The 72,089-nt window shown below is 37.0% G+C and overlaps 2 protein-coding genes and 3 long non-coding RNA genes across 6 annotated transcripts; 3 read left to right on the forward strand and 2 right to left on the reverse strand.

Moving 5' to 3' along the window:
• The first annotated feature begins 1,536 nt into the window (after window positions 1–1,536).
• LOC131657831 (uncharacterized) lies at window positions 1,537–2,763 on the forward strand. Its single transcript, XM_058927189.1, has one exon. It carries the CDS (start codon window positions 1,537–1,539, stop codon window positions 2,761–2,763), a length of 1,227 nt encoding a protein of 408 aa, XP_058783172.1.
• A 16,139-nt stretch (window positions 2,764–18,902) lies between these two features.
• Window positions 18,903–28,529, forward strand: LOC131655345 (uncharacterized). Its single transcript, XR_009299732.1, has 6 exons — window positions 18,903–18,988; window positions 26,864–26,907; window positions 26,996–27,066; window positions 27,496–27,666; window positions 27,780–27,976; window positions 28,324–28,529. It is a non-coding gene; the product is annotated as an uncharacterized LOC131655345 (long non-coding RNA).
• LOC131655343 (putative glucose-6-phosphate 1-epimerase) lies at window positions 21,751–26,428 on the reverse strand. 2 transcript variants are annotated; one of them, XM_058925228.1, is made up of 8 exons: window positions 26,057–26,428; window positions 25,822–25,932; window positions 25,566–25,640; window positions 25,402–25,458; window positions 25,137–25,300; window positions 24,836–24,970; window positions 24,640–24,742; window positions 21,751–22,234 (listed from the first exon to the last, which is right to left on the reverse strand). In XM_058925228.1, exons 1-8 carry the CDS (start codon window positions 26,132–26,134, stop codon window positions 22,103–22,105), a joined length of 855 nt encoding a protein of 284 aa, XP_058781211.1. In that variant the 5' UTR covers window positions 26,135–26,428; the 3' UTR covers window positions 21,751–22,102. The 2 variants fall into 2 exon arrangements, with proteins under 2 accessions (XP_058781211.1, XP_058781212.1); XM_058925229.1 differs by having other exon boundaries at window positions 25,822–25,937; window positions 26,057–26,190.
• LOC131655344 (uncharacterized) lies at window positions 22,853–23,687 on the forward strand. Its single transcript, XR_009299731.1, has 3 exons — window positions 22,853–22,918; window positions 23,040–23,279; window positions 23,366–23,687. It is a non-coding gene; the product is annotated as an uncharacterized LOC131655344 (long non-coding RNA).
• A 33,355-nt stretch (window positions 28,530–61,884) lies between the features above and the next one.
• On the reverse strand, window positions 61,885–63,538 carry LOC131655346 (uncharacterized). Its single transcript, XR_009299733.1, has 3 exons — window positions 63,064–63,538; window positions 62,808–62,970; window positions 61,885–62,448 (listed from the first exon to the last, which is right to left on the reverse strand). It is a non-coding gene; the product is annotated as an uncharacterized LOC131655346 (long non-coding RNA).
• Window positions 63,539–72,089: the final 8,551 nt, after the last annotated feature.

Genomic DNA, 72,089 nt, shown 5'->3' on the forward strand with positions numbered 1-72,089 from the left:
GTGCTAATACTTCCAACTGTGTTGACACAATCGCCCTTTTTAGATGCCCTCATCTTCTTAAAAGTTTCAGATTTAGCCCTGAATTCTGGAGTCCTCCAATATGTAACAAGCTCCTGAAAAACATCCTCGCCTATCCAGTTAGGACGAATGCCATGAAGCTCATAATTCTCCCTTACTCGCCGCAGCATACCAGACATTCTTTTAGAGCATCTGGTATTGAAAACTTTCTGAATACTTTTTTCACTCAAAGGATCCCACACACATTTCTCCTACAATAATGTTGTATGACATTAAAATAAAATGTTAAGTAATTATAATGAGAATTTTATTTAAATAACCATAACTAAAAAAATAAATTAAATGCACAACCTATATAAATAACAATACCTTAAACATTCAAAACCATTCATCTTTATTTTTGACATCCCCATAGCTCTTAAAAGCTGATTTATACATCTGTTGAATTATATAGTTAACAATCCTAGCAGCAGTCCGACTCAGCGTAAAACTGAAACAAAAAATGAAAATGTTAGATATAAATTTATATAAAAAATGAGAATGTATACATACTATAAAAGTTTTTAACTAGGAAACTTACTTGCTTCCTTCGGGCTGAATCCAAAATCTACCGTCAATGACATGAATCTCATCGGGATCATCCCTCCCGCAAAGATCAGCTCCATCTATCCCATCAAACAACGGCGTATTCATCTCATTCAACAACTGATAAAATTTCCGCGCTTCCTCATTCGGCAACTCTTCCCCACCAAAATCTTCAGGTTCATCATAGGTCACGTTCACACCAAAAGCATCCTCAACCATGTCACTAATCAGATTAAAGTTTTCCTCATATTCCATAGGCGGCCGACTACTTGATGCATGAGAGTTGCTAGTCTCTGGTACGTTACTAGGCAGTTTTTCACCGTTAAACGTCCAAACTCAATAATTTGCAATGAAACCCCTTCTATGCAAATGAGATGTTATTTCCTATGGATCACTAATTATTGGTCTACATTCACATTTAAGACAGGGACACCTAACTCCTCCTTTGCTTCGACATAATTCCTGAGCAAACACCCAATTGATAAACCCTTCAACTCCAACTATAAAATTGGGTTTAAGTCTCATTCTTCCTGGAAATGTTCTATCGTACACCCAACTACGATAATACCGATAATATTTCATACTGCATATTTATACAATCATTTTCATATTGAGTTAGTAATTTTAATCAACTTAATATTATTCTTAGACGTATACTACACATGTTATATTGAATATATATTAACCATAAAGTTACTATTTTATTAACTACACATTTTAAAAATACTACACATATTGAAAATATTATTTAATAAAAATACTACTAGTATTTTTAACTACACATGTTATATTAAAAATACTACTATTAAATATTTTTAACTACACATGTTATATTTTTAACTACACATGTTATATTAAAAATACTACTATTAAATATTTTTAACTACACATGTTATATTTTTAACTACACATGTTATATTAAAAATACTGATCATGCAGAAAGTGAAAGAATTCTCCTCCACCACAGGTCTGGTCATGAGTGTTCCCAAGAGCAAAATCTACATGGGTGGAGTGGATAGTGAATGTCAAAATATACTGATGCTTGAAACTGGTTTCCAGATTGGGCAAATGCCTTTTAGGTATCTTGGAGTTCCCTTGGATAGTAAGAGGCTTACTATCAATAACTGCCAACCTCTTATTGATAGAATGACTTGTAGAATCAAGCACTGGTGCACTCGAATGCTATCTTATGCTGGCAGATTCCTCTTGATGAAGAGTGTACTTTTTTCTATTGCAAACTACTGGCTGCAGATTTCCCCCCTTCCCAAGAAGATCATTCATCACATTGAAAGTCTGTGCAGGAGCTTTTTATGGACTGGTAAAGACTCTATTAGTAACAAGGCTCCCATCTCTTGGGAACATGTTTGTGACCCTGTAGCTGCTGGTGGACTTAGCCTCATTGACCTGACTATATGGAATCGTGCTTCATTGGGCAAGATGCTTTGGAATCTGAATGCTAAGAAGGATAGAATGTGGATTAGCTGGGTTAGTCACTACTATATGAAGAGAGGAGCTGATGCTACAAATTACTGTGCTAAGCAAAGTGATTCTTGGATCATCAAGTCTATCTTTAAGTATAGGGACCTGTTTATGAGTTCTAGAGCGTGGAATGAGTTCTTACAAACAGGTACATATAGAACCAAGCAAATATACCTGGAGTTAAGAGGGGATCGTGGACTGGTCTCGTGGAGGAACATCTTCAGAGGGAATATGGCTAGCCCAAAAGCTTTGTTCATCTTGTGGATGGCTTGTCAGAATCGCTTACACACCAAGGATAGGCTGAATAAAATCGGGATTATGACTGATGGTGTCTGTTTATATTGTAATGAGACTGAAACTTGTGTGCATCTCTTCTTTGCTTGTAGGGAAACTCGAGTTTTCTGGCTGCAGGTGTTGAATTGGAGTCATATTCCACATTCGCCTCAAGCATGGACAGAGGAACTAAGATGGGTTACAACTGCTGCTAGAGGGAAAAGCAATAGAGCCGAGCTTCTCCGCATATGTGTAGCCGAAGTCATCTACCATGTGTGGATAGTGCGCAATAACCGTGTCTTTAAGAATGATAGAATGGCGCATCTTAATCTGCAATGGATGCTAGAACGGATCAAGTATCGGGCTAATCTTGACAAAAAATTAAGAGATTATGTTGATGCCTTGTAATGTTTGTTTTGTCTACTTGTAACCATGGGCTTGGATCTTAGTTGATCAGCTTGTACTGACTTTGTTTTTGGAATATATATATTCTTTATTGCTCCAAAAAAAAATATATTCTACTTTTAATATATATTTTAATTTAAAAAAATGTATTTTCAATTTAATAACAATAACATATATTTCAATTTTAGAATATACCATATAATCATATTATATTTTATTTTATTTTAAATATACCATATAACATATATTCTACTTTTAATATATATTTTAATTTTTAAAAAAACATATTTTTAATATATTAACATTAACATAACATATATTCTTTTTCTATTTAACATATATTCTTTTTTAGTAATATTCAGTTTTTAAGATTAATATCATAAAATACATATATTTTATTTTGAAAATAAAAAACAGATTTTAAAAATAAATCTAAACATTATTTATGATGCACGTGATTACTTATATTTTTTATTTTAAATATACATATATACTATATATTATACTTTTAATATATATTTTAATTTTAAAAAATGTATTTTCAATTTAATAACAATAACATATATATTTCAATTTTCTAAATATAACATATGATCATATTATATTTTATTTTATTTTAAATATACATATATAATATATATTCTACTTTTAATATATATTTTAATATTAAAAAAATTTATTTTTAGTATAATAACAATAACATAACATATATTATTTTTCTATTTAACATATATTCTTTTTTATTAATATTCAGTTTTTAAGATTAATATCATAAAATATATATATTTTATTTAGAAAATAAAAAAAAGATTTTAAAAATAAATCTAAACATTTTTCTATCAATTTTTAAAATTCTAAAATACATATATAATAGTTTTTCTAATAGTTTTTTTTATACAATATTATTCTAAACATTTTTCTAACATAATAAATCTAAACATTTTTCTATTAATATTTAAAAAACACTGGAAAATATATTACACCCTAAATTAATACCCTAATAAAAATTTAAACAACAACATAATATTTAATCTATAATTTCGTTTTATAATTAATAACCTAATTAAAAAATAACTTAATTAAAAAAATAACCTAAAAAAATGTAAAGACTTACCTCTTCTTCAATCTAATCCTCCTTCTTCTTCCTTCACCTTCTTCTTCCTTCAACTTCTTCTCCTCCTTCACCTTCTTCTTCCTTCAAATTAAATGAAAAAAAAAACTATATATTGACAGCATAAAACACAGTATGAACACAAAATTATAAAATACTTTGAATACCTTGTAATGCAATTGAATGAGATTGAAAGTTTGGGGATTTTGGGTGAGGAGAAAATTTGGGTTTGGACAAGACTTTTGCAATGATTTTGTAAAGGCTCCCTATCAAGCAAATCAGACGAAATTCATTCAAATCTTGCAGATTTTTATTCTTCAGAATTAAAGCTATAAAGGAGGACTTTATTGATTTCACAAGTTTGCCTTTAGAGTTAAAATCTGAAAACATCCTCATGATATCTTCTTTTAAAAGAATCCAAAAAGACTTGAAGAACTCTATCGTGTAGCCATCCGGGTCCGGGCTTTTGTTGCCATTGTAACACCCCAAATTCTACCCAAAAATATCATGCGAGAAATCAGAGTATTTTAAAAACTATCAACAATGCATTTGGGATATCACATTTACTTCCTATAAACAACTCATAAATAGATACATAGCACTTTAATCTCAGAGAAGCACAAAACAACTTATAACAGCTCTTAGACAAACCAACTTCATTTTAATATGCAGCGGAATCATAACATTCGAATTTATAAACAAATCATCTTATTTAATCGGAAACAACTTCAAACATCATAGTACTTCTCATTATCCAATTTGGAACTCAACAACTAAAACATGAACAACATAGAAACAACAATATAGACAACCCCCGAGTGCTACGTATCAGAGCGACACACCAACCAGACACGGTGAGTCTACAAACTTCCACAGCTATACTTGAGTACCTGCCCATTTCCCATGGTAGGGGAAACATCAGCAGAAGGGGTGAGATATCAAACATTATAAAGGAAAGTATGATAATACATATAGAAAAGATAAAATCATACACAATTCACCACTTCTCAATATAAGCAATTTGCATCACAACAATAATGTTAACTATCAACTATAACAATGTATTCAAGTTTACAAGTATGTCATTCAAGCACATAATAACATATACTTCATAATCACAACGTAAATTAATACAACTATCAACAATGGCAAAACATGGTTCATATATTCCACATATATACATATATCATTAATACATTTATATATTTGCATTCTCATCATATACGTTTCATTTACATATATCACCAAAATCATGTATCAAACATCACCAAATTTAATTATCACATCTCATGCACACATAACAATCACCTAATCACATAATTACATATATTCAAACATCACATAACTCCAATGTAACTCAATGCAAGACATGTGACTCTATGCATGTGGTACCCAATATGGACCCAAAGTTCCACCGCTTCCGATTCATATAGAATCTAGCCACACTTCAGATCCGGACAAGACCAAAGCCACCAGATGTAAACATATAGTTTACCGCTTTCCGATTCACTCTAGAATCCAAGCCACGCTTGTGTTTCAAAGCAATTCCACCTATGTTTCAAGGCACACTATGATATGAATGTATGTACAATCTCACAAATATATGCAATTAAGATCATCTCTACCATCTTAACTTTCCACATATCACAATAATTCAACTCTATGAATTATCCACCAATTGTACACAACATTCACAACACACACACATCATTCACATATGAGAGGCCAATTAATCAATTACGATTCACACAATCCAATTAACACTAGTAATCATACTATCTCATGTTAATTCTCATTTTTGTCAATTATACATGAACACACATTTTCAACATCAAGCAATTAGTCATTAGAATTAATGCTAACCAACTAACAATAAAGAATCAATATCAAAACAACATCATTGGCATGACAATATATATTTCTCAACATACATATTCAAGCCAAAATACAATTACAAACAATTTCTCAAAATACCGTAATTTACCGATAAACCGAATAATTGGTCCAAGTTCAAGTATATTCCAATCACATAGACTTATTAGAATCAATTCAACTAATAATTTAACTATCCAATTAATAATTAAATTATATTAATTTCAATTCAACTATTATATTTCTATTCCATTATTTTCCAATTCTATAACAAAACCCATTATTTCACTATCAATGGTTTACTCACAACAAACATAACAATCTAATACACATAGATTATCAATTGCACACAACTTATCACATTTATATCATCACATTCCAACAATCATCAAATACCCAAAATTGCAACGTAGAAGAACATGGATATCAAAGTATAGAATTAAACTCACTATAACATACTATCATACAACCCTTTAGCATGAAAGAACCCCACCCTTACCTTGGCAAATATGAAATCTTTCACCATAGCTCTAAGCTTTTCTCCAAAATAAATCCTTCAAACATAATTTGGAGACACACCTAAAAACCAGTTCGGAAATCAACTTATCAGACAAACTTAAAATCCTCAAAATCAAAATCGCTCCGGTCAAAACTTACCTCTATGAGTCAGGAACGTTGTGTCAAAACCACGCGAAGATCCAACGGTTGGATTGAGAGATACATCTGTTTTGCTAAGGTGACTCAATGCTGAAACTTGCTGCGAAAATGAGGTTTCTTCTAGCTTTTCTCTTCCACCATTGTTCTCTTCCCTTTTGCCTCTTTTCTCTTCTTCCTATCTTTTCCCCCAAATGAAAATAGTAACCTCTAAAACCCTAACCTTCTCTTACTATCTCACTTATGTCAATTGGGCTTAATCCACCAATCCATCCATTATGTTTCTATCACTTAGGCCCATTTAGTTATATCTCTCTAATAACTCAATTAAGTCAAACAACACAAACACTCACATAATTAAATACTTAAATAATTATTATATCACATAATAACTAAATAAATAAGTTATTATTAAAAACACCAAACAATATAATTACTAATATAATAATAAAAATCGGGATGTTACAACTCTCCCCCACTTAGAATATTTTCGTCCTCGAAAATACCATCGACACAACCATCTCATCTCCAAAACTACACTTACTCTCCCCATAATCACACGAACACAAAGGCGTTCCACACCTTCGACCATACAAAGCTTCAAAATACAAGCTCTCAAAAGATCCTCAAGTTACTGAATCGTCTTCTCCGTTTGACCATCAGCTTGCGGATGATAAACAAAACTCAAACACAACTTAATAATCAAAGTACTCTACAAAACTTTCCAAAATCTAGAAGTAAACTTCAGATCTCTATCAGAAACAACACTCGATGGAATACCATGCCAACTCACAATCTTTTCAAAATACAACTTTGCAAGTCTCTCCATCGGATAATCCCTGCTTATCGGAATAGAGTGAGCAAAATTCGTCAATCCATCTACAATGACCCAAATTGCCTCACAATTAATCGGTTTCCTAGAAAAACCCAAAACAAATCCATAGAAATGCTATCCCACTTCCACTCAGGAATGGACAACGGTTGCATCAAACCAGACGGTTTCTGATGTTCAATCTTTGACTTCTGACAAGTCAAACACGAATACACAAATTCCGCAATATCCTTCTTCATACCTCGCCACAAAAATAACTTTCTCAAGTCTTGATACATCTTAGTAGCACCAGGATAATTACTCAACCACTTTGATGCCCTTCATCCCAAAAATTCTCTTTTTCAAATCCGAAACATCTGGAATACAAATTCAATCACGACATCTCATGACACCGTTCTCGTCAATCCGAAAATTATCACCTTATCCTCAATCAATCAATTTCATCTTGTCAACCAATTTCAAATCCGATTTCTGACCTTCTCTAATCTCATCAAGAATACCACAAGTAAGCTTCAACATACCAAACTCAAATCTCGAAATTATTCCAACAATTCCAATTCTTGAATCATCAACATAGACATATGCAATTATTTCCTACTCAATGCATTGGCTACAACGTTCGCTTTTCCCGGATGATAATTCAAAGCAAAATCCTAGTCCTTCAAGAATTCCAACCACCTTCTCTGTCTCATATTCAACTCTTTCTGATCAAGCAAATACTTCAAACTCTTGTAGTCACTATACACATCGAATCTCGATCCAAATAAGTATTGCCTTCAAAGTTTTAAAACAAAAACAACGGCGGCCAACTCAAAATCTTGCGTCAGATAATTTCTCTCATGAATCTTAAGTTGCTTTGGAGCATAAGCTACAACTTGTCCTTTTTGTTTCAACATAAAGCCTTGCAAAACCTTCCTTCTTCTTAACCAACAAAAACATATGCACCTCTAGATGACACATTCGAACGAATCAACCTCTCCTCAAACAAATCTTCAAGTTGACTCTTCAACTCTTTCAACATCATAAGCAGACATCCTATATGGAGTCCTCGATACAAGACTAGTTCCAGGAACTAAATCGATCGAAAACTCAACTTTTCTTTCTGACGGTAAATCACTTACATCTTCAGGAAACACTTATGCAAATGCGCCAACTATCGATAATCCCCCAATCGTTATTTCCTCATGAACATCCAAAGTTGCAAACAACCTAAACAACATCGCACCATCTTGCACAGACTTATTCACTTCCAATATTATCAAGCTGGTAAGACAAGTCTATCTCATTCCAATACGATTCCGTCTACTATCAACAAGAGATTAAGGGTGATCAGTTCCTCAATTTGTCAATAGATAGCCGACAACCATAATGGTAGCGTAAACCATCGTTACTTAACTGCAATAGAATCCTTTACATCACCAAAAGTACCATACTTCATTAACTCCCAAAATCATCTGAACATGCTAACACACACCTTGTGATAACATTAGAACATCCTTTACACCACTATCAACACTTTTTATTCTTGGAATCATACTCGTCCCTTCGCATTTCTAACTCCGACTTGAACGTTCCAACAACCTCGACAACTTTTCCAATCTCTTGCCAAGGATCCCTTGACAAGGTCTACCGTAATTCGTCGCTTAATAATTATTCTTACGTCAACATCCTACGCAACGGTTACTTAAACTGATAACTTCACAGTCCACCAATAATGCTGAATATGACAACTTCCTAAATTCCATCTTATAACAATTGTCCTTATTCCAAGACGTTCCGACTTGTTAAACAACCAAAATCTTAAATCCATGTTACCTTCGAATTCGAAAACCAACAAACTTCTACATTGCTTGCTCTGTCTCCTTAAGAAATATATTGCACCAATAACTTACAACTGAAACATATCCAAGAAGCACAGCTTCTTCCCTACTTCGCTCAAACTAACCCTGCAACAAAATGAACAAGTACCAACAGTGTTTCACACACATGTCGCGTACTAAGGAATAAAACACTAACACCATTCAACTGTCACACAACTCAACTGACTCGACAACTTGGCCGGACGGACCGACCAGCTCTGATACCACTAATGTAACACCCCAAATTCTACCCAAAAATATCATGCGAGAAATCAGAGTATTTTAAAAACTATCAACAATGCATTTGGGATATCACATTTACTTCCTATAAACAACTCATAAATAGATACATAGCACTTTAATATCAGAGAAGCACAAAACAACTTATAACAGCTCTTAGACAAACCAACTTCATTTTAATATGCAGCGGAATCATAACATTCGAATTTATAAACAAATCATCTTATTTAATCGGAAACAACTTCAAACATCATAGTACTTCTCATTATCCAATTTGGAACTCAACAACTAAAACATGAACAACATAGAAACAACAATATAGACAACCCCCGAGTGCTACGTATCAGAGCGACACACCAACCAGACACGGTGAGTCTACAAACTTCCACAGCTATACTTGAGTACCTGCCCATTTCCCATGGTAGGGGAAACATCAGCAGAAGGGGTGAGATATCAAACATTATAAAGGAAAGTATGATAATACATATAGAAAAGATAAAATCATACACAATTCACCACTTCTCAATATAAGCAATTTGCATCACAACAATAATGTTAACTATCAACTATAACAATGTATTCAAGTTTACAAGTATGTCATTCAAGCACATAATAACATATACTTCATAATCACAACGTAAATTAATACAACTATCAACAATGGCAAAACATGGTTCATATATTCCACATATATACATATATCATTAATACATTTATATATTTGCATTCTCATTATATACGTTTCATTTACATATATCACCAAAATCATGTATCAAACATCACCAAATTTAATTATCACATCTCATGCACACATAACAATCACCTAATCACATAATTACATATATTCAAACATCACATAACTCCAATGTAACTCAATGCAAGACATGTGACTCTATGCATGTGGTACCCAATATGGACCCAAAGTTCCACCGCTTCCGATTCATATAGAATCTAGCCACACTTCAGATCCGGACAAGACCAAAGCCACCAAATGTAAACATATAGTTTACCGCTTTCCGATTCACTCTAGAATCCAAGCCACGCTTGTGTTTCAAAGCAATTCCACCTATGTTTCAAGGCACACTATGATATGAATGTATGTACAATCTCACAAATATATGCAATTAAGATCATCTCTACCATCTTAACTTTCCACATATCACAATAATTCAACTCTATGAATTATCCACCAATTGTACACAACATTCACAACACACACACATCATTCACATATGAGAGGCCAATTAATCAATTACGATTCACACAATCCAATTAACACTAGTAATCATACTATCTCATGTTAATTCTCATTTTTGTCAATTATACATGAACACACATTTTCAACATTAAGCAATTAGTCATTAGAATTAATGCTAACCAACTAACAATAAAGAATCAATATCAAAACAACATCATTGGCATGACAATATATATTTCTCAACATACATATTCAAGCCAAAATACAATTACAAACAATTTCTCAAAATACCGTAATTTACCGATAAACCGAATAATTGGTCCAAGTTCAAGTATATTCCAATCACATAGACTTATTAGAATCAATTCAACTAATAATTTAACTATCCAATTAATAATTAAATTATATTAATTTCAATTCAACTATTATATTTCTATTCCATTATTTTCCAATTCTATAACAAAACCCATTATTTCACTATCAATGGTTTACTCACAACAAACATAACAATCTAATACACATAGATTATCAATTGCACACAACTTATCACATTTATATCATCACATTCCAACAATCATCAAATACCCAAAATTGCAACATAGAAGAACATGGATATCAAAGTATAGAATTAAACTCACTATAACATACTATCATACAACCCTTTAGCATGAAAGAACCCCACCCTTACCTTGCCAAATATGAAATCTTTCACCATAGCTCTAAGCTTTTCTCCAAAATAAATCCTTCAAACATAATTTGGAGACACACCTAAAAACCAGTTCGGAAATCAGCTTATCAGACAAACTTAAAATCCTCAAAATCAAAATCGCTCCGGTCAAAACTTACCTCTATGAGTCAGGAACGTTGTGTCAAAACCACGCGAAGATCCAACGGTTGGATTGAGAGATACGTTTGTTTTGCTAAGGTGACTCAATGCTGAAACTTGCTGCGAAAATGAGGTTTCTTCTAGCTTTTCTCTTCCACCATTGTTCTCTTCCCTTTTGCCTCTTTTCTCTTCTTCCTATCTTTTCCCCCAAATGAAAATAGTAACCTCTAAAACCCTAACCTTCTCTTACTATCTCACTTATGTCAATTGGGCTTAACCCACCAATCCATCCATTATGTTTCTATCACTTAGGCTCATTTAGTTATATCTCTCTAATAACTCAATTAAGTCAAACAACACAAACACTCACATAATTAAATACTTAAATAATTATTATATCACATAATAACTAAATAAATAAGTTATTATTAAAAACACCAAACAATATAATTACTAATATAATAATAAAAATCGGGATGTTACAGCCATAGCAAGACCAAATCGCCTCCTTCACTTCCTCCTCAGAAAACGGGCAGTCCAACACCTTTCTATCCGTTTCAGACAACAAAGGCAAACCTACCTCCGAAAGTTCCGGTCTATAACTCACCTTCTCTTTAAAGAAATCTTTGAAGTTTTCAAAAATAAACTCTTTAACTTCTGACACCTCCTCCAATCTACCCCTACTTGACACGAGAGAGCACAAAGATTTGCAACCCTTCCTACTACGAAAAGAATTATGGAAGAAACGAGAATTACGGTCTCCTTCGGCCAGCCAAGATTGTCTAGATTTTAAGCGGATTAAAACTTCTTTCTTATTAAGGCTAACCCAAAAATCTTCCACCGCCTTCGCCCTAATTCTAACCACCTCCTCCGGAGCATTACCTGCAAAATGAACAAATTCGCTATCTAAAGAATGGATCTCCTTGCTGGCATTATTTATGGAGAGATCAATCCATCCAAACACGACTTTATTCCACCAAGATAGTCTTCCTTTCAGCTCTTTTAACCTTTCCACCAAACAGAAGTCGCCCCTTCTTGTCGCCTTCGTCTTCCTCCACTCTTCCTCCACAAACACGGAAAAATATCTGTGTTTTAACCATAAATTATTGAACTTGTTATTAACCATAAATTAAAAAGGACCGATAATAAAAAATTGAAAAATATTTACATTTATCTATAAAAAAATTAGATAATGCTTAAAATCATGTCAGTTGTACGATAATTTTTATAATTTTATCTCTGTTATTAAAAAATGTATATTTATTGTTGCATAGAGGTATCTCTCTTCTTTTAGATAATTTATATTGTTCTTTTTGTGGTGTTGAGTTAGAAATGTGTAGACATACTTTTTTTGTTTGTTGGGTGGTAAAAAGGATTTAGAATGAGATAGCTTCTTGGGTGGGTATAGGAGATAGGGTGGAGGAAGAGTGTTTACCAAGTTTTATGGAGTGGCACTCCTTCTTTAGATTAAAGAAAGTTAAGAGGTGTAAATTGGGTGTGGTGTTGCTAGCGATGTGTGTTTCCGGAATGATGGTTGGAGCGTCAACAATATTGTTTGGAACATTAAACTAACGGTGTGGAGATGGTCTTTTTGTGGGAATATTACTAATTCCAATTACTCTTTTTACGAATTTATTAAGGACCCGTTGTTTTTCCTTTCGTAAGGGTAATTGGTTTGTAATCTTCCTTTTAGTTGGGGTTTCCCGTTGTTCATTGTAATCGGGCTTGAGAACCCTTAGTTCTCCTATATATAATTCCTTGCTTATGAAAAAAATGTATTTTTACAGAATAAGATAGTCCTATTCATACGGTAGTAAAACCAAACAATATAATCCATATATTATTACACAAAATAAATGAGGTGATTGGAAGACAATGATAATTATCATCCATTATTCATAGTAATTTCCTTTGAACGTTGGTTTAAAATATGACTCACTAAAAATTTATTATAAAAAATCCAGTGGAAAAAAAAGAAAAAAAAAGTATAATATCTCTTTAAGATAAATTTATTTCTCTTCGTCAAGTAAATTTATTTCTTTCGCCGCGGAACCATAATTAGGTCTGTGTTGATGGTGAAAGATCCGAAACTGATCTTACTGATCTCCAATAAGGCGACACATGGATAGACTTGCAAGGATAGCACTCCAACGCTTAAGTCAGTTCAGGATTCAAGATGAGTGTGGAAATTAGAAAGTGTACCTTCTTTTCGAATGGGAAGCTTTATACCTTAGGTTATTTGGAGTGGGTTGGCATTAATTTGGGGCATAACTATTTGGTTGTGTGGCGGCCAAGAACAGTTTCCCCCAAGGCTTGTTAGGCGTTACTGAGTCGGGATGTCTTAGTAGTCTTGCTCGGACTTTAAGGATGTCATTAGCTTTTTGCTAGAAGTAGAAACACTTAAAGTCAATTGAAAAAACAGCGGAGAACAGGTGCATTAAATATCTTTCTATCATCGAAACACTTCACTGCTTTTTATTACTACTTAGGGAATAATTTCCCTATTTAAGGTGTTTGAGTATTCTTTCCCTTCATAACCTTTGACGAAACCGCGACTGTATGCAAAATAATCATGGTGTAACGCTTTGGCCAAGGTTTGGCCATGAAAACCTGACTGTGGGATATGCGGGCGTGGCCTAAAGTATAATCCACAGTTTTCTTGTCTGTGCCACGTTTTATGGACATCTATAGCTTGTATAAGCCACGGTTTAGGTATCTAGATTAAGGCTGCGATTTGTCTTTGAAGGATAGAAAAACAGTTAGAAAGGGGGGGGGGGGTTTGAATAAGTGTAGTCTAAAAACTTGAACGATAAAAACAAATTGCACAGTTATTTTTATCCTGGTTCGTTGTTAACTAAACTACTCCAGTCCACCCCCACAGAGTGATTTACCTCACCTGAGGATTTAATCCACTAATCGCAACAGATTACAATGGTTTTCCACTTAGCCCACGACTAAGTCTTCTAGAGTATCCTGATCACAACCTGATCACTCTAGGAACAAATGCTTAGACACAAGCTAAGACTTTCTTAGAGTATCCTGACCACCACGTGATCACTCTAATTACAACTGCTTAGACACAAGCTAAGACTTCCTAGAGTATCCTGGTCAACACTTGATCACTCTAATTACTTACAAATTAATGTAATCAATTCTAAGAGTATTACAAATGCTTCTGAAAAGCTATAATCATAACAGTGATATTTCTCTTAACGTTTAAGCTTAATCTCACTAATATATTACAACAGCAATGTAGTGAGCTTTGATGAAGATGAAGTTTCTGAGCTTTGAGTTGAACAGCGTTTCAGCAAGTGAATATTCACAGTATTTTGGTTCAGAGTTGTTAACCTTGCTTCTCATCAGAACTTCATATTTATAGGCGTTTGAGAAGATGATCGTTGGGAGCATTTAATGCTTTGCGTGTTCCGTACAGCATTGCATTTAATGTTTCACGCTTTTGTCAACTACCTCGAGCCTTGTTCACACTGTGTCTACTGACGTTGCCTTTAATAGCTTCCAACGTTCCTTTTGTCAGTCAGCGTAGCCTGCCACCTGTACTTTCTTCTGATCTGATGTTTGTGTATACATCGTTTGAATATCATCAGAGTCAAACAGCTTGGTGCATAGCATCTTCTTGTCTTCAGACCTTGAAGTGCTTCTGAGCGTGATACCATGAGAACTTCAGTGCTTCTGCTTCTGATCTCAAGTTCTTCTGATGCTTTCATAGACCCATGTATTGATTCTGCTTTGACCATTTTCTGATGTCTTGCCAGACCATGTTCTGATGTTGCATGCTGAACCTTCTGAGATAAAGCTTCTGAGCGCTGATTAGTGCATACTCTTTATATATTTCCTGAAAAGGAAATTGCAATGTATTAGAGTACCACATTATCTCACACAAAATTTATATCCTTGTTATCATCAAAACTAAGAATATTGATCAGAACAAATCTTGTTCTAACAGTCTTTGCCATGAGTACAAAACTGTGGCCAGATCGTAAAACCACAGTTCTTATTTAATGTATAGCATACAGTTTAGTTGCCTAGGTCTTGCCACAGTTTGTTTATGGCCACTAATTAAAACCGCGGCTAAATTTTGCTTATAATCTAAATATAATCTAATTGTACAATAAAACATTAACCATGTCAAAATTAAAATCTAATTATACGATAAAACATTAAGCCACAAATTCAAAACAAAAGCAATAAGTCTACATCAAGTGACACTACTAATGACTAATAAGTCACAAAAATATATATAAGTTTTGAATTTCAAATGTATTAATCAAACTTATGTTTTACAGGGTACAATTTATCATAGCAACTCAACTCGAGCATCATATTCACTTATCAGTAAACTATGAGTCATATCTAACCAAAATTAATTAAAAAAGACAGTGTTGTAGTGCCTCTCTTCAGTTCTTTGAATGCTGGAGACGGTCCTTTGCTGAATTCCTTGAATATAGGATGAATGTGTATTGACTGATGTGGATGATCTCTCTATAGAGGCGTGGAAAGTTTATGGACATTATTCAGATTTGTTGGCTAAACCATTGGACGAATCTACCTCCAGTTGAGCAAACACAAACCTAACATTAAAAAAAATTGAAATATTGTGTCAAGCTTGATGGTGTTCATTTATAAATGAACAAAGTGGTACAAACATAATTGATATCCATTTGAAATATAGTGCATGAATTGGAAGATAATCAAATTGAAACAAAAATAAAAAGAGAAGAGCTAACCATACTTAAGATGCCAAAATCTCATCAAATAGTTTCGGTGGCAGCATCTTTAACGAACTCCTTCCCACCAGAAGACATGTCCAAAAAATATGATTGATTGTAATTGGTTAACAGTGATATCTCCTATAACTGGCTGAATACTATTGAAGAGAATAATGTATATATGCTAAAAGTTGAGAAAGCTTGGCTACTTCATCAAGAACAGGTTTACTAAGAGAAAATATGTAGGCAAATTCATTGTGAAATGCCAAAATCAATATCCAAACGACAAATCCTATTGCTAGTGATGTCAACACTGACACTATAGTAGCAAATTTTTCTCCCTTCCCATTTCTAGCTCCAAGCTCGTTTGCAACCCTCACTCTCCATATCTCCATATACATTGCATTGTAACTTGAATAAGTAAGAGAATTTAAATAAAATAAAAACTACAAACTTTAGAATAGCATGTTATTGAAATTAAAATAAGAGAAAAATGTTACCTTGGTGCTACAAAGAATGCCAATGGAATCATCATCTCCAAACCATTTATTGTCATACTGCCAAACCAAAAACATTTTTGGATCAATACTAAAATAACCATCACGACAAAAATTGTGGATAATACATAAAAGTTAAATTCAATATTTTTTTTTTTATAAACGATCACAAATATAAATTTACCATATGGATAGAGCATTAGTGCAATGGCAACATTTGGTAGATTCCCTGTCATTAATATCAGAATTTTATAATACCAATTCTGCAAACTGCAAAATATTTAAAAAATAAAAATGAAAAATCATAAAAACAATGCTCCAAATGCTTGTCCACATAGTGTTTCTAATCCAGTAGCCACTCCCAACTGAAAAATAATTAAACAAAGTTGATTAATTCTATAATATATATTATATACATTGAATGAGTATATATTAATAGCGATGTTGATAGCAGCAAGTTCAAAGATGCCAAAATCTCATCAAATAGTTTCGGTGGCAGCATCTTTAACGAACTCCTTCCCAACACAAGACATGCCAAAATCCAACACGCTACTGCAATAAACCAGAAGATACACAACTCATGAACAAATGAAGAAGGAAGAAAAAGTATATTTGCAATTTTCTCACTTCATGAACCACATACACTTGTTTTAGAATATAAAACCATTTCTTACGTTTCTTCATTTGGTAAAATTACACTTCAGGTTTCAAAAACATTCTTTTAATAGTTTCAAGAAAATTAAGGGTCACTACTAGAAATTTGGCCTACGGCCACGCTAAAATTGTCCACAGCTCAGAAACTGTGGCCACATATATGATTTAGCCATGGTTATCAAAGCGTAGAATTATGTTATAAAATATTGAATCCGGAGTATGAAACTGTGACCTTTACTTCAATTGCCACGGTTAGACAACTGCAGATATTTTTAGCCGCAAAGAAAAACCGCGGCCTTATAATTTTCACTTCAAACTGTGGCCCAAACCTAATAAAATATATCCCTCCAAAATTTCCCTCTTTTTTTTTGTTTCCCTCTCATAATTATTTTCTTTTATAATTTTTTTTAGATTAAAAAAGAAAAAAATTGAAAAGATAAATACACTATGAAACCCTAAAATCAGTCAAAACTCCCTCTTCTATCTCTTTCCCAAACACACGGCGCCGCTCTCACCATGTTTCTTCTCTCTGTTTCGATCCCTCTGCTTCTCTCTCGCGATTCTTTCTCTCTTTACCCGTTCTAATTTTATCTCACGATTCAAACCATGATCATGATTTTGCCTCACTCTATTGCCCCCTCGACCTCCGTTTACGACAACAAAAAAGCAAGATAGCAGATGCAATCAAACACAAACAAAACCCTAACCCCCCAAATTGAACCCTTATACCCCAATCCATTATACTTTCAGTGATTACATGGATCGATTATAACAACGAGCAACAAAAGTGTAAAGCAACAATGAAACTAGTAAAACGCTACATCGTGAAAAGAAATTTCCAGGTATGATTCCAAATCCTTACCCTTCTTTGCTCTGCTTCGTCTCCTTTCCACGATTCTGGATTTGCGGAAATGTTGCGCTTCTTCTGATATGCTTTTTTCTGATGCTGTGATCCGTGTTTTTGTTGCTGCTCTGAACTGAGGGAGAGAGGTCGATTGATTGAGTGATGCTGATGGTGGTTAAAGGTTTTTAGTGAGGTTGCTGAGTATAGTTAATGTACTGTGTGAAGGTAAATTGAATGGCTCGGTTTTGCCCTTCCCTTAAAAAAATGAAGAGAAGATTAAAATCAAGTATGTTGTTCTGTGTTCTTCAAGCCTTCTTTTTCTAACCTCTTCTTTCTATGCTCTGATTTACTTTTGATTTACTGTGGTTTGTTGTTTGTGTTTTGAGTATAGTGAACCTGGTTAAACCTGATTAAATTGTTTGTACATTCGATGAGTGACTTTATGTTTGATGTATTATTATACGAGGTTCCTGTCTTCATAGCAGAAATCGCACCAAAAGAACGTCGGGGAGTCTGTAGCTTCCTTCGATTTCTCCAACAACACTACTGCACGCGACGAATACGACCTACAGTCACACAATAATCTCTTTCGTTGCTATTTTAAGTTATTCTAATTGTTGTTGTTGCAAATATTGCTTGCTCCGATACCGTTGACGCTTTACTGTTAATATGCCATCGCGTTTTCGATTCCGTTTTTTTTGTCTGAGCGAGAGTGGTCTGGTTTAGTTTCAACTAGTTATTTAGTTTGAGAAGTTGAATTGTTGTATTTTTTTTAGTTTCTAGGTCTTGGAAGTTGTTTCTGTTTTAATACTTAATAGTTATATTTTTGGTCATAGTCACTGGTGAAGGGATTGGAAAAGTATGGTGATCAGAATGATGAGGACAGAGATATGACTGATGCCATTGCTGCTCAGGTAACAAACTGTTGATAATATCTCATTGTTTTTTTCTTTTAAAATGAGATTTAAAGAGAATTTGAATTTTCTTATCACGAAACTATTGTTTGATATTGCCTTACACTAGTACAAAAATATTAATTTACACCCGTTTTTTATTAAATTTACACCCGTTATTTTTAATAAAAATCGGGTGTATATCCACAGGGTGAGAAATGTCTAACGAATTTACACCCGTTATTTTAAATAAAAATCGGGTGTAATTGGACGTAATTACGTTTTTAATTACACCCTATTTTAATAAAAATCGGGTGTAATTGGACGTAATTACGTTTTTAATTACACCCTGTTTTAATAAAAATCGGGTGTAATTGGACGTAATTACGTTTTTAATTACACCTTATTTTAATAAAAATCAGGTGTAAATACGTCATATATGAATGAACAATTATATTATATTTAAATCTATTTACACCCTATTTCATATACACCATTTAGTTATATTTCATTTTCAGTCATAATATTACAAATACTATAAAATCATACACATAAAAATCATATTTTAACTAAGTCATAATATTTTTAATATTAACCAAAAAATATACATGTACAGTCATAATATTTCAAGTACTATAAAATCATACACATAAATATCATATTTTAACTAAGTCATAACACTTTCTTCATATATAAATTTTTTTCTTCTTCTTTGCCTTTTGTTTTGGCAACATTTCTATGTCTTTATTCTCTTCAACCATTTGCATTTGATCTTGTAGATTTTGCTCCTCAACCTTTTTATTTTCAACCAGTTGCAAAAATATTTTAGCCCAAAGTTGCCCAAAGATAACTGAAATGTTGAAACAAATATTAATTTATAAATGATACATAGAAAAAAATAATTAAAAATAGAATAAGATACTTTCACGAAGTCCTTTAATTTTGTTTCTAATTGTAAAAGTTCATCGGCAACAACATTGCATATATGCTTAGATACAACAGTCTAATTAATAACTAACACTGCTAAGAAAGACATTATAACTATGTCTTATATTATAAATGATAATCATACTTACCTACATGTCAATTGAAGTCCCCGTAGTTAGAAAAAAATAGTTAAAGAAATAAATTAGCTACTCCTAACTAGCACATACTCCTATTGTTGGACAATAGTTTCTTCTTATTTTTTTATAGCCTAACTAACAAATTTGGAATCGAAATTAAAAACCTGTAAGAGAATAGTGATGGTCTCAATTAAACTCTCAAACGCGCCGTAGTCGATCCTCCGAACTCCAAATTCTCTATTATCTCTAAAGTGGTAAATAACACTCTTCAGCCTGGATAATTGAAAACAGGAGTAGAGTAAAATAATAATTATATACAAAATTATAAATTATATCATATCTCAACAATCATGTATCTCATCACATTATCTACAAATATAAGTACACAAACAATATAACCTGTTGAAGTTTGACCATCCCAAGTTCTGCTAGGTCCTTAATTATGTTCCTCTGGAAATCAGTCAAAGTATTTATATTATATGCCTAATCATTGAAAAAAATCAAGTGTCAGAGGCGCATTAAATTGCAGTTACAAAAGAGACCAGAACAAAACTTGTAGAAGTAATGACAATATAGAACATAGTAATTTCATGTACAACAGATTCTCAGCAAGGCACAAGAACATATTACCTCCCCAATGGCATGAAAACTAAGCTCAAGCATGAATGATATCAAGTCACCTGCATCAACACCTCTCTCCGGCACCAAAAGTAGATGATGAAGAGCGTGTAGGAATCAAATAGCAAAAAACATGTACATATAGCGATAGATAACTGTTAGAGCTACCTCAGAATTAGAACATATTACCTCCCCAATGGGATTAGTAACATACTAGTGTTCTTTGTATATGCTGAATTAAAATTCTAATATATAGACCGTGAAGTGTTGTATACCAAAATAATATAAGTTCTAGCATGGAAAACAAGCCTAAATTATGAATGTGCATATTAATCTGAAAGCATTCTATGACCTCCCTAATAATTCTGATACACTAATATCTATAAAAAACAGTCAACCAACCCATACAATACAAAATGTGCTTCTACTCTTAAAAAAAACGTAAGTATGTAATAATTAAACCATCAATTAAAAATCAATAAGCCCAAAATTGAAATTAAAGAGCAACTTAGCATTTAAACTGAACTCCCAAAGCTAAGATTACTAGTAATAATTCAGTAACTTGCAAATGCCAATGAGCAACGCAAAGAACCATTTCACTACCAGCAAGTAACTCACGTACGTACAGCTTCCTTCTTCTATGCACCTAAAAATCTCAAACCACAGTCCAGCACCATTTCATGTGTGGTGCCGGTGTAGTGGATTAATGTACAAAAAATAATGTAAGTTAGGATCATGTAGTCTGCCCCACCTACTAAAATATGACATAGTTGTTATTGAAAATTATGCATGCTCAACAAACAAAGAAATTGTTAGAATATGCTAATTAATAACGTACCCCACAGAAACCTAACATATGTCTTCTTTTTAAGGTGGGTTGGAAATTGATAGAAGAAACTTTCTTCAAGGTATATATAGAGCATAGAATAGTATACTACTGGAAGATATTGCATTATAATATAATCCTTATCACCGAATTATTGATTATGCTAATAATCAAATGTATTGAACCTTGGCTTTAATTAATTCTCACGATCAAACAAATTTGAACTTTGAACATAATAACAATAGAATGGGTCATTATTTACCAAAAAATAAAAGTTTGTAAAATTCCATCTAAATGTTATGATAAAACAAATCATGTCCAAATAATGCTTACAGTTTCAGATATATACTGAAATTAAATATGAGCTATAATTTAAATATAAGACAGGAGAACTTGTATATAAACTTTGTGACCGAGCTAGATAGGCATTGCGAATCGAACTTACGACCATAACTACTAAGGACCATAACTACTAAGGAAAACTTCTTTAAATATGTGAAACTGAGTGCAATGAAACGGCAACAGATATATAAAGAACCATTTGTAGGACCTCAAAAACCCAACCTATTGCTTTAAGTCGTTTTTTGAGTTGGCATTACCATTCTGCTGTTGTTGTTGCTGAAGTTGCTAGAAACAAGCCCACAAATCCAGGTGAAGTCCTGGCCCCTGAATCATCAGTTTTCTACTCAAAAATAAGACAGCATGCAAGCCATTTGGAGGCATTGGTATGTCATCAGCATATAAAGCTTCTCCTGTGACCTGAATGTAAGTTGTAAGAATCATTTAGCCAAGCATTCTACTAAGAAAAAGACAATTTGATAAAGAGACAATGTAAGCCAAACATAACTGAAAGATAGAGACTACCAATTGAAAACATGACATATAGGGAGGGAGGGAGACAGAGAGAGGTAGAGAGTGAAGGTAAAAAAGGATGCAAGCAATTAATATGTACAACAAGTAACCTATGCAATGTCGAGAACAAAATGATATCCGTCGAGAGAATATTACAGTTCTCTAATATACCAAGTGAAGCGCCATTAATCGTTCAAGATAATAGGCCCGAACCAGAGTGGCCTAAGGAAGGAAAAATTGAATTCCATAACCTTCATATACAATATGAACATGCTGCTCCTATGGTTCTCAAAGGTGTCACTTGCGTATTCCCCGGACAGAAGAAAATTGGAATAGTAGGCAGGACGGGAAGTGGAAAATCTACTCTCGTGCAAGCCCTCTTTCGAGTTGTTGAACCTTTGGAAGGATGCATACTTATTGATGGTGTAGATATTTCCAAGATTGGTCTGCAAGATTTAAGATCTAAGCTTGGTATTATTCCTCAGGAGCCAACCTTGTTTTTAGGTATTATAAAAATATCTTTTCAGGTTCTCAGAAAGTGCCATCTTGCTGAAATAGTACAGCAAGATCCAAGACTTCTTGATGCACCAGGTATATAAATACATACACTGCTTCTACTCAACGATTCTGATCAAGATTATGTTTATTGTTTTCGATGAAAAAACCGTTTCAATATGACATATCGTTTTAATTTGCTTAAACACATGTGCAGTAGCCGAGAACGGAGAAAACTGGAGTGTTGGACAGAGACAACTAGTTTGCCTAGCTAGGCTGCTACTGAAGAAAAGAAAAATCTTGGTCCTAGACGAGGCAACTGCGTCCATCGACACTGCAACGGATAACTTAATTTAGAAGACTATAAGAGAAGAAACAAGTGGATGCACAGTCATTACAGTAGCACATAGAATTCCTACAGTCATTGACACTGATTTGGTTTTGGTCCTTAATGAAGGTACAAGAATGCATAATTCTCACCAAATATAACAAACCATTTTCTATGCTTGGAGCTGATAAACACTATTATTTTGATGTATACAGGGACAATTGCGGAGTATGATAAGCCGTCTCAATTGCTACAAGACAATTTTTCTTCGTTCTCGAGGTTGGTTTCGGGGTTTTTGAGGAGATCGTCGCAAAGTAATTGCTAACAATGATAAGAAAATGAGGACAAACAGAAGGGATAGCATAGGATAGCATAGCAGTAACAGAATATCATACAAGACATTCTGATTTCACAAGCTTACATGAGTTTCTAATCTAACTTAGATTTTCCTTTTCAAATTATTTCCAGTCCACCATACAATAAGTGTTACATTCAAAATTGTTGATGATAGTTAAAAATCCATAAATGCATTACACCTCCAAGTTGTTTTATACCATTCTTTTGGAAGTTCAATCTTATATACCATTCTTTATTCTGTGGATGAAGTTTTTATTATTTTCATTACTCCATAACTAGATGTCATTCTCTGAGATATGGCTTAGAATTAGTAAGTTGAACATCTTAATCTTTTATTTATAATATATAGGTTATGCTTCAGTTAATAGATATGGAAAGTTAATGCATATCCTTCTCCTTCACGCTGCACTAACCTCCTCTCATCACACTTTTCTTTTTTCTTAATATACCCTCTACACTCTACTAGGCTTATAACTTTGCTGACTTAAATACAAGTCCTAAAAGATACCATATAACTATTTATAAACTGTTAACCAATTAACTATATAAATTAATTAATTCAGAGACAAATTATAAATACTATGCATGTATTATATAAATAAATAAACCTTATTGCTAAAACTCATATGGAACTTCCTTGTTGAAAATTTGAAGCATGGAATTTTAACGTTCTGTGATGTTCTCATCTTAAGCTTTGAAAGTATAGAAAAGAAACTAATCCAGTCATGAATGCAACTTATCTAAAAGTTTTCATTCTTGGTAGAAGCCAACAAACCAACGACTTCGAATTCATCAAAGATTAATGAAGCAATAATAAATGGCTGAGAAAAATACTAATTAGCATTTTGAAACCAAATGATCTTACCTTTGCTGCAGAAACAGCAGCTTGACCTAAGTGTGCTCGAAACTCAGCAGAAATGTTTGGCTGCAAATGTTTGACCAAACCAATAGGTACGTCAAATCCCTGTTGGGCTTGTAAAATATTTTAAAAGATTTACAACACTTCATATAAAACCTTCGTCAATCCAATAATGAAGATATAAGTAATATGCTTTGTAAAACATGTCCAAACTGGGAGTATGCACCATGGAATATTAAAAGCTTGACTTGTGTCATGTAACTAAACATTTACCTCAGATTCAAATGTTATCGCATCTCCTTGTTCTGTAATACGTTCTTTCTGGAAAAGATTGTCCAGGTAATCAAGTGTCTCGAGACCTTCAATCCTTATCTCACTGTACAGAATGTTAATGTTAATGTGAGTGCTAATTATCTCATTATACAGAATGTTAATGTTAATGTCAAGTGCAAGAGAGCATTATTCATACCTAATGTCAGAAACCAATAGGTATGTGTAATATGCGAACGAGAAACTAAATGGCTTTCCGTTGATATTCCTGATTCGGGATATCAGGGATAGGTCTCCGTCTTTCGTAACAGACACTCGAAGGCGGAACTCGAAACTGGTACAATTAGGTAATTGATAGCTTATTGTGATTTGAAATTTGTATCCAACACAATAGGGAAAAGTAATATCAGATACATGTCAACTTCAAACAACCAAATGGTAGAAAAGAAAAACAGCAATCTCTACTTTGAGCAGTGGTTTTACGGCATTCAAGATAGTACCTATGTGGCCAGCATTTCATGTCTTCTTCAGATGATTTGAGTAGCAGGTCGACAAAGGATTTTCCACTAGAATCATTTGTAGGCAGAGGAGGAGGATTCTCGTCGACTGCCCACATTCTATTTCTTGCAAATCCATGAAGCTCCAGAGATCCACAGTTTCCAAACTATTATATACAAATTTAGCTCTAAGTTATATGAGTTGTGCATGTTTATTGAGAAGATTTTAGGCTGAACATTCAAAATAGTAGTAAGTAATCATTCAAACCTGTGGAAAACATATAGGAATTCCTCCCCGTGTTGCTTTTAGCGCCTTCGAAACTGTCTACAATCAATTGCAAATAAGAGAAAAATAATAAAATGTGTTTGTTACCACTTTACAAAGAAAAATTGGTTATGATTCTACATTTATGTAATGGCAAAAAGACACACCTTGCTGCTTGTGAATAGAAGTTCTCCCCCCTGCTCGTTACGCGATGAAGTGACCTGTGCACCAAGTAAGCTCACCTAATTTCAAGAAAAGACAGTTAATCTTCCTAGAATCACTTCACCTATAAGCTCAAACTAGAAATATATGAACCAAGTTTTACTTATCATGTATTGATATTGAAAGTTATAAATGATAAAATCACGATTTCATCGAATGTTAAAACTGATGCGAACTCGTCAATCAACCAGTTCTTCTCACCCGTGCTGAAGCACCTTGTGGAGTCCGAAGTACAACTTGACCGATTCCATTCTGGTCCTTTGTAATTTCAGTTGCTGCTCTAAAGTCCCATACTACTGCAGAATGCCCCATCTAAACTACATAAACAATCAGCATCAAGAAAGAAATTCTTAGACCATAACATAAACAATCACAAAACTACTACCCCCTAATTCTATAATCAGAATCTCGAACAAAATCAAAATCAAACACATACCCGACGCTTGCCAGCTTCCAGATGCTCTTGCTTCCGAGACGAAGCAGAGTTGTTCGGTAGCACCTGAGCCGACGCCATTGAACAACAGCAAACGATCTAGAACAGAATTTCAAAATCTCCAAAATTCAAAATCTCACGAATCAACAACATCCAAGTTGCAATGAATTTCAATCGAACAACCTCAAACCTAAAAATTCGAATAGAATTTCCCAGATCGATGAAAATTTGGGAACGAAAACGAAGATGGAACCAATTTGATTTTATTTTAACAAAAAAAATGAAAAATGATATGTTAATTCTCTCTTCTTCGTCGTTTTGGATACCTCCGATTTGGTGTGCAATGGTTTTAGATGCTTCCTCCATTTTTGTGTGCTAGATTGTTCGCAGAGCTGAAAAATGGGTTTGGTGAAATGCATGCGCCATGGGTTTAGTGAAAGAGTTTTTAGTATATTTTATTGATCTAATAAATTTAAACCCATTAATATTCCTTCCTTAATTTGATAATATTTATAATATTCACTTAACTAGTTATTAAGAATAATATTTTGAGTTATAAAAATAAACATTTTTTTTAAATCTATTTAAATTTACGCCCGATTTTTAATTTAATGGGAGTAATTGAGATTTAAATATAATAATATTTTTAATTTACGCCCGTTTTTAAAAAATAGGGTGTAATTTTCACATGATCAATCATAAACTTATACTTTATTTACAAAAGTGCCACCATATTTCTTATTTACACCCGTTTTTCGTATATCGGGTGTAAATTTTAAAATTATATTGTTCATTTTCCACTAGTGTTAGGTGCGCCGTTTGGCCAATGAAGTTCGGCAGATAGCGTCAAACAGGTCAATCACAGTGCTGAATAATGTGGATGCTGCTTAAGATGCTTTGTTTCTCTATTGGTTTTTATATGTCATTTTCCGTTTTCTGCAGGTAATTTATCATCTCTTGTGGTTCCAGCAGCTGTCGTCGGTGCTGCAGGCTATGGCTATATGCGGTTCAAGGTATGGAACTTGGATCCTTGCTGTTTTTGTAATCGTTTCATTAGTTTGTGGTTGGCAGTTTATTGCTGTTGGAGATGGATGATCTTTGTTGTTGATATTCTTGGAGAGTGAGTTTCTATGTGGTATATTCTTGTTGATTTTTTGTACAAGGATTTGAGGGAACTGAATCAAAGTTGAGGGCCTTTTTTGTGTATTTTTGTAGGTGAGTGTGTATGAAGATTTTTGTATGTTTGAGAAAAGTTTTTGCAGAGAGTATTATCTCTTTTTCTTCTCTGCAAAGGTAGGGTTTAAAAGGAAGTTTTGGTGTATGGTGTGTGTTGCAGATTATGAAGTATGGTGTGTGGTGCATCTGTGTTTCACGTCTGAATTTTTATGTGTGATCGACTTCCCTAGACAATTTTGTTTACAATATGCAGTTGTATGATTTAGGTTTGCAAGTTTTTGGAGGTGTCAATGTTGTCTTTTTCACCTGAATATGGCCCTAAGCTGAAGGAGGAATATGTGATGGTGAAGCATCTACCTAAAATTAAGAAGGATGAAGACTCCCGAAAGTGTTGTTTGTCTGACTGCTTTCATTGTTATAATGACAATTGGCAGAAGGTAATGAATTATTTTATGACCAGGAAATTTAGTGGTATCATTTTAATTCTAACTGAGTAGCTTTTATTATTTCGTATTAACTTCAAAGTTATCGCTTTCCTGTTTGTGTATAGGTGTGGGCTGTACTGAAACCTGGATTCTTGGCAAATTGTGAAACCTGACACAAAACAATATTATCCGAGCTGTGAGGATTATGATTCTAGTGTGGATTGTTTTTCAGCTCCAACCAAGTACGTGATTTGGAGTAGTAGAATAAATACTCATGTTTGGCCTGCATATGTTATAAGCTTCAGGGTTCCTTCATTCAAAGGTTTGTGTTTATGTCTTTTTCAACATTTTGTTGATGTGTTTAAATAGAACAAATTTTAGATCTAAGAGTTTTGCTTAACAAAACACATACTAAGCGAAAGATAGTGTTCATGCTATGGTAAGTATCTATCTCTTTTTATCTCTTTTGCTCCTTGCATTGATTTTTATATTATGAATTTATTTGTTAATTATATCATTTTATTGTCACAACAATTTTATGTAGTTGGATGTTGTACCACCTGCCACTGCAATTGGATGTTATGTAGAGGTTCAAGAATAGCTTTATCTATATAATATCACTAATATGCCCAGGAAAATGTTGTTCTGAATATCTATTCCTTACTGCAGACTTAAGCAGATGGACCCTGTCATCAGTGGGCGTGGTGCTGAACCTGTATTTCGTGATAACTAAGGAAACGATATTCTAAAAGTACTTCCATATACTTTCTCCAGTACTGCATATCATTATTTTGTTTATACTGTGTTTCTTATATGTTTGTAGCTTTCTATATGCAATGGGCTGCATATTATATAGGTGCAAAATGTGAATATTCTTGGCTTAATTACATTTTCCAATGTTTTTAGTCTCTCTCTTTTAAATTTAATCAAATATGACCACGTCATCCATTTTCTTTCACTTTAAATCTCTAAAATTCTCTTTTTTTATCCAAATATTTAATGCTAGATGATGAATTTTAGATGTACACATGTGTTCGTTGCAAGATGATTTTATTAATGCTGAAGGATAACTGCATCAAGAGGATAAGAAACCATCTATATTTGCTTAGTCATTTTGTTTATATGTTGTAACTGAAGAATGGAAGTTATTTGTATAGATGCTTTAACAGTGATAATTCCTATTCTCATATCTGTTGTCGAAAATTTTCAGCTTTATAATGATATATATATATATATATATATATATATATATATATATATATATATATATATATATATATATATATAACATATTTATGTAATGATACAGAAATAAACCGTGGCTAGATAAATGGTTTAGAAAGCATAACATATAACAACGGTTTTAAATAGGTGGTCATAACCAAACCGTGGCTATATCTTGAACTAATATTGTGTCGTAAACGTTAAAATGAAACCGTGGCTTTACCATATAGCCACAGTTTTGAAGTCATGGCAAATACAAACCGCGGCCTTAATCTAGCTACCTAAACCGTGGCCTAAAAAAGCCACGGTTGTAAAAAAGGCGTGGTCTATACCAAAAAACCGTGGACTTTACTTTAGGCCACGGCCGAATACTCCACAGTTGGATTTTCGTGGCCAAACCGTGGCCTCAGCGTTACGCCACGGTTATTTTGCATATAGCCTCGGTTTTCTGGTCGTGGCAGGAGACTTTTTTTTCTGTAGTGGGTGTGAAACATGAATACACAAGAACAAAAAGTTTAATGAAAAATCGGGCATATGATTGATTCCCTTTTGTGAATGAGTTCAGTATAATAGATTGCAACTCTAAATATTACTTTTCTTGATCCAACTTGCTTATCCACTTATCCAGGTACATCCATGTTAAACCAAACAAAAGAATTTAGCTAACTAGTTTTGGATCATTTATTCACTTCTCTTTGTTTCATGAAAAATATTAGGAATATTAATACCCTCGTGATTCTATTAGAAAAGAAAAGTATAATTTTTTATACATGCATCATTGTATATATTAACAGGAGAACAATAAAAAAACTGCATGCAGGTAAAACAAAATCACAAAATTGAGACACATACTTGTTTGTTGCTGGAATTCTGAATTTCAACCCCAAATGTGAGCAACTCATCGGGATACGTAAACATGTTAGGAATATGATCACTTTTTTCCTCGTTTCTTCTAACAACCGTGTTTAAGTCATTTTCCATCTAAGTCCAAGCATTCTGTACCTATATGACTAGAGATGTGTAAAAATGAATACTGATCCATAAATTTCAAAGCAATAAATCAATGTACATGAATTTAAGTGAGGAGAGAAATTACATGTTATCTTTGCATATAGAAAACCAATAAAAATACATTCACTAGATTTCCTATCATGTAGAAGTGAACAGATATACATTAAAGAGAAATTGATATCTTGGAGAGTCAAACATTTGGTTAAACGCCTCAGAAAAGATACAAACAGTTTCTTAAAATCCTGGATCAATAAAAAGCCACAATAAGCCATCGATGTCTGGATAGAATAGAACATTAAAATATGAGAAAAAAAGCGTAAAAACAGAAAATCTTACATAGATTTGTGCTTATCTTCAGTGAGAATGGCATTGTTCAACTGAATATCAAACCTGAAAACCAAATTCAAAATCAAAAGCATGATATCCCAAGAGGAGGAGATCGGTTCATATTCAACAACAGCCGCAGAGCAACAAACACAAAAACCCTAAAACTTTTGTTCATCATCTTTCCAAATACACAGAACCCTTCAAAAATTATTGTACAAGTTTACGTTCATATAAAACCCTAGAAGAATCCTAACATTCATGAAACCCTAAAATTGAGAATATACACAAACCCTTCACAATATACAGAGGTAGAAGAAGAGAGATTAATAGAGAGAATACGAAATAGGTTTGAAAAGATCTCACCCAGTTTTACAGATTTAAGACTAGAGTTGTCAAAATGGGCTAGTCCATATGGGCCGACCCGCCAGGCCCGAAAAATCATAGGGCTTGGGCCTTAAAATTAGAGCCCATATTTTTCAAGGCCTTTTTAGTCCAGCCCTGAAAAGCCCGCTACCCATATGGGCCGTGGGTAGCCCATAGGCCCGAATAATTATATATTTTAAAAAAATATATTAATGTTTATATAATCTTACACCAAAATAGCATATTGATTTTTCTGACTTCACTAAATTTTATCTCTATTCTAATCAATCTTTCTCTTTTAAATATTATATATTAATATAATCAACATTTTTCATCGTATTATACTAGTTTTTCTATTATAATAAATATTCAAGTATTATTTTATACAATTTAGACATATATTGTATTTAGAAATACATTATAGTATTTATAAGACATAATATAGTACTTGAAAATGTATTATGTTTAAAATAACATATTTTTTAATTTTATTAATAATAAATATTATGGAGTTTTTATTTTAATTATTTTAAATAAAAAAAGCCCATTTAGGGCTGGGTAGCCCGAAGCCCATCTAAGGCCAGGCTCGGATAGTAAATCTTGAGCCCATATTAAATAGGGCCTTTTTGGCCCAACCCTGAAAAGCCTAGGGCCCGTCAGGGCCCGCACGTTTAGGACCGGGTAGCCCATTTTGACAGCTCTATTCAAGACATTATGATGAGGCGGAGAGGATCGAACGGTGACGGAAAGAAGATCTCACCGGATATGGAGGTCACGCTGCCATTTGTGATGAGAAGAGAAAAAGGAAACGTTCGTTGTTGTCGTCGATCGGAGTAGAGAAATCGGCCGCACCACCATCACCGTTCACGATTTTCTCTTGAAGGAAGTGGATTTAGAGAAGAGAAAGATTCGAAAACATGAGAGAGAAATGACCTATTTGAGGAAGGAGAGTGTGATTCGGTGGAGGTTTTAATTTTCTTTTGGTCAAGGAGGAAAGTCGTGAACAAGAAGAAGAAAGCATGGGAGATCGAGTGAAAGAACAAGAAAAACGGGAACTGAGAGAAAGTCTGAAATGTGAGGAACAAAATGAGACTGAGTTTGGATTGGGATGGAAACGGATCACTATGTGATTGTGTTAAGGTTTATTTTCCTCATAATTTTGGATTTTCCTTTGTTGTTATCGATGGCGATTGAGGAACATGAGAGGGAGGAGAGGAAAATTAGGTTAGAATGAGACACTTGTATTTACATTTTCAATATTTTTTTAATTAAAAAAATTATAAAAGAAATTAATGAAGGAGAGGGAAACCAAAAATAGAGGTAAATTTTGGCGGGGTATATTTTTTTTGGGTTGGGCCACAGATTGAAGTAAAAATTATAATGTTGCGGTTTTTATTTGCGGCTTAAAATATCTACACTTTGTTAACCGTGGAAAATGAAGAAAAGGCCACACTTTCACACTCCGAATTTAATGTTTTAAAACATATGTCTACGACTTGAAAACCCTGGCCAGAAACTGTATGTGACCACAGTTTTTGAATTGTGAAAAAATTTAGCCTGGCCGCAGGCCATATTTCTTGAAGTGGGCCTATCTTCAAACCTCTTTCATGCTTTTGATATGGCATATTGATTATAAAAGATAGATTTTCCCCAAGGTATCCTTTCGATTTCCTGCAATTTCACATTAATTTCCTCTTTCTGGATATAGCGACCAGTTTTCCTTTCTAAGGCGTTTAGATATTATGTTGCTTGTTTATCTCTGATCTCACCTTCTATCTTTTTCCCATCAATAAATATATGTCATTGTCTTTTTTTGTGTATTATTATGGCCAACCCACGAGATGTACCTGTAAACGATGCCTTTGAGCTAACCAACGAAAAGTCGTCATCATTAACACGAGTGAAAACCCCTAAATTTGTGGAGCTTCTCTATGGTCAAAACTTCCTTACCCTCATCCTAAGCTATTTGATATCGGTCTTTTTAAAAAACGAGTGATAAGTAATTGTCTAAAATAAATAAATAAATGGCACATTACAAGTTGTTTGACCTTGGTTTTCCATTAGTCGAGGTGAAAGTGTTGACATGAAATGTAATATTTTTAGTAGTTAATGTAAGAATAATTTCAAGAACTTGAAGCATATTAATCTTAGTATAGTAGTTGGTCAAAAGCGAGAACTATTGGCTCGAGTTAATGGAATTCAGAGGCTAACGCAAATTGGTCGAGGTAATAAATCTCTGCATAAATTACAGTTCAAACTTCAGCTTGATCTGTAAAAAATTCTTCAACAAGTAGAGCTTATGTTGTTTCAGCATTCTCGAACTAAGTGGCTTTATGATGCGGTCGTAATACGAAGTACTATCATTTGAAAATTGTTAATAGAAGATGGAAAAATCATGTTCAAATGCTCAGCGACACACTAATGGTACGTTGGTGGAAGATATTTTACCAACTTCAAGCTATGGGCACCCCTTTTTACAAAAATCTTTTTATTAAGTCTTCTAAAAAGGATACGTGGTTCCCGACATTGGTTTCGTATCTTAAAGTTTTCCAAAATTCTTTTCAATCTTTGAAGTGTACATGTGAATGATATGGCAATTAGGTAGGAGGTTTTTGATATGGGATAGTGGAAAATGTGTATATATATATATATATATATATATATATATATATATATATATATATATATATATATATATATATATATATATATATGTTAGGAAATTCTAATAACTGACTTGATTTATTGAATAATAGAAAAGCTAATATATAGCTGATTACATAAACTGACTATCCTAAAACTTAGCTAGAAAAGAGGAACTAATAAAGACTAAATCAAAATGCATCTACGTGCTATGCTAAGTCCTATAATATAGGACATTTATTGTAACAAACTAACCAAGTCAGAATTAACCCTATCATTTCCTCCCTTAAACTAGACAGTATACTAGTTTAACTTAGGTGCATCACATACTCGAGGTTTCTTCCTAAGATGCTGAAATGTCTTCAACTTGAGAGGCTTAGTGAAAATGTCTGCTATCTGTTGTTTAGTGCCACAAAACTTCAGTTGTACAGCTCCTTCATTCACCATATCACGCAGGAAGTGGAACCTTACATCAATGGGCTTACTCTTTCCATTCATCACAGAGTTTTTGGATAGCTTAATTGTTGAACTATTGTCACAAAATATAACTGGAATGCTACTACCATCATAGCCAAGCTTCTTCAACACTCTTTTCATCCATATCATTTGACATGTGCAGGCTGCAGCAGCTACAAATTCCGCCTCTGTGGTGCTGAGTGCGACAATAGGTTGTTTCCTTGAAGACCATGCTACAGCTGCATTGCTCAGAATAAATGCATACCCAGATGTACTCTTTCTGTCCTCCATACTTCCAACATAATCACTGTCGCTGAATCCAATCAGCTCTGTATTTCATGTCTTCTTATAGAGAATCCCATAGCTAGTGGTTCCTTGTAAATACCTCAATATCCTTTTAGCTGCCATAAGATGAAGCTCAGTTGGATTTGACATGTATCTACTAATTAGGCTAACTGCATACATTACATAAGGTCTTGTGGTTGTCAGATACATCATGCTTCCAACCAGCTGCTTATAGACTAAATTATTCACTTTCACACCGTCTTCATCTTTGTGAATTTTGAAACCTGGAACCATTGGATTTTGCACATAATTGCTTTCTTCCATTCCAAATTTCTTCAACATATCTTTCACATACTTCTTCTGGTTGATAAATATCCCTTCATCAAACTGTAATACTTCTATACCAAGAAAGTAGTTCATTTTGTCCAAGTCAAACATGTCAAACTCCTTCATCATGGACTGTTTGAACTCTCTCATCATAGCACTATCATTACCAGTATAGATCAAGTCATCAACATATAGGCTAACAATTAAGAAGTTACCTTGTTTATCCACTTTAGTAAATAATGTTTGTTCACTTGCATCCTTCTCGAATCCTGTCTGCTTGAAGTATGACTCTATTCGGCTGAACCATGCTCGCGGTGCTTGCTTGAGTCCATATAAAGCTTTGTTAAGCTTGTAGACCTTCCTCCCTTCATCCTTCAACTCATAACCCTTAGGTTGTTCAACATAGACCTCTTCCGATAATTCTCCTTGGAGAAAGGCAGATTTCACATCAAGTTGATAAATAATCCAACTTCTTTGAGCTGCAAGAGCAATGATCATACGTATAGTGTCCATACGAGCTACAAGAGCATACACTTCATCATAATCAACTCCTTGTTGTTGAGCATATCTGTCATACCCCAAAATTTGCCCGATCAGTTCCACACCAAAGGGCAAAATTAAGGGTCATGGGGTTTGACATTCCTGTTGTCAAATCCACCCTCTTATAAAATACCCTGAGTTAAAATGAGGTGAAACTAACAGGTATCTTGGGTCCAAACGTTTGGCCCATCTATCTTATTTTTGGGGTTTTTTAATCATTGTAATTTATTTTTATATTTGCTCATTTTATTCAACTTACGATTTAATTTTATTAGAATTATTATTTTTTGTAATTTTACTAACTATTATTATTAACTATTATTAGTTATTATTAAGATTAGTAGTTAATTTCAATGATAGTGTTATTAGGATTTTCCTATTATTGTTTTAATATTATAGTTAATAGGTTATTATTATACTATTAGGAGTATTATTATTATATTAGTATTAATTATTATTAGTTTATTTATTATTTATTGCTGTTAAAAAAAAATCAAGAAAAAAAGAAAAAGACACGTGACAAGATATTTTGAACCAAATCAAATCTTCATCACTATCATCCAAGATACCAGGGATTTATTTGAAGAATAACCATGAGCCAAAGTTAGAGATTTCCAATCAATTTTCAATCACACTCAATAATCAATTCTTGCCATTCTGGTTAACCTAATTGAATCCATATATAAACAAACATAACAGATGGAAAAAAAGGGGGGGACCGAAAAAAAAAAGGGTTGGAGAAATCCTGATGTTTTGACTAATCTTCAAACATTGACCCAAGGCTATGGGGGCAACTTCCACCAAGGCAAGAATGCTGGGGAATTTGTCTTGAATCTCCTTCATGTATGAAGCCGTAACCACCATCTCCTCTCTATCTCGATCCACACCAGCTCCAACCACCGTCTTGCATCAACCACCATCATCGATGCAGCCATGTCTCCGCCGGCAGCCACCATCCCCTTCGCCCAAAACGCCTTGAATCGGATTCCCATGGCCATGATTAAAGGTAGAAAAATTACGGCTTCCAACCTGTGCGTGTAAGTTTTTATAAGTTATTTTTTTTTGTGCTTCCGTGTTTCGATTTGTGTTTGCAATCTTTCGGTGCTGTTTAAATTCATATCAGAGTGCAGGGATCGAATAGTGTTGCGATTAAGGTGTTTCAATCTGTGCGATTGGGGAGTTCGATTCAGGAGCGACCTTAGGCCAAATTGAGAGCGTTGTTAGATTCATAAGGATGTGTATGATCGATTTGTGCTACTTGTGCGAGTCTGTGTCGTGTTTATGCAGGTTTCGCCATGGCCGGATCAAAGGAGAAGGCGTGAAAGTGATGAGGAACAGTAACGGCGCTGTGCTTTTTTTTAATTTTTTTAACGTCGTTTATTCGCTAATATAGATCTCGCGCCAAATTGATATCAATAAGCGCAACTGATTGGGTTGGTGAAGCGTTTATGTGGTGAGAGGCAGATCCTGGGATCGATCCTCACCGAGGACGTTATTTTTCTCCATTTTCGTTAACAATTCTCATTCACAGATTCTACGCTGCACATCTATTAAGCACCACCATACGTCCTCATAGCATAGCCACAGGATCGTTCCGGCGCCTCCATCCAAAGATCCATAATATGCAGGTCCATGGTGAACCCTTAAGGACGTGCAACACACGATCGGAGCCAGGTTTTTATTATATATTTGTATTATTTTTGTATTGTTTGATTAGTGATATTTAGGTTAAATTAATGATAATTATTTAGTTAATTTTATTTAAATTAGGATTAGCATATAAATTAGGATTAGAACATCAATTAGGATTTAGGAGTATAATATTTTTTCTGATTATTGTATTATCTCGATTATTCGAGTTAATTTATTTTAATCAATATTAATTATAAAAACCCTATAAAGGTGTACATATTAGGGTTTGTCCGATCCCATTGCCTATTTGGCAAAACAATAACCTTTGATTAATTCTCTCCTCGACCCGACTAAATCTATTAGTCGCTGTAGACGAGAGATGAAAAATACATAAATTCAAAATACATTTTAATTTGCTGCCCGCGACGATCAATCTATCGATCTGAGCAATCAGGAATGCCCTTAACCCGTTAGCTATACTGACCAAACCTATTGGTCACTGCATCTAACGGTGCCATATCAAATCAGGGTTGTACGCCCAAAACTTAAAACATTCAAAACATTTCAAATCAAACTACGGATTTTCATCCTAATTCCAAAACTACGACAGGCCATTCAAAAAGCCTTCAAACCTCCATAATCAATTCTAAGGCGTACAATCCTGTGCCCGAACTACGTTGACTCTGATCCTCCATAAGGAGGTACGTAGGCACTTGGTAACAAGGCGAGTCTCCCCCCCTAAAATCTCAATTCAGTTCAAATCTCAATTTTCCTCCTATTCACCTCCTTAGCTATAAAACCTAAATATTTTGGCCATAAACTGTTACCTTAGATTCAAAGCCATAGGAAAGGGTTGAGGGTGCCTAACACCTTCCCTCGACCTGATTATAATAACTTACCCCGAATCTCATAAACTGCGTAGGGTTTCCTATTCGCCCTTCAGAATAGGTGGCGACTCTAAATATCTAATTTTTAGGGCAGGTTGCTACAGCTGGCGACTCTGCTGGGGAGAGTGATAACAAAACTGTAAATTATTATGCTCCTTTAGGTTTTTGCAGGGTTAAGGTTTTTGGCAAACTTTTTAGGTTTTTGGCGAACTTTTTTTTTAGGGTTTGGCAAATTTGCCAAAATTAGGGTTATGGATTAGGATTTAGGTTTGTTATTTTATTTAAATTTTTAAATTTTTTAAATTAATTATTTATTTATTTACAATTCCCGTTTACAATCATTATTCACAACAATTTAAATGAATATTTTCTACGTCAATATTTATTGTTGTGCTTCTGGAGCTACAAATGGCAGAATTTGGGGATCAGGTTCTTTAAATATTTTAATTTAATTTAATCTATTTATTTGCGGTTTTTATTTACTGTAATTTTTATAATAATTTAAATGTTTATTTAAATGCTTACCTTTTACTGTATATTTGGGATTATAAATTGCGTTAAACCCTAAGCGTGGGAATTATAATAATGACCAGAGGGGAAATACATCGCCTACGAGTCTTATTATAATTCCACTCAGAGTGGGTTGAATATCCGGAAAGGTCTGATACGAGGCTTGACCTTGTTGAGGGCTGGACTTGGTATTTGGCTGATCTCTCTGGGAACCAACCCCTAAAATTCGAACCTCATGGATTAATGAGTTGTTCCAAAATCCAAAGAGACAAAAAGTCTCGGCGGCTACGAACGACCCCATGAGACCTTCTAGAACATACCAATGGGAAGGGTAGGCACCCTAAGCCGCTACGTCGAACCTATGAACCTAGGGCTTATGTGCTTACGTGCTTATTATATATGCAATTTATATACTGCGAATGCCTTGCGTGTAATTTTTGTAGGTACTCCTACGCGCTCCCTGGCCTGCAGGGACTTCATTTCCAAGACCATGGCCTTCCCACGAAGGACATCTTCGTTTACGCACGTTGATTGGCCTCACGATGGCCATGAGACTTAGTGACTGTCATGAACAGTCACTCCGCGCCCGCATCTACGCACCCCCTAACCTGTGGGGAGTTTCCTTTTATATCTTTGTACTCTTACAACTGTGTGTCCTTTCCACGAAGGACATCTTCCTTTACGCACGTCAATTGGCCTCTCGATGGCCATGCGATCCAGTGACTATCTTGAACGGTCACCCCGTGCTTACTCCTACGTACTCCCTAGCCTATAGGGATTTTCTTTTACATCCATGTGTTTTCACAATAACGCGTCCTTCCTCGAAGGACAACTTCATTAGCATGCGTTCGATTGGCCTCTCGATGGCTATGAGATCTAGTGACTGTCCTGAACGGTCCCTCCATGTTTGTTTTTCGCGCACCCTCTAACTTGTAGGGTCTGGATCCCCATCTATACATCTTTCATCCCTAGCCTGTAGGGATTTCACTTCATCCGATATCGTCCTTATATAGGTTGTGTTCCGCACAGAGAACCTTCCTACCAAGGGCAACTTCATTGGTACACGTTGATTGGCCTCTCAATGGCCATGAGACTTGGTGACTATCTTGAATGGTCACCAACCGCCACCTTCTACATACTCCATGATCTAAAGAGTTTCCATTGGCACGTTATAACATCTATCTCGCAAGGATTTCGCTAGGGTATAATGTCACCTCTAAAGTTATCCCTAGGTTTATATGTTACACGTCTGCATTGCATATACGGAGTTACAATACAAGGAGTCCCGCATACCCATGCATTTGCATTTCCATGCATTCATACATTTACATTTGCATCTTCGCCCGCATCCACGCTTCCTGTGCTAGCCGGTTTCCCGAAACTCCCGAAGAAAGAAAAGGGATCGTAGACTATGGAGAAAGGAGGATAAATCATTGGGAAGGAGCTAAAAAAAAAAGGGGATGTCTTTCACCACGCCAGCCGCATGTCCATGCCTTTCCGTAACGGGTTGTCATCGAGCAAGGATTAGTTCAACAAAGAAGTTCCCTCATAGATACACTCAAGATGTATCTAGTCATAAAGGGGTTCATCTTAGAACATACCAAACTTACTAGGACGCTCTACGATAACCTAGGGGCAAGGGTCAGTCCAACTGGGGCAATACCCTGAACAAAGATGCATGAATACGATGGAGGGAATGTGACATATGTCAACCCCACACCAAAGGGAAAAAGGGTCATAGGTGATACTATCCTTAAGAAAAGAAAAAGAAGTTCAGTCAAAGGAAACTCATGAAGTTCCGATACGACGAAAACCCACCGCTAACAGTTCATTCCCGACAGGTTTGACGTGCCCAAGGAAAATTCGAGGTTACCCTCACGTCTAAAGGATCATTAACTAAGGAGTAAAACAAGGTCGATGGATCTACAAAGGATATTGTCCCTAGGACTAATAGGTGTTTATCATGTCAAAATTTTAACCCCTACAATCGCTAAGTGTCACTCAGGATAAAAGTTGTACCTTCGGGTTGGCAATTCTAATGGGATGACCATGCAGGTTTTGGAGTCAGTTCATTCGTTCACTACTACGACTTTCCAGTCACACACTTCCATTCTATTCCATTTCAAATTTAAGGTTATTAGCAAACTTGAGGGAGAATGAAGAATACAAATAACTAAGTCCAGCTAAACATATGCTTTCAAGGTAAGACCGAGCCGAGGATGTACAGGCATTGTTTCAATTCCCAAACAGTGGAGATATAAGGATGTTAATCCCTCGTTACCCCCTCGAGCCAGGAGTTGGAGTTTGTTTCTACTTTAAAAAAAAAACCTTGATTTTAACCAGGGGCAGGGTAGATTTCAATTAATTCAATGATGTATTTTGGTTGTCAAGAGAATCACTCAATCCAAGCAAAGGATCAAGCAAAGCAAAGGTTCAAGCATATTTTCTTCCTCGCATTCATCAAAGATTGAGGAAGTAATGGAGATAACATTCACAACAATCTTCTTCCTCATTACATCATTCAAGATCGAGGAAGTATCAAAGGCGAAGCTTACAAATCAAAATCGACATGGCAGTCACAACATTCAATATCCAAGGATCAATTACTTCAAAAGGAGCATTCGAAAGAAAAAGGAGAAAAACGCCCGCTAAGTCAAAATGGAAAATTCCATGAAAACAAAAGAACGACTTAGGCAAAAATTAGGGCATCCCGATGGATCAAACTCAAGGAGTTAGTTCATACAAAAATAAGGGATAAATAAAACAAAGGCAAAATACAAAGTACAATCTTAGGACTGCTAAATCATCGAAGCTTCTCGTCTATGCTTGGATCTTTACAACTTTTTTTTCCATCAAAGTTTGAATCTCTACTAAGGCTTCTGCTCAACATCGAAACTGAAACGATTCTCTTGCAAACAAAGCACATCCATTGGATTAGGCGAATTTTTAGGATCTGGAGAACATCAAGGAGAAAGGGGTGGGATAAATAAAATTTTGAGCCTTATATCCATTGTTTCTTAAAACATGAACCAGGCCAAGTTACAACATTTAAAAGTCCTAATTGAGGCAAGGTTAACTACGAAAGCATATTAAGCAGGAATTTGTTATACTGACTCCTATGTTTGTTAAAACTATTTCTAACCACTATGCTTCTTCAAGCATTCCTTCCAAAACCATCCAGTCCTAATTCATAACGGACTTCGATTTCAAAACTTGCGTACGCATCGCATTGGAGTTACTTCTCGAAGGGTACAATGCCGTCCACAAGTATACACTTAGCATCGAGGAAATCTCGAAATGGGGTAATCAAAGGTGATCATTTCTAATAAAGACCCTGGAGTCGGGGGAACCACATCTAGAGGGTTCTCCTAAACAGGGGCAAAAATTTCAAAGATCACAGGGGCATGCAATCAAACATCCTATTTACTATGGGGCATTCTTCCTAAGGTTCAATCGACTTGGGTGCACATCTCGAAGCAATAACAAACAGGGGCATGTCAAACATGGGAAGAATTCAAATTCAAAGGATAGAACACCATGGATAACCTTCCATAACCTGGAGATCAGGGGCACACCCTTAAACGTCGAAGCATATGACAAGGCTATTCCCTGGGGCACTTCCTTCATAAGCATCTTTCTCCATGAAAATACTGGGGCAATGGATATCAAAACCGCAAGACACACAACAAAAGGAAAAAGGCGTTCTCGCACTTTACAACATCGAACAAATCTTTCTCCTAACTACGATCTTCCGAGCTCAAACAAAACAGGTATTGGGAAATCGCGTTAGCATCACACCCCATCCTAGCAAACAGACCTGCAACTCCAGCGAACTATATACGCTTTGGTTATTAATAACCTACCATTGGAGCATCACACAAATACATACAAATCACGCATTACATATGTTGCACCCCAAAATTTGCCCTCTTTTCTTATGCTATAAGTTATAAATGACGTTTATTTCGTCGGCCAAAAATCAAGAAAATAATAGAGTTTCTCATCTGAGTGCCTGGATTTGTGGAGTTTTGATTGAGGATTAATTGCTTATATGTGGAGGTTTCCCCTACGCCTCAAATACTTTCTTCCTCAAGGATTCTTCAATGGATTGTTGTTGTGGTGTTTTGAAATACAAGCGCGGTGGCATAGGAGATTGGTTGGTTCACTTGCTTTGGTCAATACACTTTGCGGTTCTCATCAAATATTTGTTACTTCAATCACAAGTTAAATGGTATTTTGAGAATTGAAGTTAAGGATGCAAGGTTGTCATTGAAGTTTAGACGCGAAGGTTTACCAAGTGAACCAAGTTTCATTGAAATGCCGATTTGATTAGAGTTTATTGATTAATATTCAAAGTAATCTAAATCAAAGTTTCGTTCAAAATTCTTTCCAAGGGAGGAATCAAGATTCATTCAAATGTCATTCACTCAAAGTCAACGTTCAAAAGCTTGAAGTATATTTCTAAATCATAGCAATTCATGTTATTTCCAATTACAAATGTAATCCAAGTCCATATTCAAATTGCATCTACAAAATCATATAAAGTTCCAGAAAATTGCACAAAGTTTGTTTGGCCTCATATCCTATCCTATGACTAAATCGCAGCTCCAGCAATCCAAACGGACCCTGCACTTCTCCAACAAGCCATAGCCGCAACAAAAGAACCGACCTGCAAAAAATTGGTTCAGGCCATACAAGCTGCTGGCGGCATCAAACCGAACTCGAACCGACAAATCCTGAAAATAATATCAAAACCGGTTCAACAAAAATCAGGAAGGGAGGAAAAACCGATAACAAACTTCTGATAACACGATCTCACTCCGGAGCCTTCTGGACCATCTCTGAATCTTCATCCTCCTCCATTCATAACAATTACCGAAAACTCACAGAAAAATGTAACAGAAAAACTCCTTCGGATCCGCAACCTTCGCCCAAACTTCAACCTTGGCCTATCTTCAATTCTTCAATCTTCACCGAATTCACAAGGGACGATTCAACATCTTCAATCTTCTTTCGATCTTGACCGCACCGGAAGATCCTTCTCTCTCTCGCTGAACCTTCAACCATCATCATCAAACCTCCATAACCTGCAGAAATTGATACAAAAAATCCTCAAAACTCTCCACACAAAGCTCAGAAAATCAAGAACAATAACAACACCACCACGCGTAGCAAACGCAGAGAAACGAATTCAGAGAGAGGAGTCTCATACCTTCAACCTCGTTACGTAGCAGCAGTAATGTGAATCCTCGTCGATCCTGCAGCGTCAAGCATACACAAACTTTTCACTGATTCCGTTCAACACTCAACAACGCTTCAATCACCATTAGCCTTCGTTTTCCTCCATTCAAGCACAACTTCAAACCTTCATCGATTTTCACCGGATTATGAACCACGCTGCAAGTTCATTATCATCTCGAATCATCCTTAGCTTCATCAATGTTCAATCATCAAATCTCCAATTCTGTGCAACAACAACAATGTAAGAACATCGTCATCACCTTGCATCCAAATCCAAATCGAGAACGATAGAAGAAATCAGGAAGGAGACAAACTGAAAGCAAGCATCCCTGAGACTTTGGAGTCTACTCGCCGGACTTTAATTCGAAGGATCGTCGGAATTTCTCCGGTTGGCAAGCTACAACCTCCGACTTTGACTTCTTGCGCGTGCGTTGTAGGAAATGAAGATGAGATCTTGGACGAGGGAAACGAACCGAGAGAGAGGATCGATTGAGAAGGAGACTTGAGTGTTTGATCGGAGACAGAGACGTTACTACCGTCGCCGTCGCGAAGAGAGGGAGGCACCGCTTTTGCCGATTGAAAGAGGGAGAGATCAAGTTGAATAGCCACACAACGTAACCCTATTTCCCTTTTAATTTTCACTTTCATTTTAATCTGGTTTATTGTTATTAATTGGACTTTAATCTGATTTGTTTAGTCTTAATTTGATGATAATGATAATTTGATTAAAATCTGAAAATAATTGTCAATAAGAAAATCTGAATATGGATCAATTGAGTCTCCTTGGGCCTTGACCGAACATGCTATCCACACCGCCCCTGAGCCCATACATCTCCATCTTTTTTGGGATAAGCATATAATTGTACAAACAAAAACTGTTTGGGCCATATGCCCTTGTGCCTGCGCCTTGTTCTTCTCTGCACACTAATTTCCACAATAAACCTCCCTGTGTACATATTTTCCACATTATATTTCATTGTTTTTCATAGTTTTGTTTCCTATTTCTTTTTAAGTGATAAAAACATAAAAATAATTGTTTTGTTAGATTTTTGCATGATAAAAATAATCAAAAACATGTAATATTTTGCTTGATTAAACTTTAATTGTTTTCTTACATAGTTAGTTCTAATTTTTTAGATAAAAATGTCACAAAAAAACAATTTAATCTTGTTAGATTTTGTTTTAGAATTTACTTAGAATTTAATTTCTATTATTTTCTATGGCGGGTGCGTGCCTCCTTGTTATTACTGATTTATTTGCTGAGATGTGCGAGGTACTTCGAGAGAGCCTTCGATTGAGATTCGACTTGCTTCGTGTTCCACTTTATTTGTGGGACACGAATTCGCTTCCGGTGCGATTGATTTGCATCGTGTTCCACTTTATTTGTGGGACTCGAACTATTTCGATGCGATTCATCTGGTCTCTCATTCATTGAGATGTATATTCCTGTATCGTCTGGCTTGTGTTTCTCTTGCAGGTTGCTTGTGTGGTTGTGTTTGATACGCATCACATAGCGGTTGTGATTTATTTTCACACTGCATCGCTTTGACGCTTATGCTGGACTCCTGGCTTTGCTGGATGTTAGATTACGTGAAGTTTCTTCGTTCTGCTTGCGTTGCTAGCTCACTGCGGATTTGCTATCCGCTCGGTATCTCCTTGTCCCTTTTACCGCTTTCCGCATCATCCTATAACATGAGAAGTAGGACCTAGACATGCATCTGGCCAAGCCCTCGAAAGAGGCTCTATTTTTGTTGGTGTGTTTATATTTGTGCTTTGCGGCAGGGAGTCACGGTGTAATAAGTCCTATATGGCACTCCGTTAAGTCCTCATGGAAGGCATGCGGTCAAGGGTTCGCAATCAACCCCCGCCTAGTCTCATCGAGTCTGTTCAGTATGCGCACGTTACGCGTTGCTTGCTTCTGAACCTGCACAAGATCTTGTTATCGAGTATGTCAGGAAAAGGGTTCATGTAGCCGGACCCCCGCCTTTCCTATAGCTCACGTCGCTCGACGTTGATGCTCGGTGTACGCACGCACCGTTTTCCTTTACGATCCGTGACGGCTTGGTTGCTGAGAGGGGTCCGCCCTCTTGTCTATGGCCCGATCATTTTCACGAGGTCTAATGCTTGGTTGACTTGGGTTGAGCTGCTCCCCTTGGCTATGGCGGGACCGCTTTTCTACCACTCGGTCAGTACCGTTGGTTTGTTTGCTTTACGAGCGGATGCTCGTTTGTGTGATATTCTTGTGTGCTTCCCCCTTTTCCCCATAGGTTGTTAGGCTAGCTTAGACTTGTACCCTTTGTATGATAACATTAGGTAGCAAGCTTTCCCCCTTAGCTTAGGTTTTCCTCATGCATTCTTTAAAACACAAACCACACTCTTTGATTTTCTTTTCTTAAGAGCTTGTTATTTCCGCTCCATTCCCAAGCATAAGTCTCCAAAGGTCGAGCAGCGGAGTGTGAATGTAACTCGTTCACCTAAAAAACACAAAACAAACAAAAATTAGTTAGCCGAGCTACGGTAGCTCTGATTCTGCAAAACAGATACGTAGGCAGCGGGGTAGGGCCCGTGCGAGCACAATCCTTTCTTTTCCCTACATTCTGCATTCATTTTAGTCCAGATTAGCGCAGTTTGCTTACACACCCATAGGTTTAGACACAGGCGTGGATACCATCGAGTACGATGGGCGCGAGGGGTGCTAATACCTTCCCCTCGCGTAACCGACTCCCTTACCCTTTTTCTCTGGTCGTGAGACCGTTGTTTTGTGGTTTGCTGGCATTCCCTTCCTTTTCAGGATAAATATGTTAGTGGCGACTCTGTTAATTTTCGCGGTAGCGACAGCTGGCGACTCTGCTGGGGACGTCTCGACCTGTTGCTGGTCCGGACTCAGCAAGTCGATCCTAGCGCTTGTGTGTTTATCTTTGGGTGTTTTTACTGCTTTGCATATTTACCTGTTTGCATTGCATTCTATGTGCGCTTTTACTTTTCTGCATCATATTCTGGACTGTCTGGATTTCTATCTGTGGGTGGGTGTTTCAAGAGGTAAAAGGCCCAATACCCAGGCTATGAGTGATACCTTAGGAACTAGGACTAGAGTGGCCGTGACGGACAGAAGGCGTATGCCTGATTGATCTGATCACGTATCCACGGGCAGAGCTTGGTGGAATGAGGCAATATCGTATGATGACGCCTACATTCGATCCTCTGTTGGCTTTTTTGACCTACCTTGGCCTAGATTTACCCGTGAGTGGGGCGGGAATCAATCATTGCTTAACAGGTACATTGTTGGTGACTTCGGTTCTTGTTCGAGGGTTACCGCTGTTCTTGTTCGAGGGTTACTGTTGGTTCCTGTTCGTGGGGTACTATGGTTCTCGTTCGAGTGATGATCTATGTTCTATGGATGTTGGTTCCGTGGTTTGACATTCTATGTTCTGTGTGGTATACTATTTGGAGCCGAACCTTTGACTCTATGTACAGTGTGTTACCGGCAATCCAGAATGCCCGGTGGGCGGCACAAAGTCCCACCACCTTGCATCATTGCATGTTTACTTTCCAAAAAAAATGATGTATAAAAAAAATAATAACAGCATACATGTTCCTTCCATTTCCAAGGAATCATATCTTTAAGCCTCGTGCTGAGCTCTTTCATCTCTTACTCGCTAAAAAATCGAAACACGGGGATTCCTTGGAAATCGAATGAACATGGCATTGCATTTATATCATGCATCTCATACATTTCATGCATAACAGGTGTTCAGTATCGATGATCTCTTATCCAGACTTGGTACTCTCACCAGACTCAGAGACTTGATTTGTTCTTATTGTGTGTGCAAAGATCAGTCATGGAACAACTTTGTGGGGTGATCAAGAGGAAAGACTTGTCTTATGCTCATTTGCTTCCATGCTTGCTTTATTTGCAACTGGTTAAGCTTCGTACTATGTGGATGTCTACAGATTCTCTGCTTGATGATGATGACACTAGGTGTTAGTTCTATTCTGGGGCACCTGGTCTTGATGTTAGGATCTGCAAGTCTTTGAAGTTGTTTGGGGCTCCCGCACGAGGGATAAGCAAGACATTGTCTATCTTGAGCATTGCACCATTTGCATTGCTCGAATCCCTAAAGCACTGACAAATTCCGTGTGACTTCGCCAGAATCTTCTGCAAGATAATAATCAAAAGAGTTCTGCAGAGACATCTCCCATTCTCAAGGTTCTGCTTCATATTCTGAGTCACCTCCTCTGGGAGTTTCCTTTTCAGTGGCCTTTGCTTTTCAACAGAGATGTAAAGAATGTAAGAAGCAAGTTGATTTGATCCCAATGCTCGGTGTTCAGTTGCTTTCCGGTTTGATGGAACTTCGGTTGATTAAGATTCGTGCTTTGGATGTTTCTCACCACAAATAGCTCTCCTGATTTTGATGACAATACTCAGTGTGTTCCAATCTGGGGGCACCTGATCATAATGTCAAGCCTTACAAGTTGTTGAGGTACAAAGAGTCCAGGACTTGCTCGATGCAGAGATGTTTGAGTTTACTCATATTGGTGTCTGCTGGTCAATCCCATTTTATCCGCCGCAAGTAGACTGTTTGTTCTTCCTCGAGGAAGTAACTCATGAGAATCACTTGCAATCTGTACTTCCAGAGGCTTCCTTCACAACAGCTATTGTGTGTTCCAAGTAACGACTTTGGTAGCCAAGCGTCAGAGGTTATTGTTGTTTGCTGATAATAATACAAGTTTCTCCATTCATGATGGTGTTTTCTGTTTCAGGAACTATATTTAGGGCTCCCGACCGAGGGATAAGCAAGACTCCGTGTTCTTGAGTTCACATCATTGGCAGCTCAAATCCCTAAAGCGTTCACAAACTCCAGTCACTGTATTTGGGGCTCCCGACCGAGGGATAAGCAAGACGCCTTGTATCTTGAGTTTGTGCACCACTAGCATGGCTCAAATCCCTAAGATCTGGACACTTGCAACTTCTGTATGACTTTGCCGAAATCTTCTTCCAAGAAATAATATAAAGTGTTCTGACTACGCTTGGTGTGCTTTCCCCTCTAGGGGCACTTGGTTATCTGATTGAAGGTTGTCAGCCATTCAAAGACAAAGTTCAGGGTCTGATTGACTGAAAGGCTATCACATTCGCACCTGAAGGCCAGAATTGAAGTTCTCTTTTGACGCATCGGATCTTCTGAAACAATAAGTCCATACAGAGAGGATCTCCTCAACATTGACAATTCCTAAATCATCACGCATGTTCATGTTTAAGCTTTCTTGTTTTGTGCAATACTGTTTGTATGTAAAACTTGTTTGTTTTTGAACTATAATCATAATGCATTGAATATGTTTGTCTTGAAAAAATCCATTCGCTTTTGCTCTCATATGTTTTCTATGCTTTTTCTGATACTCAACTCTTGTTAACAAAGCATGATAACTCTGTAGGGAGAATGATGAACACATAATACCAAGAAACTCAAATGGTATGCTTTTGAGTAGAACCCTGTTGATGATGTACAGGCATTGTTTCAAATTCCCAAACACTGGAGATATAAGGGAGTGAAACCCTCGTTAACCCCTCTGAGCCTTCGAAGTAGGAGTTTCTTTTCTATTCAGAAAAAACCGTTATTTTTAACCCAGGGCCGGGTAGTATTCAGTTAACCTGATTGAGCATTCAAAATTCATCAGGAGCATGCATCTAAGGATACAACAATGGCTATCTTTCAACAGATTGAGGAAAGTCAAAACCACAACGGTTATCTCTCGCTTCAAGAGCTTGAGACATCATGATTATCCCTCACATCAGGAGGTCGAGACCAACATCAAAGTCGTTGTGGTTTATCCCTCATATCAAGAGGTCAAAATATGACGATGCCTCAATGGTAATTCTTCATCAATCAAAGACTCAGGCAGTCACAATCACATCCAACAAATTCGAGATTCAGGATCACACGACTTGTTCAAAAAAAAAGAAAAAAAGAATGAATTAAAAAAGAAGAAGAAAAGCCCGCTAAGTCAACAACTTGAAAGCAAGTGACTTAGGCAAAAGTTAGGGCATCCCGCTGGACATCCAAATCAAAGTTCAAAAGAATTTGTCCAGGCAAAAGTTAGGGAAACCAAAAAAAAACCAAAGCGAAAGCAAAGCAAGGATTACAAAATAAGAATCCTCATCAAAAGAACAAAGTCGTGTGATCAGTCACCAAGAAATGAAAGGTAAAGTGACTGCCGTGTCCGAACGCCTCATCAATTCCTCAACCATCTCAAGTTCCTTTTGAAAGATGAATGCTCGTGTCAAGTTAAATGAACTTAGGACTGGAGAACATCACGAAGGGGGTGGGCACCAAATAATTTGAGCCTAAAAATCTTTTTTCTAAAAAACCGTGAACCTGGCCACGTTACAACCCTTAAAAGTCCTAACTGAAGCATGGGTTAATTCGAAAGCAGATTATACACGAGAATACGGTAAGCTGACTCCTAGGAGATCCGCTAAACGCTTGAGTTGGTATCACACCATCTTTCTTTAAAAAAAATCGATGTTACGACATCCTTTCAAAGAGTTTCTTTAAACTTCGAGACAAACATACTCTTTGCATTAGAATTATATTTCTCATAATAAACATTCTTTGCATATGAACTAGTGCTTAACATCAAGAAAGTTTCCATCATGAACTTCAGATGAAACGTTTATCCTCCCGAAGGACAAGTTGTCTTCCGAACTCCGTTGAGTAGAGGCAGTAATATTTCAAAGTCTGATCCCCTCAGGGGCACAAAAGCATTTGATTACTCTATCGAGTAAGTTTTCAATCAATATGAGACAATCAGGTCAAGATTCAAAGAATCTCTCAAAGTGCTAAGCAATCAGGGGCTTCACCCAAGCACAATCAAAGCTACCTCCAATACATGTCAAGCAGGGGCATGGTTTCAAAAGTCATGATACTGGGGCAAGTTTTCTATGATAGCACGAATCTCAAGAAGTTCTTACATAACGAATTTCTTCAAAGTCCTTATAAGCTGGGGCAAAGCAATATACAATGTCATTCTTTCCTCATCAAGAGATGTTCAGTTTAAAGTTCAGGTGTGAGCTAAGCAACTTATGAACTCAAAGACCTTCAAGAAGTTAGGATCGTCATCCTTAACATTCATCAGAGACTGAAAGTACATTACTTGTTGGCATCCTTACAATCAATATGAATATGCCGAACACTATGAAAGCCAATGCCTGTTTGATCCCTTTGAAGTCAACACTTGCTTGACCCCTTGATCCCACTTCCTGGTGGCTTTCTCTTGAAGAACCAATGCCTGTTGGATGCTCTGGTCGATACTTGTTTGGTGTTCTAATCAGTGCTTGCCTGTCAACTCTTCGAATCCAACACCTGTATGGAAAGTTTCAAAGCTCAGATGTCTGACAACCTATTTGCTCTCGCATTTTCCCGTCGTGGGTACATCATTTTGAGCGCATCACATCAGCACGGTGGCGGATCTAGCCTAATAAGATATTCTCACTCCCCAGCTGAGTGCATCTAGATGAGGTTTTCTTTGTTCCAAGATTCTCATCTCCTCAACAAAGCACATCTCAATGCAATCTCCGTGCTTCAGAAGCCTTATTCCTCAGTGGAATATCTTCTCCCCAGTTGAATCATGATTGAATGGTCTGATTCCCCAGCAAGCTCTTAATGAGGTTCCTTGCCTGAATGCCTCATTTTACCCAGTAGAGGGCTTTCTCTCCCCAACAGATTGACCTGTTTTCCCCAGGAGAGTTATCTCATTCCCCAGTGGAGTGATCTTAACAAGAGGTTCTTATGTCGAGTTCCTTATTCCCAGTGGATCTCTCATATCCCCAGTGGATCAGTATACAAAAGTATTCATCTTCCCCACTGAATCTTTCCTCAGCAGAGGTTCACATGTATCCTCAGCAGAATCTGTTTCCTTCAAGAACTTCCCCAACGGAATGCGTCCTACACGAGCAAGTCGGTTACTCCCCATCAAAGTTGTCTCCATGACTTGCTCTTATCTCCACATCCCCAGAATGTCGGGAATTTTTTTCTCCAGTGAAGTTGCCAAGGTATTCCCCAAGCAGTCATTTGGGATGTTCATATCCCCAAGCAGGATTTATTCCCCAGTTAGAGCTCACATATAGATTTGATCGTCTCCAACAGATTTCTGATCCATCTCTGTCAGCTCGTAGTTTGTGACTTCTAGTCACTCATCTTGTCCTCCCCGCAGAGTTCTATAATCTCTCCAGGACTTCTTCAGCAATTCAGTGCTCCTCCGTTGTCTCCCCAAGCAACGTTCGAATCATGCATCATTTGCATTGCATTCTCAAAAGCGTATAGCGTCTTCCTTCTCGGAAACGTTATTCCATACACATTCATACATACATCATGCATAAACCATATCATATCTGTTGTTTCTTTCTACAGGAAAGTTATCCAGATTCAAATGCTCCCTAGAGAGCAATATTCGCCTAGTCATTACAGGCGCTTATCCTGATGTTTTGAATCAGAAGAGGATTGTTCTACTTATTTTCTGGCATAGCTCAGATCAGTTCAAAGACATTCCTATTCCCGATGCCCCCAGATCGGTGGAAGATATTTGTTCCTATCCTGATATTCAGCTCAGTTGAAGGAACCGCCTCCGGATCTCCCAAGATCTTCCGAAGGAGCAAGCCCTCTGATACATCAGATCAGTTGGAAATATCTACTCCCTGACGATTTAGTTCGTTCAGAAGAAGAAACTCGTTTGCCCAGTCCTGATGCCTTACCATCAGTTGAAGACGTTTTCTTTACCCGGCGTACACAGTTCGGAAGAGATATCTGTTCCTATCCTAATATTCAGATTCAGATTAGTTGAAGGAACCGCCTCCGGATCTCCCAAGGTCTTACGAAGGAGCAAGCCACTGATATCATTAGATCAGATGGAGATATCTGCCTGATTGACTTTTTCATTCAGATGAAGATTGTCCTACTTATTTTCTGGCATCATGTCCAGATCAGTTTAAAGGCATTCTTTCCCCGGCGTACACAGTTCGGAAGAGATATTGTTCCTATCCTGATTTCCAGTTCAGTTGAAGGAACCGCCTCCGGATCCCCGTGGTCTTACGAAGGAGCTAGCCACTAATTCCCAGATTAGTAGGAATATCTACCTGATGATTTAATTGCATCAGATGAGATGTCTGCCCAGATTCCCAGATCAGAGATACCTATTACCCGTTGATGCTCAGATCAACCGGCGTATCTCCTTCGATTCCCAGATCGATTTAAGACATCTATCCCGATGCAAGTTCGGAGACATCTGCTACGCCTGATACTCAGATCAGTCGAGATGTTCCTTCTCTTGATGCCCAGATCATTTGAAGTGTTTCCCCTGCCTGTGGGTGCCCGTTCCCTCTTATCACAAGTTGGAACATATTTATTGTCCAGGTCAATTGAAGTTTTTTCTCCCTGCTTGCGGGGTGGTACATTCCTTCTTCATTGCTAGATGAAATCTTCTATTGATCAAGAGCGCAAATTTTCGAGTTCATTCTGGTATTCAATCTCCTTCCACCTCAACGGTTCGAAACCTCCGTTTCTCACTCGTCGGGTTCAAGAAGTTTGAATAGGGGCATCTGTTGCACCCCAAAATTTGCCCTCTTTTCTTATGCTATAAGTTATAAATGACGTTTATTTCGTCGGCCAAAAATCAAGAAAATAATAGAGTTTCTCATCTGAGTGCCTGGATTTGTGGAGTTTTGATTGAGGATTAATTGCTTATATGTGGAGGTTTCCCCTACGCCTCAAATACTTTCTTCCTCAAGGATTCTTCAATGGATTGTTGTTGTGGTGTTTTGAAATACAAGCGCGGTGGCATAGGAGATTGGTTGGTTCACTTGCTTTGGTCAATACACTTTGCGGTTCTCATCAAATATTTGTTACTTCAATCACAAGTTAAATGGTATTTTGAGAATTGAAGTTAAGGATGCAAGGTTGTCATTGAAGTTTAGACGCGAAGGTTTACCAAGTGAACCAAGTTTCATTGAAATGCCGATTTGATTAGAGTTTATTGATTAATATTCAAAGTAATCTAAATCAAAGTTTCGTTCAAAATTCTTTCCAAGGGAGGAATCAAGATTCATTCAAATGTCATTCACTCAAAGTCAACGTTCAAAAGCTTGAAGTATATTTCTAAATCATAGCAATTCATGTTATTTCCAATTACAAATGTAATCCAAGTCCATATTCAAATTGCATCTACAAAATCATATAAAGTTCCAGAAAATTGCACAAAGTTTGTTTGGCCTCATATCCTATCCTATGACTAAATCGCAGCTCCAGCAATCCAAACGGACCCTGCACTTCTCCAACAAGCCATAGCCGCAACAAAAGAACCGACCTGCAAAAAATTGGTTCAGGCCATACAAGCTGCTGGCGGCATCAAACCGAACTCGAACCGACAAATCCTGAAAATAATATCAAAACCGGTTCAACAAAAATCAGGAAGGGAGGAAAAACCGATAACAAACTTCTGATAACACGATCTCACTCCGGAGCCTTCTGGACCATCTCTGAATCTTCATCCTCCTCCATTCATAACAATTACCGAAAACTCACAGAAAAATGTAACAGAAAAACTCCTTCGGATCCGCAACCTTCGCCCAAACTTCAACCTTGGCCTATCTTCAATTCTTCAATCTTCACCGAATTCACAAGGGACGATTCAACATCTTCAATCTTCTTTCGATCTTGACCGCACCGGAAGATCCTTCTCTCTCTCGCTGAACCTTCAACCATCATCATCAAACCTCCATAACCTGCAGAAATTGATACAAAAAATCCTCAAAACTCTCCACACAAAGCTCAGAAAATCAAGAACAATAACAACACCACCACGCGTAGCAAACGCAGAGAAACGAATTCAGAGAGAGGAGTCTCATACCTTCAACCTCGTTACGTAGCAGCAGTAATGTGAATCCTCGTCGATCCTGCAGCGTCAAGCATACACAAACTTTTCACTGATTCCGTTCAACACTCAACAACGCTTCAATCACCATTAGCCTTCGTTTTCCTCCATTCAAGCACAACTTCAAACCTTCATCGATTTTCACCGGATTATGAACCACGCTGCAAGTTCATTATCATCTCGAATCATCCTTAGCTTCATCAATGTTCAATCATCAAATCTCCAATTCTGTGCAACAACAACAATGTAAGAACATCGTCATCACCTTGCATCCAAATCCAAATCGAGAACGATAGAAGAAATCAGGAAGGAGACAAACTGAAAGCAAGCATCCCTGAGACTTTGGAGTCTACTCGCCGGACTTTAATTCGAAGGATCGTCGGAATTTCTCCGGTTGGCAAGCTACAACCTCCGACTTTGACTTCTTGCGCGTGCGTTGTAGGAAATGAAGATGAGATCTTGGACGAGGGAAACGAACCGAGAGAGAGGATCGATTGAGAAGGAGACTTGAGTGTTTGATCGGAGACAGAGACGTTACTACCGTCGCCGTCGCGAAGAGAGGGAGGCACCGCTTTTGCCGATTGAAAGAGGGAGAGATCAAGTTGAATAGCCACACAACGTAACCCTATTTCCCTTTTAATTTTCACTTTCATTTTAATCTGGTTTATTGTTATTAATTGGACTTTAATCTGATTTGTTTAGTCTTAATTTGATGATAATGATAATTTGATTAAAATCTGAAAATAATTGTCAATAAGAAAATCTGAATATGGATCAATTGAGTCTCCTTGGGCCTTGACCGAACATGCTATCCACACCGCCCCTGAGCCCATACATCTCCATCTTTTTTGGGATAAGCATATAATTGTACAAACAAAAACTGTTTGGGCCATATGCCCTTGTGCCTGCGCCTTGTTCTTCTCTGCACACTAATTTCCACAATAAACCTCCCTGTGTACATATTTTCCACATTATATTTCATTGTTTTTCATAGTTTTGTTTCCTATTTCTTTTTAAGTGATAAAAACATAAAAATAATTGTTTTGTTAGATTTTTGCATGATAAAAATAATCAAAAACATGTAATATTTTGCTTGATTAAACTTTAATTGTTTTCTTACATAGTTAGTTCTAATTTTTTAGATAAAAATGTCACAAAAAAACAATTTAATCTTGTTAGATTTTGTTTTAGAATTTACTTAGAATTTAATTTCTATTATTTTCTATGGCGGGTGCGTGCCTCCTTGTTATTACTGATTTATTTGCTGAGATGTGCGAGGTACTTCGAGAGAGCCTTCGATTGAGATTCGACTTGCTTCGTGTTCCACTTTATTTGTGGGACACGAATTCGCTTCCGGTGCGATTGATTTGCATCGTGTTCCACTTTATTTGTGGGACACGAACTATTTCGATGCGATTCATCTGGTCTCTCATTCATTGAGATGTATATTCCTGTATCGTCTGGCTTGTGTTTCTCTTGCAGGTTGCTTGTGTGGTTGTGTTTGATACGCATCACATAGCGGTTGTGATTTATTTTCACACTGCATCGCTTTGACGCTTATGCTGGACTCCTGGCTTTGCTGGATGTTAGATTACGTGAAGTTTCTTCGTTCTGCTTGCGTTGCTAGCTCACTGCGGATTTGCTATCCGCTCGGTATCTCCTTGTCCCTTTTACCGCTTTCCGCATCATCCTATAACATGAGAAGTAGGACCTAGACATGCATCTGGCCAAGCCCTCGAAAGAGGCTCTATTTTTGTTGGTGTGTTTATATTTGTGCTTTGCGGCAGGGAGTCACGGTGTAATAAGTCCTATATGGCACTCCGTTAAGTCCTCATGGAAGGCATGCGGTCAAGGGTTCGCAATCAACCCCCGCCTAGTCTCATCGAGTCTGTTCAGTATGCGCACGTTACGCGTTGCTTGCTTCTGAACCTGCACAAGATCTTGTTATCGAGTATGTCAGGAAAAGGGTTCATGTAGCCGGACCCCCGCCTTTCCTATAGCTCACGTCGCTCGACGTTGATGCTCGGTGTACGCACGCACCGTTTTCCTTTACGATCCGTGACGGCTTGGTTGCTGAGAGGGGTCCGCCCTCTTGTCTATGGCCCGATCATTTTCACGAGGTCTAATGCTTGGTTGACTTGGGTTGAGCTGCTCCCCTTGGCTATGGCGGGACCGCTTTTCTACCACTCGGTCAGTACCGTTGGTTTGTTTGCTTTACGAGCGGATGCTCGTTTGTGTGATATTCTTGTGTGCTTCCCCCTTTTCCCCATAGGTTGTTAGGCTAGCTTAGACTTGTACCCTTTGTATGATAACATTAGGTAGCAAGCTTTCCCCCTTAGCTTAGGTTTTCCTCATGCATTCTTTAAAACACAAACCACACTCTTTGATTTTCTTTTCTTAAGAGCTTGTTATTTCCGCTCCATTCCCAAGCATAAGTCTCCAAAGGTCGAGCAGCGGAGTGTGAATGTAACTCGTTCACCTAAAAAACACAAAACAAACAAAAATTAGTTAGCCGAGCTACGGTAGCTCTGATTCTGCAAAACAGATACGTAGGCAGCGGGGTAGGGCCCGTGCGAGCACAATCCTTTCTTTTCCCTACATTCTGCATTCATTTTAGTCCAGATTAGCGCAGTTTGCTTACACACCCATAGGTTTAGACACAGGCGTGGATACCATCGAGTACGATGGGCGCGAGGGGTGCTAATACCTTCCCCTCGCGTAACCGACTCCCTTACCCTTTTTCTCTGGTCGTGAGACCGTTGTTTTGTGGTTTGCTGGCATTCCCTTCCTTTTCAGGATAAATATGTTAGTGGCGACTCTGTTAATTTTCGCGGTAGCGACAACATACATTGGTTGATACATTACACCGTAACTTTTTAGTTAGTCTTCTGTAAGACATTATATTTCTACGAACCTTTATAGGCAGTCTTCTTTAAGATATTCTACGAACCTTTCTAGGCAGTCTTCTTTAAGATATTCTACGAACCTTTCTAGGCAGTCTTCTTTAAGATATTCTACGAACCTTTATAGGCAGTCTTCTTTAAGATATTCTACGAACCTTTCTAGGCGGTCTTCTTCAAGGTATTCTACGAACCTTTCTAGGCGGTCTTCTTTAAGACAAATTTCAACCCTTGCTAAGAACCTTTTCAGGTAGTCGTCTTTAAAGACATTCTTCATCCCTTGCTAAGAACTTTTTTCAGGTGGTCTTCTTTAAGACAAATTTCTATCTACTCTAATAACCTTTCCAGGTGGTCTTCTGCAAGACAAATGTCTATCCATTCTAGGAACCTCTTCAGGTAGTCTTCTTCAAGACAGATTTTCGTATTCATTCCAAGAGCCTTTTCAGGTAATCTTACAGAAGACATTACTTCGTTCCACTCATTACGTCAACCAAACATACGCATAAGCATAAGCATACATAAACATTACAAAGCCAGCATAAGCATAGTCAGGGTACAAGTGCAAGCATGGAATAAACAAGTTCAATGGGTTTGAGGAGATAAAACTATGGGATTGCATCAGCATTAGCATACATGCATACGCATTAGCATTAGCATATACATATCACAAAAGCCCAATTTTTATTGGCAATCCAAACCAGTTCAAAGTCCAGTTCTCGTCCTGGAAAATCATTAAATCCAGTTCCCGTCTGGTAGTCAGTTCCCGTCTGACTATTACATCAAAATCCAAATCACACTACAAAAGCCTAGTCTCCAACCCTCGTGTTGTGAAAGGTGTATTTTCTCCGACCCTATAGTCGTGAGTCTCCAAACAGGTGAATCTTTTTCATGCAGGTAAGTTTGCTAGAACTATAGCAAACGATTACTCTTATGCAGGTACGCTTGTCAAAACTATGGCAGGTAATTCCTATTGGTGCAGGTAAATTCTGCGATAACACTCGCAGATAACCCTGATAACATAGGTAAATTTCGCGATAACACTCGCGAATAACCCTATTGGTGGTACAGGTAAATTCTGCGATAACACTCGCAGATAACCCTGGTGACATAGGTAAATTCCGCGATAACACTCGCGGATAACCCTATTGGTGGTACAGGTAAATTCTGCGATAACACTCGCAGATAACCCTGGTGACATAGGTAAATTTCGCGATAACACTCGCGGATAACCCTATTGGTGGTACAGGTAAATTCTGCGATAACACTCGCAGATAACCCTGGTGACATAGGTAAATTTCGCGATAACACTCGCGGATAACCCTATTGGTGGTACAGGTAAATTCTGCGATAACACTCGCAGATAACCCTGATAACATAGGTAAATTTCGCGACAACACTCGCGGATAACCCTATTGGTGGTACAGGTAAATTCTGCGATAACACTCGCAGATAACCCTGGTGACATAGGTAAATTTCGCGACAACACTCGCGAATAACCCTATTGGTGGTACAGGTAAATTCTGCGATAACACTCGCAGATAACCCTGTCAGTGCAGGTGAACTTGCTAGAATTATAGCAAGCAATCCTATTGGGATCCACAAACTACGGAAACTTACTAGAGCTATAGTAAGTGGGGGTTCACAAACTACAGAAACTTACTAGAACTATAGTAAGTGGGGGTTCACAAACTGCGGAAGCTTGCTGACCATAGCAAGCCAATTACACAACCAACAGAAGGTCCTCGCTATTCCTTTTCAGGAACCTTTCCAGGAAGTCTTCTTCAAGACGTATTCCATCCTTTCTAGGAGCCTTTCCAGGCATACAAGATTTTTCAAACGATTCCTCAATCGGGTTTATCACGTTAGTCCCTCGGCAGTGATATTCTCCAAAAACATCACCAATAACACGCAAAGGTTTTATCTTTCTTTTCAGAATTACTAACATACTTCGATTAACGTAACTAACAATCATGCATCATTTCAACTAACTAACCTCATTCATACATTACGCATATACATACATGGCTCTCATTTATTTTGAGAAGCGCACTGCATCATGCATCGCATGCATCATAACATTGTATAAAACTCAGGTTGCCTTTCTAGGCCGTGCTACAATCGAAACACAGTTATTCCTTTCGAAAGCATCTGCTCCACATTCGAAAGAGAGAGGTATTTACCTTGTGTGGCATCTGTAAGCCCATCTCCCATGAAATTTCTTCCCAACAAAGGCAAATTTCAGGGCATTCCAGTGTTCAATCATCTTCTACCTTTAGATTACGATAGGCAGACGTGCCTATCTGACTCCTCAGGTTTAAGAAGATTGAACAGGGGCAGCTGTCATACCCCAAAATTTGCCCGATCAGTTCCACACCAAAGGGCAAAATTAAGGGTCATGGGGTTTGACATTCCTATTGTCAAATCCACCCTCTTATAAAATACCCTGAGTTAAAATGAGGTGAAACTAACAGGTATCTTGGGTCCAAACGTTTGGCCCATCTATCTTATTTTTGGGGTTTTTTAATCATTGTAATTTATTTTTATATTTGCTCATTTTATTCAACTTACGATTTAATTTTATTAGAATTATTATTTTTTGTAATTTTACTAACTATTATTATTAACTATTATTAGTTATTATTAAGATTAGTAGTTAATTTCAATGGTAGTGTTATTAGGATTTTCCTATTATTGTTTTAATATTATAGTTAATAGGTTATTATTATACTATTAGGAGTATTATTATATTAGTATTAATTATTATTAGTTTATTTATTATTTATTGCTGTTAAAAAAAAAATCAAGAAAAAAAGAAAAAGACACGTGACAAGATATTTTGAACCAAATCAAATCTTCATCACTATCATCCAAGATACCAGGGATTTATTTGAAGAATAACCATGAGCCAAAGTTAGAGATTTCCAATCAATTTTCAATCACACTCAATAATCAATTCTTGCCATTCTGGTTAACCTAATTGAATCCATATATAAACAAACATAACAGATGGAAAAAAAGGGGGGGACCGAAAAAAAAAAAGGGTTGGAGAAATCCTGATGTTTTGACTAATCTTCAAACATTGATCCAAGGCTATGGGGGCAACTTCCACCAAGGCAAGAATGCTGGGGAATTTGTCTTGAATCTCCTTCATGTATGAAGCCGTAACCACCATCTCCTCTCTATCTCGATCCACACCAGCTCCAACCACCGTCTTGCATCAACCACCATCATCGATGCAGCCATGTCTCCGCCGGCAGCCACCATCCCCTTCGCCCAAAACGCCTTGAATCGGATTCCCATGGCCATGATTAAAGGTAGAAAAATTACGGCTTCCAACCTGTGCGTGTAAGTTTTTATAAGTTTTTTTTTTGTGCTTCCGTGTTTCGATTTGTGTTTGCAATCTTTCGGTGCTGTTTAAATTCATATCAGAGTGCAGGGATCGAATAGTGTTGCGATTAAGGTGTTTCAATCTGTGCGATTGGGGAGTTCGATTCAGGAGCGACCTTAGGCCAAATTGAGAGCGTTGTTGGATTCATAAGGATGTGTATGATCGATTTGTGCTACTTGTGCGAGTCTGTGTCGTGTTTATGCAGGTTTCTCCATGGCCGGATCAAAGGAGAAGGCGTGAAAGTGATGAGGAACAGTAACGGCTGTCATACCCCAATTTTTGACCTAAGATACCACCTCATATCATTGCATATGCATCATTTGCATCTCTAACAAAATTGCATAGCTTGTGTTTGCTACTTGTGACTCAGCAGGATTTAATCAGGAAATCACTCATCAGTACAAGTAACAATCAATTAGGGTTTTGTTCTCCCTTCATCTCAAAAGAATTATCTTCATCAATAATCAACATTTGGTCCTCAGAGATTCATTTCAACAATCTCAAAGGCTCTGAACTAACCAAGTTAGGGTTTTGACTGAAGATAGCATACTCCTGACTTTTGCTCAGAATTTGACCTAATGACTTGGGAAATTACCTCAAGACCCCAAGTGCATCATTTTGACCTAATCCATTGGCTCATAACATCTCCTACACAATGATTGATCAACAGTGAAATTTCAAGTCATCAGAATTAGGGTTTTGAACTATCAGGGACTGAAATCAGGGATCACATTTGGGAAACCCTAAAAATCCCCAGGAAGTCAATCAAAAGTTTCAATCATCTTCAAATAATCCCTATGACAACATCCAATGGAAATTGTGTCTCAATTCAAGATCCACAGTCATCAATTTCATCAGGACATGGTGCCACAACTCAAACCATGACTCAAGGTCTTCCAATAACTCAATATGATTCATTCATTCACTCATTCTTTGCAAGATACATTCATGTTCGTGGGTGATTTCATTTTAAAGGCGCCATTGCCAATTGGTGCGATTTAAGAGACTTGCTTGGAATCTATTTCTTGGTTTTTTAGGCTCATGGATTGCTCATGGTGAAGATTTGATTCATATGAATTATTTGATCATTCATGGGAATTTCATCAAAGTTGCAAAGAAAATATCATGTTTAATTCATTGTTGGAAAATTACTTCAAAAATGATTCAAGATTATGGGTTCAAGGATTTTAATTCAAGATCATTTCTAATTCATGGTGCAAGAATACATTTCAAGACTTGAAATTCAAAACTTCACTACTTCAAGGATATTCTACCAATTCCTTTAAAAAAAGGGTTCATTCAAATTTTCAACATTCAAAAGGAATTCAAATTCAATTCAAGATCATTCAAGAATAGTAACTTCATTCAAGTTCTAACAAGAAATTCAAGCATTCACAAATGATATTTTTTTTTACATGGAACAAATGAATTACAAATGAAGGGACTTTATTTAAAATTCAAGAATTACAAAGTTTCATTCATACAAAGTTGGAATTACAAGGAAAAGAAAAATAAAACTTCAAAGACATTCTTGAATTCTTCAATCTTCAAAGTCTTCATTCTTCATGTTCAAGATTCTTCATTCTTTCTTCAAGAGTTCTCATGTGACATGAAAAAGAAAACAAAAGAGGGGTGAAATTAGCAAAAGTCAAAGAAAGCCAAAGAGAGATTTTTATGTCATAAAATTATGCAACTTAGAGATATCATAAAATGACATAAAAATTTACACACATGGCTTATATCATGAAAAATATCTTTGCATAAGAATATTCTTATTCTTATTTTTTATTCTTGCAATGATGAAGAATATATTCTTTTTCTTATCTTGCAATGATTGAAACTTGCCAATCAAGATTACCAATTGCCAAACACATCCTAAGCTTTTCCTATAAATAGAAGTGTTCACTTCATTGCAAATCACACCAAAGCAACTTGAGTCCTTGCTTTCTCTCTTCTCTCTATTGCTCATATTGTGAGTGTTCTAGTTACAAAGAGTGAAAAGGTAGTTCTTCATACCTTACTTGAAGATCTTCATCTTCAAGCTTCCAACCACTTGAAGTTGAACTTCAAGTCTCCTTAATATCCAAAGTTCCCGCGAATCCAAAGAGGTTTTGTTGCATCATCTTCATCAAAAGAGAGCCTACAATAACAATTCAAAGTTGTTAAAATTAACAATTTCAAAAGTTGTTAATAGCAAAAATCCAAGGTTGTTCTTCAACAACACGGTTCAGCAACAACAACAGCTGTGACAACAACAGTTCACGGCTCAGAATTATGCGGCAACCACTCTGAAGCAATTCAGCAGAATCAAAACAACAGCAAATTCGCGGTTCATAGCTACACAACAACAATTCAGAAGCAGTTTCGATTCGCAAATTCAGCATAGCAACGGAGCAGTAGCAGCGACATATTCGAAGATTCGAAAGCGCATCAATTCAATAACAGGGAGTGCATCAATTTTCCAGAAGTAGACAGAACAAAGGAGAACCAAATTCGTACCTGTCAAAAAGCCGACGCCAGAACTGGTTCATCGGACTTGCTCCGATCAGGTTCTTATTCCTTACTTCCTCTTAGAAATTTTGATGCTAGTCTGTTCTTTATGCTGCACTGATTTGAACGTCTGCTTCAATTCACTCGAATTTCCTTCCAATTATCATTTAATCTGAAATCCTTGCGGAATATCAAAATCAAATATTGGTGATATAAGTTTCAATCCCAGATAAATAAATAGAAACAAAATCTGTGCGAATCATACCTCTTGTTCGTCCATGGCCACCGTGAAGCCGAGAGAGGTTGGTTCAGCGTTGTTGTTCCAAGAGAAAGCCGCTGTTTGTTGTTCACCGAGAGAACCGTGAGCAAGCGTGAGAGATTCTTTGTTGTTGTTGTTCGCAGCAAAAGAGAGTTGAGCACCGCGAGTGAAAGCGGGAACCGCGAGAGTGAGAGCTTTGATGTTGTTGTTGTTCAATTGAGAGCAAGGCAGAAACCAGAGTGAGAGCTTAAGTTGTTGTGGTTCGCTGAATGAAGAGAGAACCCATGAGAGAGCAAACCGAGAGTGAGAGATTCGGTTGGTGTTGTTTGTTCAACCGCTTGAGAGAGAATTCAGCAAGAGAAAGATGACAAACCGAGTGAGAGCTTGTGTTGTTTTCTTGTTTACAGCAAGCGATTGGGAGAGAAGAGAGATTTTCTCTTGTTTTGTCGTGAAAGAAGGAACGAGAAAGAGAGAGCCGTTCGGCCTCTTCTTTGTTTTTTTAGGGTTTTCTCCAAATCCACAAGTGTATAGCAACATGGGTGGATCCGGGTTTCACACTGACCCGACCCGGTACGGCCCACTCTTTTTTTTTTATTTATTTCATCTCAGGCTTAAGTCATTTGGGCTGCACCCCCAATTTATTTTTCAACACCTCTGGCCCAATTACTTAGTTTTTTTTTTACCAACTATTTCTTTTAATTTTCTTAAAAAAGATTGTTTGCATAAAAAAGACTTAGTATTTTCATTTTAATATAGGATTTTATTTTTTCTTTTTTAATCCTTATTAAAAAACACCAAAAAAATATCTTTGATGCATATTTAATTTTATGTTTTCTAATTATTTTCTTTCTTCATGAAAAAATCACAAAAAATATCTTTTCTTTTAAGATTTTCATATAATTTTGTGTAGATAATCATTTAAATTTTTATTTGATTACTGTTGCATATATTACTTGAATTTTCTAACTTTATCCAAGACTTCGAGATTGTTTCTCTGTTGTCTTTTGGATTTGTCTGTTTTGTTTGGTCTTCCATTTGCTGTAGGAGTCCATAAACAATTACTGGATGATCAAAGAATGCTGTAAGCTGTGAACTTATCTGACGTTCTTTTCTGCTGGTATGGATGCTTAGCACATCACTTGAAGATCACGGTAACACCTCAAACTCAGAAATCCATTTTCTCATTCTTCGAGGTAAGCCTAAAACTCAAACAACTGTTTTCACAACAGTAATCAATTCACTTTCAAATCATCCATTGTTTTTCAAAACAGTGGGGCCTCTCGAATATTAGAGAGTATAAGACCCACTCTTTTTTCTTTTATACAGTTTTTCTTTGTACAGAAAACTCTTTCAAAACAAAAAAACTTTCAAACAGTTTTTCAAACGACGCGTCTGTAAATAAAACAATCAACCATGTTTTTGTAAATATATCATGGGCCTCCACGTAGGTATAAGTCCCAAGCCCTTTTGTACATACACTTTTTTACATACCTCGATCAGTTTGTTTTTTTTTTACTTTGAATAACAAACCAAAAACGAAGGTTTCTTTAAATCTTCCCAAAAATACCATGGGCCTCCATGTAGGTATAAGTCCCAAGCCCCTTTGTAAATACCTGTTTACATAGCTTTGAATAAATTCAAGTGGACCTCTCCCCGAGTGTGAGTCCCGACCCCTGTGTATACAAATGGAAGCATGCTTACAGGTATATTTCCTTCATAAACTCCATTATATACACACACTTTGTCATATATATATAACTGTTCATATTTGTTCATGTACTTGTTCATATTTGTTCGTACTTGTTCATACTTGTGATTGTGTTATATGCTCATTCAACTTAGTACAACACTAGGTTCCCTATAGCCTCCTATTGGGCTTCGTGCAAAGAATCTCCACTAGTTTAGGTTAGGACATAGAGTATGGTTTCCCGGTGAAATCGCTCTAAGAGCTCAAACCAACTATACCATGACTCCCCTTGGGCTTTGTACAAACGAGTGACCCTCCCATAGCCTCCTCTTGGGCTTACAATGCAAGGACCCTGGATTGTCCCTCCCATAGCCTCCTCTTGGGCTTACAATGCAAGGACCCTCGGATAGCCTCCTCTTGGGCTTCGTACAAGGACCCACGGGCTTCTTATAAGCATCCCCAATATCCAAATCAAATACCCTAGGAGATTAGACATTTTTCATCTCTATGCTAGGAGTATCTCTTCTATATCATCACAAACAATCAATCAATCAAAATCAAACTTTTTTGCCACAAGGCTGGCTAATCAATCAAACTTCTTTTTTGCCACAAGGCTGGCTAATCAATCAAACTGTTTTACCACCGTACTAGATGATTAATCAAAGTTTTTGTCACAAGGCTGACTTCATTGAAACTTTTGCCACGAGGCTGGCTGATTAATCAAAACTTTTTGTCACAAGGCTGACTTCATTGAAAGTTTTTGCCATAAGGCTGGTTAAACAAACAAACAAAAACAAACAGATGTATGTGATGATATAGATTAGATACATCTAGCATTTAGACGACATTTGTCTATTTTCCTTTGCTTCCACTAGCATAAGTGGGAACTACGATTGCTCTGACTTTCTCAACATCCCTTTGAGAATACGTAGGCACAAGGTCGATCCTTGATGAGCAAAACAAAACAAAAAAAAACCATTCAAACCTTAGCACCCGTAGACCCCGAGCTACAGATGCTCTGATTCCCTCTAAGGGATATGTATGCAGAGGATCGCGATGATCTTTGCGAGCATAATCAAACAAACACCTTAGGTCCCACCTATTTCACAACAGAACCTTCACCATAGCATAGAATAAAAAACAATAAAGAACCCTGTAGAGTACTACAGATACGTTGGGTGCTAATACCTTCCCTTCGTATAACCAACCCTCTTACCCAAGATCTCCCCTCACTTTTAGGTTATTGCAGCTTTTTTCCTTTTCCTTCTTTGGAAATAATAAAAAGTTTGGTCGAAACAAAGAAAAATCATTTTTATGAGAACTCGAGCCCAAAGAAGGCATCAGGTGTCTCATCCCACAAAAAAGAGGAACAAAACGATTTTTCGCCCGCGACAGAAAAATGGCGACTTCACTGGGGACCATCTTTTTATTGTTTCCAAAGGAAGGGTTATTTCTAATTATTGTTTTTATTTTAATTTTTGTTACGTGTGTGATTCTTTGGTTCTGTTACTTGTGTGGTTCTGTTACAAGTGATACATTATGGACAAATCCTAACCCGGATTAAGTACACATAAGAAATTAGGTGGAGGGTATAGTCATGTGCAGGCGCACTTGAGAATCCTTCCGCTCAGTGGAGGTTCCTTGTTGGTAATATATGTTTAGCATGCTTTCGTAGCGAAGACATTATTGCCGCATTGAACTGTAGAAGCTGAGTTGGCCGTAGAACCCCAACCCATCTTGGCCTTATTAGGACGTGGTGCAGAAACGATCCAGGTGAAGACTTGGATAGTTGTCATGCGGAGAACCACACTCAGACGAGTTTTTCTTGAGAATATTTCTGGCTCATCAGTTTAGTCGTGAAAGCCGGTAATATCCGAAAGAAAAATGTAGACTCTGACGTATCAGTAGAACATGTTGTACAGGTGATTAACTAGATCTATCCCTATTTGGTTCTCTGACCTCATGCTCGTGACGCTGGACCTTTGAACCTGTGTGTACTATGTTTGAATTACCATGTTTGTGTACCATGTTTGCGTTACCATTACCATGTCTGTTTTACCATGTTTGAATATGTGGCATTCATGCATCCACGCATTCATACATTCAAAAAAAAAAACCCATCTTTTTTCCATAAAAACATGATTTTTCCAAAGATTTAGAGAAATTTTCTTTGCAAACATTTTAGGATTTAGTCATGGAAGAAGTAAAAAGGCATACCAAGAAATACGGTTTCAAAGCGCCTGATGTGGGAAAACTGATAGAGTTAGCATCTTCTGTACAAAATCCTTCCAATTTTAGGAAAAGTTATGGAAAACTTTTGCCTATCTTGAACACTCATGTTGATGAAGGACTTCTCAAAACTCTGGTTCAGTTCTATGATCCCGTCTACCGGTGTTTCACCTTTCCAGACTACCAGTTGGTACCGACCTTGGAAGAATATGCCAATCTTTTGGGTATTCCTGTGTCTGACAAAATACCTTTCAATGGTTTGGAAGCCATTCCTAAGTCACATGTCATTGCAACAAGTATCCACTTGAAGAAATCTGAAGTAGAGAGTAATTGGACTACCAAAGGAAACCTTCCGGGTTTAACTTCACACTTCCTGGTAAAGAAAGCCTTTGATTTCATCGAAACTGGTAGCATGATAGCTTTTGAAGCTGTACTAGCCTTGCTCATCTATGGGTTGGTTCTGTTTCCCAATGTCGACAACTTTGTTGATATCAATGCCATAAAGATCTTTCTGATTGGAAATCCTGTTCCGACTTTACTTAGTGACATGTATTTCTCTGTCCATCATAGGAATCGCCAAGGCGGTGGAATCATTGTATGTTGTGCACCTTTGTTGTTCAAATGGATTGTTTCACACTTACCTGAGTCTCCTATTTTCACAGAAAACCGAGAAGGTTTGCGTTGGCCTCGAAGACTTATGTCTCTTACTAATAATGATATCCGTTGGTATACCTTGGCTCGCTGTGGTACAGAAACCATTGATAGTTGCGGAGAATTCGCCAACGTACCTCTCATTGGTACACAAGGAGGAATTAACTACAATCCGATCTTAGCCCGACGACAACTCGGGTATGCAAATTCAGTTAAACCTGTTGGTCTCGCAGTAGAAAGCTACTTCTATCAAGAAAGGGAAGATCCTCAAAGGTTGAAGACAAGAATGATGAGAGCTTGGTACGACGTCCGATGGAAAGAAAAAGGTGAGGAAAGGAATTGCATTGCTACGGACGCCTACACCTGCTGGGTAAAGAAAAGAGCAAAGGAGTTTCAAATGCCTTATGATCATGAAAAACCCATGTCTCTTGTGGTATCTCAACTACCCAATATTCCCATTCCCACTATGAAGGAATACCAAGACACTTTAGCCAAGATGAGGTTAGAGAAAAATGCTTGGGAGCACAAGTTTCGTAGGACCGATATGGAAAACAAAAGGTTGAATAAACAAGTGAAAGATCACGAAGAAACTCTCTACTGTCAAGATGGATGGCTCATGAGTAAAGATGAGAAGATTCGTCAGAAAGACGCTGCAATCAAGAGGTACATCAAAGAAAGCAAGAAAAAACCTGAAGGTTCAACAAGCAACGCTCCTACTCCTGACGATTGGAAGAATATTGTTGACAAGCTAAAGACCGAAAAGGCCGAATTGAAAGCTTACTATGGGAAAGAAATCATGAAGCTCAAGCTGCACAATGCATTTGGTTCTTCGTCTGATGAAGATGCTTAGGATTGTTTAGCTTTTTATTTATCATTTGCTTTTGTAAGGAGCTATGCTCCAATGTTGTAACATTTTCCATTATTGCAATAAAAAAAATGAATGAATAAAAGATTTGTTTATGTTCAAATGTTTGCAAGGAAATAATCTTTAAAATATTTGGAAAAATCATAAATTTCTTTTTGCATACATCATTCTGCATATCGAGTCTGTTGTATAGAGTCTTATCTTTTGGATCTTTCTCCATTAGATCGTCAAGCTGTCGCGTCTCAAAGTTTCTCGACCGCGCTCGCAATCAGATCACAGATACAATACTCGTTCAAGCAGAAGAAGAATCATGGAACACTCTGAACAAGAGAATATTGAGCTTCGTGGTACAGTGACCACCCTTCAGGAAAAGTTGGAAAGTCTCACTACTCTGGTTGACTCCTTAATGGCCGCACAGAATCAGCCGCCGCCACCAAACAGTCAAACAATAGTGACATCTGAGGTCACTACTCCAGTTTCTACGGTTGCATTCGGCATTCCATCTTTCTCCATGCCAGAAGGTTGGGGCACGCCTTTCAGCTTTGGTACAGGTTTCCGTCATAATTTCTCTGGGGTTCAAACAGCTACAACTGAAGCGCCCGCTGCACAAAGTTCACAGTTCACTCCAAATCAGGGGGTAACTTTTTCTCAAGTCACTATGGCACTTTCTCAACCCACTATGACGGTTCCGACCCCTACGGTTCACACTGTTCCTTACGGAGACAATGAGATTTATCATGATCAGGGTGATAGCACAAATCAGCGTAACCTTGTGGAAGATCTCCAAGAACAGTTCAACAAGATTCAATTGGAAGTCAAAGCTATTCGTGGGAAAGATTTGTTTGGAAAGAATGCCCAGGAACTATGTTTGGTTCCCAGTGTACAGATACCTGCTAAATTCAAGGTCCCAGACTTTGAGAAGTACAAAGGTAGTTCTTGTCCACAAAGTCATCTTGTGATGTATGCCAGAAAGATGTCTACTTATGCAGATAATCATCAGTTGCTTATCCATTACTTTCAAGACAGTTTAACTGGTGCCGCACTGAAGTGGTACACAGGCTTGGATAGCACCAATATTCGGACTTTCAATGACCTAGGTGAGGCCTTTGTCCGACAATACAAATACAACTCGGATATGGCTCCGGACAGAGATCAGCTCCGATCCATGGCTCAGAAAGACCATGAAGCTTTCAAAGAATATGCCCAACGATGGAGAGAAACTGCTGCTCAGATTAATCCACCATTAAAAGAGAAAGAGATGACAAAGATCTTCTTGAATACTCTCAGTCCGTTTTATTATGAACGCATGATTGCTAGTGCTCCAAGTGATTTCACCGAAATGGTAAACATGGGGATGCGTCTAGAAGAAGGAGTCCGAACCGGACGTCTGACTAAAGAAGGTGGATCTTCAAGCGGAACCAAAAAGTTCGGAAGTGGTTTCCAAAAGAAGAAAGAACAAAGTGTTGACATGGTATCCCAAGGGAGGCCGAGAGGAAATGTCAATCGTCAGCGACAGGTTGCTTCTATCACACCAGTCGTTAACACAACACCAAATCCGGGATTCACTCCTCAGTTTCAACAACAACAGCCTCGACAACAGGCTCAGCAGTTAAACAATAATCAGAATCGAGTACAAAGAGCTCCACAGTTTGATCCAATTCCAATGACATACACAGAGTTGTACCCTGCTTTGATTGAAAAAGGTCTCGTTCAAACTAGAGCACCACCACCAGTACCTGAGAGACTCCCATGGTGGTACAAAGCAGAGGTCTCATGCCCTTATCATCAAGGAGCACCTGGCCATGATCTTGAGCATTGCATAGCTTTGAAATACGAAGTTCAGAGGTTGGTTAGATCTAATCTCCTCTCTTTCAGAAATTTGAATCCTAATGTGCAAGCAAATCCGCTGCCCAATCATGGAGGGCATGTTGTAAACATGGTGTATGGATGTCCTGGTCCGTACCGAGTCTATAATATCAATTTCTCAAGAGCCGATTTGGTACAAATGCATGCCACTCTCTGTCGAGGGCCGAGTTTTCGCCAGCATCAATACGGTTCCTGTAGAATATGTTGTGTGGATCCTCACGGGTGTCCGATTGTGAGAAGAGATCTCCAAGTTTTGCTAGATAATGGTACTATTGAGATCTACAGAAATAGGGATGAAAATGAAGTTAACATGATAGGATGTTATCCGCATGAGCTTTTAGTCTCAGATATCAACTCGGAAATGCCTACAGTTAACGTCATCGTTCCTCATTTCAACATGCCTGAGCGCGTGGAAGTTACTTACAACAAGCCGAAGGTTCCTGTTGCTCCTTTGATCATTTGTCTACCTGGATCTGTTCCTTATGACTCTGACAAGGCAGTTCCATACAATTACAATGCTACAATGATAAAGAATGGACAAGAAGTTCCTTTACCTACTCTTTCATCCGTTGTAAACATTGCTGATGTAAGTCGTGTAACAAGAAGTGGACGTGTGTATACTCCACTACCTCCAAAGCAGCCTGTTACTCCTGCAACTGGGCAAAATCTTGTTGGTACACCAGTAGAGAATCTTGTGGAAACTCCTGTCAGTAATACAAACACTGATGTTGGTCAATCCAGTGGAACCAATGTCAATCCTGATTTTGATGAAATTTTGAAGCTTATCAAAAGAAGTGAATACAAGATTGTGGATCAGCTTATGCAGACTCCTTCAAAAATCTCAATACTTTCATTGCTTTTAAACTCAGAAGCCCACAGGGAAGCCCTGATGAAGGTCTTGGATCAAGCTTTTGTAGATCATGATGTGACTATTGATCACTTTGATGGGATAATAGCCAACATAACAGCTTGTAACAATTTAAGCTTCTGTGATGAAGAGCTCCCCGAGGAGGGTAGAAATCACAATCTTGCTTTGCACATTTCTATGAACTGTCAGTCAGACTCTTTGTCCAATGTGTTGGTAGACACCGGATCTTCCTTAAATGTGATGCCAAAGACGACTCTTGCTCGCTTGTCTTACCAAGGAATGCCTATGAAGTTCAGTGGTGTAGTTGTCAAAGCATTTGATGGATCGCGAAAATCTGTTATCGGTGAAGTCAATCTTCCCATGACAATTGGTCCACATACATTTCAAATCACCTTCCAGGTCATGGACATTCAAGCTGCTTATAGCTGTCTGTTAGGACGACCATGGATCCATGAAGCAGGGGCAGTAACTTCTACGCTCCACCAAAAGTTAAAATTTGTAACAAATGGAAAATTGGTAACAATAAGTGGAGAACAAGCCTTGATGGTGAGCCATTTATCCAATTTCTCTTTCATAAGTGCTGACAGTGAGGAAGGAACGCAGTTCCAAGGTCTCTCTTTAGAAGACGAATCTTCCAAAAAGAAAGCATCAATCTCTTCTTACAAAGAGGCAGTGAAAGTAGTAAAAGATGGAACTACCACTGGCTGGGGGCAAGTTGTGATCCCGACCAAGAATGAAACTAGAGCAGGTCTCGGATGTTCACCAACATTCTCAAACTGCACCAAGAAGGATGAAACCCTTCGTTCGATCAAAGAAACATTCATTAGTGGAGGATTCCTTAACCCAATTCCTCAAGAGGTTAATGT

The sequence above is a fragment of the Vicia villosa genome, linkage group LG3, assembly GCF_029867415.1.
Source record: "Vicia villosa cultivar HV-30 ecotype Madison, WI linkage group LG3, Vvil1.0, whole genome shotgun sequence".
NCBI classification, from domain to species: Eukaryota; Viridiplantae; Streptophyta; class Magnoliopsida; order Fabales; family Fabaceae; genus Vicia; species Vicia villosa.

Coding starts and splice junctions, on each gene's coding strand:
- LOC131655343 (XM_058925228.1), bottom strand. CDS start 26,134: ATGGCGTCGGCTCAGGTGCTACCGAACAACTCTGCTTCGTCTCGGAAG. Junction 25,933..26,056: donor TGGAAGCTGGCAAGCGTCGG/GTATGTGTTTGA, acceptor TATGTAGTTTAG/ATGGGGCATTCTGCAGTAGT. Junction 25,641..25,821: donor CACAAGGTGCTTCAGCACGG/GTGAGAAGAACT, acceptor TCTTGAAATTAG/GTGAGCTTACTTGGTGCACA.
- LOC131657831 (XM_058927189.1), top strand. CDS start 1,537: ATGCAGAAAGTGAAAGAATTCTCCTCCACCACAGGTCTGGTCATGAGT.